The 72,089-nt window shown below is 42.9% G+C and overlaps 1 protein-coding gene and 1 pseudogene across 1 annotated transcript; both read left to right on the top strand.

The window, feature by feature from the left end:
* Positions 1 to 17,361: 17,361 nt before the first annotated feature.
* Positions 17,362 to 29,203, top strand: LOC132896277 (uncharacterized). The gene is made up of 7 exons (XM_060937012.1): positions 17,362 to 17,481; positions 17,801 to 17,896; positions 18,342 to 18,671; positions 18,845 to 18,925; positions 19,203 to 19,310; positions 22,737 to 22,774; positions 28,355 to 29,203. Exons 1-7 carry the CDS (start codon positions 17,442 to 17,444, stop codon positions 28,619 to 28,621), a joined length of 960 nt encoding a protein of 319 aa, XP_060792995.1. The 5' UTR covers positions 17,362 to 17,441; the 3' UTR covers positions 28,622 to 29,203.
* Positions 27,728 to 27,835, top strand: LOC132897235 (U5 spliceosomal RNA; annotated as a pseudogene).
* Positions 29,204 to 72,089: the final 42,886 nt, after the last annotated feature.

A 72,089-nucleotide genomic window follows, 5' to 3' on the forward strand; every position in this document is an offset into this window, starting at 1 on the left:
AGAAAGTAAGCAAGTTAACACAGAACCCACTTTTGCTGACGCCTCTGCTATTGAATTCACTCCTATTGTGACAGTACCCAAGACACCACTTCAGAAAACAGTCAGGCATATTCACAGTAGCTTTCAGATGGCCACATCTTCCTCTAGCCCTCATGTTGAACCCAGTCATGACAACACTGAAGATATCAGTATAATGCTTCAAAAGCAAAAGGAGCTCACTGATCTCATGTTTAGGTAGCAGAATATTTCTTTGTTGCCAAAGAGGGAAGCACCAGTGTTCGATGGTGACCCATTGTCTTTCCAGTCTTTTATTCATGCCTTTAAATACTTAATAGAAGACAAGACAAGCAGCTGTCAGGATAGGCTGTATTTTCTGGAGCAGTTCATGGCAGGGCAGGCCAAAAACCTTGTGCATAGTTGATCCCTCTCCCATTAAAGGCACAGTGCTGAAATCTAGAATCTCTGGCTTGAAGATGCTTAAAAAAAGGGAACTTTGTTACCACTGTGACACCGACTGTCTTTTTTTTTTTTTTACAAAAAATAACCAGACAAACATCTACAGTGCTCCAGCAAACTAACACCACTGTTGTCTTGCCTGTATGTACTTTCTGTCAAGGGAAACATCTAATCACAGACTGTGCAAAATTCACATCAGAGCCATATGACAAAAGGGTTGAACATCTGAAAAAGAATGGTCACTGCTTCGGCTGTCGTAAAAAGGGCCATATGAGCAAGGATTGTAATAAGAAAATGGACTGTCAAATCTGCAAAAGGAAACATCCTACACTGCTACACATTGACGGTGTTAACTCAAATCAGCAGACTCCACTGAATCCCACAAACCCAAAAGAAACTCCTGTCGAGAGTGCACTGGTTTTAGCTGATCATGCAAAAGGGGCCAGTAAGGCCCCTGTCACACTTATTCGGAATTAGCAGGAATCAAGCAGAGCCAGCTGGAATGAAACATTTTTCAAACTTTGTGCCACATTTGGGCAGGAATTTCAAACTGACCAACATTCTTACAGCATTATAAGAATGCCATTCAAATACTTAGAATGCGCTTCGAACCCGCCTTGAATGATTCTTGCACATTCCAGGTGTATTGGGGCAGTCACACTAGAGGCGGAATGAGGCAGAATGCTGTTGGAATGAAAATTCTTTCCATATTCCGGGATATTCGAAGTACATTCTAAAAATTCTGACTGCATTCTGAGTGCATTCCAAACATTTGGGTCCATTCTTGTGGCCGGCCTGAATGTTTTGCTCATGCAAAATATTCTAAGTACATTCTAAGTATTCTAGCTGCATTCTCTTTGAATTCTTAGACGTTCGAAACATATTCAGCAGCTATTCCGGGAGTGTTCTGACTGCATTTGAGGTGAATTCGTACAGCGTTCGAGGCACCTTCCAACCAGACTTCGGGTGGTATTCAGGCAGCAATCGAACCGCACTCGTACAGCATTCAAAGTGCATTCTTAATATTCTTACTGCATTCTAACAGCATTCTAGGTATTCCTACTGTGTTCCAACTACATTTGAACTGCATTCGAAAGCTAATACACCCGGAATGTGCAAGAATCATTCGAGGCAGATTCGAAGCACATTCTAAGTATTTGAACGGCATTCTTACAAAGCTGTAAGAATGTTGGTCAGTTTGAAATTCCTGCCCGAATGTGGCATGAATTTTTTTTTTAATTGTTCATTCCGGCTGGTTCTGCTTGATTCCTGCTAATTCTTGCACATTCCGGGTGTATTGGGGCAGTCACACTAGAGGCGGAATGAGCCGGAATGCCGTTGGAATGAAAATTCTTCGTATATTCCGGGATATTCGAAGTACATTCTAAAAATAAGTGTGACGGGGCCTTTAGCTTTCAAATGCAGTTCAAATGTAATTGGAATACAGTAGGAATACCGAGAATGCTGTTAGAATGCAGTAAGAATGTTAAGAATGCACTTCGAATGCCGTACGAGCGCGGTTCGATTGCTGCCCGAATACCACCCAAAGTCTGGTTGAAAGGTGCCTCGAATGCTGTACAAATTCCCATCAAATGCAGTCAGAATGCTCTTGGAATAGCTGCTGAATATGTTTCGAACATTTAAGAATTCAAAGAGAATGCAGCTTGAATACTTAGAATGTACTTCGAATGTGCTTAGAATGTAACACAAATGTCCCGAGTGTACCAAGAATGACACTGGAATGGCCCCTGATAGGGTATAAAACGCTGCCAAATCTAGCATTTTCATCAGTCTCAGCCCAGACACCATAAAGTATGGACCCCCTGAACCATGTTGCTTTGCTCCAGATTGCTGTCCTCCAGCAAGACTTGCCTGAAAAGGATGTGGAGGAGGCTAGGAGAAGAAACATTAGGAGGACAAAACCCAGAAGGTATCAGACCTGACCATGGCCGTGGCCAGTGGTGGAGTTCTTGACCTTGGCTCCCTTCTTCCTTGGCGGCATGATGTGAGAAATTTGGGAAACTTTTAAAACTTTTTAAAACAATGGACAAAAGTTTGATGGTGAGCAGGCGACTCCTCAATGCAGACTGAAGTTCCAGCGGCAGCTAGCCACATTTTTATGTGATTCAGTGGTGTTCTGAATTACATCTGGACTCATTCGAGGGCCAATCAGGACATTCTGACTGCATTCAAGATGTATCTGAGCGGCAATCGAAATATTCAGATGGCATTCGAAGTGCATTCCAGCTGAACTATTTTACTATCGAAATAGATTCCGGCAGCAATCAAAATGCACTCGAGGTGCATTCCGGTTCATTCGAGGTACATTTGGGACATTCTGGCAGGATTTGAAGTGGCTTGCCATTTCGATTTTTCCCTCAAATGCGATCAGAATGTTTTGAATGCTGTTGGAATGCCATAAGAATATTTAGAATGCAGTCAGAATGCAGTTAGAATCCACTTCGAATGCTGTTCGATGTTTCTCCTCTTCGAATGCACCTCGAATGTTTTGAACATGAACAAAACATTCAGGCCGGCCAGAAGAATGGGCCCGGATGTTTGGAATGCACTCAGAACGCAGTCAGAATTTTTAGAATGCACTTCAAATATCCCGGAATATACGAAGAATTTTCATTCCGACGGCATTCCAGCTCATTCTGCCTTGAGTGTGACTACTCTATAAGGAATGTGCTCTGGCTATCCCGGTTCAAGTTAAAGTTGCCAAAGGCAGCAAGACCATCAAAGCATATGCTTTTCTTGATCCAGGCAGCTCGGCCATGTTCTGCACTGAGAACTTAACGAATCAGCAGAATGCCAAAGGACGCAGAACTGAAATCATCCTGTGAACTATGGGACAAGAAAGACCTGTTAAGAGTTTTGAGCTCACAGGATTAGAAGTAGGCAACAAAGACGGTAGTGTGTGTGTATATATAATATAATCCATCCATCCATTATTGGTAGCCACTTATCCTCTTCTACAGGGTCGCAGACAAGCTAGAGCCTATCCCAGCTGACTATGGGCAAGAGGCGGGGTACACCCTGGACAAGTCGCCAGGTTATTTATTTATTTTATTTTAATTTTTTTTCACAACTTTATTCATCACACAATTGTGAAATTTCTTCTCTGCATTTAACTCATCTGAAGCAGTGAACACACACATGCACACACACATGAGCAATGAGCACACACACACACACACACACACACACATATATATATATATATATATATATATATATATATATATATATATATATACCAGCAGCGCATTGAGGGCCACTTTGATAACAACAACCCCTGCAGCATATGGCGAGGTATTAAAGCCATAACGGACTACAAAAGTAGCACCCTGCTGACCAGCCATGACACTATGCTTTCTGACATCCTGAACCAGTTCTTTGCGTGCTTTGATAACCACACCAGTAGAGCAAGAGTGGAAATAACAATATAATCCAGAGAGGAGCCTGTACTTGTCTTGCAGCACCATCAGGTAAGATCCACTCTGAGGAAGCTTGACATCACCAAAGCAGCAGGACCAGAGAGGGTGCCAGGCCGCACACTGAAGTCATGTGCTGACCAACTAGCAGGGGTGTTCACTGACATCTTTAACTTGTCCCTGCAGCAGACTGTTGTCCTCACATGCCTTAAATCCACCACTATTGTCCCCATGCCCAAAAAGCAAGCAGTCAAGGTGTCTCAATGACTATCGCCCAGTTGCTCTGACACCAGTTATTATGAAGTGCTTTGAGAGGCTTGTACTATCTTACCTCAAGACCAGCATCCCCATTGATCTGGACAGCCACCAGTTTGCCTACTGTGGAAACAGATCGATGGAAGATGCAATCTCAGTTGCACTTCATACAACCTTGTCTCATCTGGAACATCCAAACACATGCATCAAGATGCTATTTATCGATTTTAGCACAGCTTTTAATACTGTACAATAGTCCCCCATGAACTGGTAAACAAGCTCAGCAACCTGGGATTAACCACCACACTCTGCTGATGGATTCTGGACTTCCTCACCAACAGACTGCAAAACGTCAAGGTGGGCAACCGCACATTGTCCACTCTCACCCTGAGCACAGGAGTACCACAGGGCCAGCCCTTTTCACTCTATTCACATACAATTGCACACCCATCCACTCCTCTAGCACTATAGTAAAGTTTGCTGATGACACCACTATAGTCGGACTGATATCAGAAAATGACAAGAAGCCCTAAAGAGAAAGAGGTTCAACACCTGGTCCAGTGGTGTTTGGACAGTAACCTGGTACTGAACACAACCAAAACAAAGGAGGTCGTTGTGGACTTCAGGAGAACCAGGAAAACAACACCTCCCCCCTCTACATAAATGGTGAAGAGGTGGAGAGGGTCAACGACATCACAGTCTTGGGACTCCACATCACAAAGGATCTGAGGTGGACTCTGAACACCTCACAGCTGGTGAAGAAAGCTTAAAAAAGCCAAACTTCCCTCTCAGCTCTTAGTAAACTTCTATAGGAGCAAAATAGAGAGTTTGCTCTGTTACTGTGTCACAGTTTGGGACACCAGCTGTACTGCAGAGACCCAGAGAGATTTGGAACGTATAGTTAAGACTGCACAGAGGATTGTGGGGACTAAGCTACCAAATCTGGACATAGTTTATGCTAACTGTTCATATAAGAGGGCTAACAACATTATCAAGGACTCAAAACACCCACGTCTTTAACTGTTTGTCCCCCTCCCATTGGGCAAAAGCTACAGGACCATCAAAACATGCACAAGTAGACTGAAGAACAGCTTCTTCTCCAGAGCAGTAGCCTCCATTATCCCCCCCCCCCACACACACACACCCAAGTTGCTGCTAATGCACTGATCACTTTACATTCAGGACTGTACATACAGTTATTACAATCTGTACGATATTTGCTTAACTGCACTTTATTTTACTGACTTGATCACTTTACACATAGGAACATAAATTCACTGAGTACAATTGTGCAATATTTGCCAACAGTGCAATTCTCCATCTTAAGCCTCACTCACAACCCGCCGTAAGTGTTTTGGACACGCACGGGTCGCACGGTTTGGTAGCTCGCAGCCATGCCACAAGGTCGCAGTGAACCCGAGGGAAAGTTTGAGGGAGGAGTACGGGCAAAGTACTTGTCAAGTACAGGTTGCACACCTGACTTCCTCGAGGCGTGGGAAAAATTGTGCCGTTCGCCCATGGAAAGTGTATATCTGACGCACATGATCAGTGTGTGTTCAGTGAGTGTGGAGTGTGTTTGACTTGCATTTTACCAGTTTCCTGCGCTATGAGTTCGGGCCGCACTTGTGAAGCGTGTGTGATGAATGTGATTAGCACGTTACAATCACTCATACATTGGTGCTTGAAAGTTTGTGAATCCTTTAGAATTTTCTATATTTTTGCATCAATATGACCTCAAAGATCATCAGATTTTCACACAAGTCCTAAAAGTAGATAAAGAGAACCCAGTTAAACAAATGAGACAAAAATATTATACTTGGTCATTTATTTATTGAGAAAAATGATCCAATATTCATACATGTCAGCCTATACGGAATGTCCATATTTTATACGGATTTGATTCAATAAACGTAGTATACGGGCGTATAAATAAAGTTATACAGATTCTTTAAAAAAACTTCAATATTTATTTAGAGCTATAATCAATTCCCACGATGATAAAAGAACGCATAACATTTACAAACGTACTGTACACCACAGACAGCCAGTAAAGAGTCTTATGAAATCGCACGTTATCTTGTGGTAGCGACACTTCGTTCCACTTTTGATCATGCGCACACCACATTGCGAGAATCCCGCCAACCGTGAAGTCATAGACATATAAACATAGACGCCGCCTTCTGCGTAGAATCATATGTCATCCTCGCTGCCATATTGGATGTGGCAAAGTGGAGATTCTTCAGCCGTCTCTGGTATAGCTTCTAGACAGTAGCCGAGAATAAAGATGCCTCATTCATGTGTTCCGTTTAACTGTACCAACAGGTTTGCCATCCAAACGAGATCACATGGGATTACCTTCCACAGGTGAGACTGGAAAAATACTTTTCATTGTATTTGGTCATTATAACGTAATTTTACGAACAGATTTTCCTGACTTTGTGGCTAATATGAAGTCTCGTGCATAATAGCTGCTCGGTGAAACCTGTCTCCAAACAACGAAGTATTGCCTTCGTAACTACGCTGATAACATTGTGTTTTTGTCAAACATTGGAGCTTTGTATTCATTCTGAAGGTTTATTGTTATTAATATTGAATAGAAAGTAAATGGGATACATCATTGTTAATTATCATTCAAATTTTAGGTAAATTATTTTAATTTGCATCTTAAATGGATTTTATAAGGGAAATACGGATTTTGGAGGTTGGTTATACAGGTTTGATTGACCAAAGGTTGACATGTATGAATATTACATATCTGTGAGTGGCAAAAGTATGTGAACCTTTGCTTTCAGTATCTGGTGTGACCCCCTTGTGCAGCAATAACTGCAACTAAATGTTTCCGGTAACCGTTGATCAGTCCTGCACACCGGCTTGGAGGAATTTTAGCCCATTCCTCCGTACAGGACAGCTTCAGCTCTGGGATGTTAGTGGGTTTCCTCACATGAACTGCTCGCTTCAGGTCCTTCCACAACATTTCGATTGGATTAAGGTCAGGACTTTGACTTGGCCATTCCAAAACATTCACTTTATTCTTCTTTAACCATTCTTTGGTAGAACGACTTGTGTGCTTAGGGTCGTTGTCTTGCTGCATGACCCACCTTCTCTTGAGATTCAGTTCATGGACAGATGTCCTGACATTTTCCTTTAGAATTCACTGGTATAATTCAGAATTCATTGTTCCATCAATGATGGCAAGCCATCCTGGCCCAGATGCAGCAAAACAGGCCCAAACCATGATACTACCACCACCATGTTTCACAGATGGGATAAGGTTCTTATGCTGGAATGCAGTGTTTTACTTTCTCCAAACATAACGCTTCTCATTTAAACCAAAAAGTTCTATTTTGGTCTCATCCATCCACAAAACATTTTTCCAATAGCCTTCTTGTTAGGGATTTGCTGGGATTTGAACCTGGTTTGTTGGTGTGATAATCCAGCAAACCCCCACTAGGCCACCAGGGGGATGACTCAAATGCAGAGGCATGAGGCGGAAGTAGAAAAAGTATCAAACAACAGTTTATTTACACTATGTACAATATTTACAATCCGATGAAAAAACAAAAAAAGGAAATCCAAAAGCTCAGAAGATAACAAAAATAAAAATATCCAAAGGTGCAAAGTCCAAAAACAAAAGGAAAGGTAAAATGCTGAACGCTCAGAAGATCCAAAAACACAGTAAATACTTAGGTCCAAAAGAAAAGCAAAGTGCAAAACAAAGAACACGGTACAGAGGAAACTGGAGATAAACATAACAGCACAAAGACTCCATGACGAAGACTGAACTCAGGGGGTATAAATACACAAACTAAATTGAACACAGGTGAAAATAATCAGGACTAAACAGGCAATTAACACAAACACAAAACACAGGAACAGTGGCGGCCTCTAGAGGCCAAAACAAACATGACATAAAAGGAAATAACAGCGGCCTCTAGAGGCCAAAACCGTCCCAGTCCTAACAGGACCCCCCCTCTAGGAGCGTCTCCTTACGTTCCCAGGGCGATCCGGATGGGCTGAATGGAAGTCCCGACACAGTTCTTTATCTAGGACATCCCGAGCAGGAACCCAGCAGCGCTCCTCAGGACCATAGCCCTCCCAGTCCACCAGATATTGCAGCCCGCCGCGGACCCGGTGGGAGTCAAGCAGGCGATGCACAGTGAACACAGTCTGACCCTGGAAGATGCAGGGGGGTGGGGGGTTCCTAGGGGCAGGGGCATACGTAGACGTCAGTACGGGCCGCAACAGGGAAACATGGAAAGTGGTGTTGATCCTCAGAGTCCGGGGCAACTGGAGCCGGTAGGAGACAGGGTTCACCCTGCGCACCACCTTGAAGGGGCCAATGTAGCGAGGAGCAAGCTTGCGGTTCTCCACCCGCAGCGGAAGGTCCTTAGTGGACAGCCAAACCCGCTGCCCAGGGCAGAAAGCGTGTGCAGGTCTTCTATGGCGGTTGGCCTGAGTCTGGTTGGTTCTGGAGGTCTGTATGAGGGTCTTCCTGACCTTGCTCCAGGTCTTGCAACACCGTCTCACATATTGGTTGACCGAGGGCACCCCCGCGTCCTCCTCCTGGTCCGGGAACAGAGGTGGCTGGAACCCGAATTGGCACTGGAATGGCGACAGCTTGGTGGCCGATGACTGCAGGGTGTTGTGGGTGTACACTGCCCATGGCAGCCAGGTGCTCCACGATGTCGGGTTATCCATAGCCAGGCCTTGCAGGGTGGTTTCCAGGTCCTGGTTGAGCCTCTCCGTCTGACCATTGGACTGTGGGTGAAACCCAGAGGAGAGGCTGGCAGTGGCTCTGATGACCTTGCAGAACCCGTGCCACACTTGGGAGGAGAACTGGGGCCCTCGGTCTGAGACGATGTCCTGTGGAAGACCAAAGACTCGGAAGACATGATTAAACATAAGTTTCGCTGTTTCAAGAGCAGAGGGGAGTTTGCACAGTGGTATGAAGTGGCAGGCCTTGGAGAATCTGTCAACTATGACCAAAATGACCGTATTACCTTGTGACTCAGGGAGACCCGTGATGAAGTCGACTGCCACGTGGGACCAGGGATGCCAGGGAATGGTCAGAGGATGCAGGAGACCCTTGGGACACTGTCGTGGGTTCTTGGTTCTGGTGCAAACCTCACAGGACAGGACAAATGACCTTACTTCCTTCTCCATGTTAGGCCACCAGAAGCATCTTTTCAGGAAGTCCAGGGTCCTTCGAGCTCCCAGGTGGGCGGTGAGAGGGGAAGAGTGACCCCACTGGAGAACCTTGGCCCGGGCTTGATGTGGGATGTACAAGAGGCCCGGTGGTCCCGTCCCAGGACCGGGGTCCTGGCGTTGGGCTCATCGGACAGCCTCCTCAATACCCCAGCGGACAGGGGCCACAATCCGGGACACAGAGATAATAGACCCGACTTCATTCTCCCTGTTAGTGGCAGAGAACAGCCTGGACAGTGCGTCAGGTTTGCTGTTCTTGGAGCCGGGGCGGTACGAGAGGGTGAAGTCAAACCGACTGAAAAACAGGGCCCACCTAGCCTGTCGAGGGTTCAGTCTCTTGGCTTGCTGGAGGTACTCCAGGTTCTTGTGGTCAGTCCAAACCAGGAATGGATGTTGCGCTCCCTCCAGCCAGTGCGTCCACTCCTCAAGGGCCAGTTTGACCGCTAGCAGTTCTCGATCCCCCACATCGTACCGGGACTCCGCAGGACTCAGGCGGTGGGAGAAGTAAGCGCAGGGGTGCAGCTTTCCTTCCGAACATTGAGAGAGCACCGCGCCGACACCACTGTCCGAGGCGTCCACCTCCACGATGAATGGTTGGGAGGTGTCCGGGAGGACCAGAATGGGTGCCGTGCAGAAGCGGTCCTTGAGGTCTTTGAATGCCTTTTCCGCCTGAGGAGACCAGCCATAAGATCCACCTGTCCCTTTGGTGAGGTCTGACATGGGTGCTGCTACAGAACTGAAGTTCCTGATGAACTTGCGGTAGAAGTTAGCGAATCCTAAGAACCGCTGAACCTCCTTAACAGACTTGGGAGTAGGCCAGTCCCGGACGGCCAGGGTCTTGGCAGGGTCCATTTGGAGTTGGCCTGTCCGTACAATAAATCCCAGAAAGGAGACCTCGGGAACATGAAATTCGCATTTCTGGGCCTTGGCGAACAGATTGTTCTGTAGCAGCCTCTGGAGAACCTGGCGGACATGGTGGCGGTGCTCCTGCACGGTCTTGGAAAAGATAAGGATGTCGTCGAGGTAGACAAAAACGTACAGGTTAATCATGTCCCTTAAGACGTCGTTGATTAGGGCCTGAAAAACAGCTGGTGCATTGGTGAGTCCGAAGGGCATCACCTGGTATTTGTAGTGCCCAGACGGGGTGTTAAAGGCAGTCTTCCACTCATCTCCCTGTCGGATACGGATGAGGTGGTATGCGTTCCGTAGGTCCAACTTGGTGAAGACGGTGGCGCCTTGGAGCAGGTCGAAAGCAGTGGACATCAGCGGAAGGGGATATCGGTTGCGCACAGTGATCTTGTTCAGGCCCCTGTAGTCAATACATGGTCGGAGCCCCCCATCCTTCTTGCCGACAAAGAAGAAGCCGGCACCAGCAGGTGAGGTGGAGGGTCGAATGAACCCAGAGACCAGGGCGTCTTTGAGGTATTCCTCCATGGCCTTGCATTCTGGCTGAGAGGGAAAACAGTCTGCCATGAGGAGGGGTAGTCCCAGGGAGCAAGTCGATGGCACAGTCGTAGGCCCAGTGTGGAGGAAGAACGGCGGCCCTGCTCTTGCTGAATACCTCCTTGAGATCCCAGTACTCTGTGGGAACTTGAGATAACTCGGTGAGATCAGGGGGCTCGGCAGGAGACACAGGAGAGCTAGAGAGCAGACAAGAGGCATGGCATGCAGGGTCCCATTCCACAACCTGGCTTGTTACCCAGTCTATGCGAGGGTTGTGGCGAGTAAGCCAAGGAAGGCCTAGAATAACTGGGAACTCAAGTGGAGGAATCAGGTGCAGGGATATTGCTTCCTTGTGACCTTGAGACTGGAGGAAGACTGGAGAAGTAACTTGGGTGACTCTTCCATCACCTAACGCTTGGCCATCGAGGGCAGACACAGACAGTGGGACTTCAAGAGGTGCAGTCGGAATATTGATGCTTTGGGCGAAGTGAATATCCATAAAGTTCCCAGCTGCCCCTGAGTCTAACAAAGCTTGACAAGAGTGGACAGACTCACCCCAGGAGATGGAGACCGGGATGTAGATTCCTTGGCCAGGGAGTCTGGGAGAGAGGGTAGGCCCCGTCATAACCCTCCCTCGGCTGGACGGGGCGGTCCTTTTCCCAAGAGTTCGGGACATGATGCTCGGAAGTGACCAGGCTTGCTACAGTAGATGCAGCACTTGTCCCTCCTTCTGCGCTCCCTCTCAGATGCGGAGAGGCGAGTACGACCCACTTGCATGGGTTCTGGACAGTCACTGAAGGAAGTAGACGGTCTCCAGGTAGAGGTAGGGAGGCTGGGGGGGCTCAAGGCTTGGTGGCGTTCTCTCATCCTGTTGTCCAGACGAATAGCATGTGAGATGAGGGTTTCGAGGTCACTTGGGCATCCAATAGAGGCCAGACCGTCCTTGATGGGGTCAGACAGACCATGGTGGAAGGCTGACACCAGGGCAGTCTCGTTCCATCCACTTACTGCTGCGAGCATCCGGAACGAGATGGCGTAATCTGCGACGCTTCCTCCTTGCCAGATGGACATGAGCTTTCGGGCTGCGTCGGTACTGATGTCCGCCTGATCGAAGACCCGAAGCAGCTCTTCAGAAAACAGCTGGAAATCAAGGCACTCAGGTCCCTGTCTTTGCCAGATAGCAGTAGCCCAGGCTCGCGCCTTACCAGCTAATAAGGTGATCACAAAGGCAATCTTGCGGCGATCCGTAGTGTAGGTGGTAGGCTGAAGCTCAAAGGTGAGTTGACACTGGGTAAGGAACTCTCGGCACTCACTGTGCTTGCTGTCGTACCTCTGTGGTGCAGGAAGGCTGGGTTCGCGAGGTGAAGAAGGAAGCATGGCAGGAGGCACAGGAGCAGGAGCTGGATCAGGAGATGCTGGCAGAGATGTCAGCTGTGCCAGGGTTTTCCCAATTTGCTGAAGCAGTCCCTCGTGGTGAGCAAGGGCCTCACGTTGGCTGGTGATTGTACGTCCATGGTCGCTCCGAAGCGTGTCAAAGCTGCCATAATTCCCTGAAGGTTGGCCGGGTAGACAGTTGAAGCAACCTCTGCTGAGTGGGTCATGACGGAGTCTTTCTGTTAGGGATTTGCTGGGATTCGAACCTGGTTTGTTGGTGTGATAATCCAGCAAACCCCCACTAGGCCACCAGGGGGATGACTCAAATGCAGAGGCGTGAGGCGGAAGTAGAAAAAGTATCAAACAACAGTTTATTTACACTCTGTACAATATTTACAATCCGATGAAAAAACAAAAAAAGAAAATCCAAAAGCTCAGAAGATAACAAAAATAAAAATATCCAAAGGTGCAAAGTCCAAAAACAAAAGGAAAGGTAAAATGCTGAACGCTCAGAAGATCCAAAAACACAGTAAATACTTAGGTCCAAAAGAAAAGCAAAGTGCAAAACAAAGAACACGGTACAGAGGAAACTGGAGATAAACATAACAGCACAAAGACTCCGTGACAAGAGGACTGAACTCAGGGGGTATAAATACACAAACTAAATTGAACACAGGTGAAAATAATCAGGACTAAACAGGCAATTAACACAAACACAAAACACAGGAACAGTGGCGGCCTCTAGAGGCCAAAACAAACATGACATGAAAAGGAAATAACAGCGGCCTCTAGAGGCCAAAACAGTCCCAGTCCTAACACTTCTGGCTTGTCCACGTGATCTTTAGCAAACTGCAGATGAGCAGCAATGTTCTTTTTGGAGAACAATGGCTTTCTCCTTGCAACCCTGCCATGCACACCATTGTTGTTCAGTGTTCTCCTGATGGTGGACTCATGAACATTAACATTAGCCAATGTGAGAGACAGTGGTGGCTGGTAGTCTTTCAAACAGGGGAGGCTGGTTGGTTACGATATTTCCAGATTTTAAAAGAAAAAAGAAAAAACACATCAGTTTTGCCCATACTCTTGCCTCTGATCTGGCTGATTGTTGGCAGGGTCACAAACTGTGAAATAACAGGTTCTTTTGTCCCATTAGCCTACTGTCCAATATACATGATGGTGGTGTTGGGGGGGTATATTTTAACATTTTATATTTTAAAATTGTGGCATGTTGTTTAAAAATTGATCATTATTGAAAGCAGCTCTTTGTCAGGAACCTCACCAGTAACAGCAGAGTGTTCTGGAATAGGCACAAGCACTGACCTTGGGGAGCCAAACATAGAGCTGGGTGCCACACATTTCATTCAAACACACTTTCCCTATATTTTACTTATTTTGACTGAGAAATGTTTTATTGACAATTTTGATAACCCTTCACTTTTAATCCAGGTCTGTAGTGTGAAATGTTCTCGGCTGTGTTTTTGTTTAAAAATGTTTTCCAAATTGTAGCTGTGTTTAATTCATATCCAGAGAAATATATATTCCAATATAATATACTCAGCATAAACATTTTAAATAGATTCTATATTTTTGGTCCATCCATGACATATTACTAAAGTAGTACTGTTGTTGATGTGGGTCACTTGCTGTTAGCCAATTCACTTTCTCGTACCAGGAGAGCTGAAAGGAACGAGTATTATTCCCTACCTTTTTCACCAAGTCAATTTGAGGCATTGGTCTACCCTGCTCTTTAATATTAATTTTTTCCTCGAAAGGAAGACTGGCAAATGGCTACGCCAAAATTAAATCAGCAATGCTTGGCCTCCGTGCGCAGCTTTCTTGCTAGCTGACTAGCCCCCTCAAGTTCAAGTTCAGTCACTCAAATAAATGAAATTTCTCAAACTAAGATAGCAAACTTGACAACACTATATTTACACTTTATTTACAATGAAAATATATACAAACTAAAAAAGCTGGGAGAAACCATATGTAATGAATGAAATCGAAATGTAAGCTGATCTCTTACAATACACCACAGCACTTGCGAATCCGCATGGGACTGAACTGAAATTCACCGCTGCCTGTCTATATTTGAAACAAGCTGTCAATCAAAGAAAATATCCAGCCGCTTTCACCAATCACCAGTCTCCTCGCGGAAACTGCCATGTCCCTCCCACTGTGAGGCTGGGAGTCCGGAGGGCGGGCGTTTTCGCAGTATTTGTTCAATAACCGTCTTGCATTTTGATATTGAAAAGCGCATAGCTCCCAAATGCCATTGAAGTCCACTGAGGCTGGGAGTCCATGAGACTCTGTGGGCGGGCGTTTTCGCAGTATTTGTCCAATAATCGTCTTGCATTTTGAGACTGAAAAGCGCATAGCTCCCAAATGCCATTGAAGTCCACTGAGGCCGGGCTGCATCGCGCTGTCACGAGGGGGAAAAACTCACGCACACATTAGGCGAACTGGGGAAAGTTATAACGGAATGATTTCGCACTGTATTTGGGTTGAGCACATATATTTCTATGATTCTGGATCTGAAATAGCAATGTTATAAGGTCGGCTATAACATAAGCCTAGCGCAATTCATCCTACACGATGTTCGTCATTTTTAGAGGAGGCTGAGCCTCCCTCGTTGTCTTAGAGCAATTGCCCGTGGTGAGAGAGGCCTTCAGGTGCTTAGAAGTTACCCTGGGGTCCTTTGTGACCTCACTGGCTATTATACGCCTTGCTCTTGGAGTGATCTTTGTTGGTCGACCACTCCTGGGGAGGGTAACAGTGGTCTTGAATTTCCTCCATTTGTACACAATCTGTCTGACTGTGGATTGGTGGAGTCCAAACTCTCTAGAGATGGTTTTGTAACCTTTTCCAGCCTGATGAGCATCAACAACACTTTTTCTGAGGTCCTCAGAAATCTCCTTTGTTCGTGCCATGATACACTTCCACAAACGTGTTGTGAAGATCAGACTTTGATAGATCCCTGTTCTTTAAATAAAACAGTGTGCCCACTCACACCTGATTGTCATCCCACTGATTGAAAACATCTGACTCTAATTTCACCTTCAAATTAACTGCTAATCCTAGAGGTTCACATACTTTTGCCACTCACAGATATGTAATATTGGATCATTTTCCTCAATAAATAAATGACCAAGTATAATATTTTTGTCTCATTTGTTTAACTGGGTTCTCTTTATCTACTTTTAGGACTTGTGTGAAAATCTGATGATGTTGTAGGTCATATTTATGCAGAAATATAGAAAATTCTAAAGGGTTCACAAACTTTCAAGCACCACTGTAACTTGCGTGTGATGCAAGCCAGGAGTGGGTATAAAACCAGCGTGTCTGCAGCATTCTGCATCTGTCTTTCGACTGAAGAACATTGGATATTTTGTGGGAAAAATTAAAAAAATTTCAGTTTAAAGTTTAGAAAATGGGACCCAAGAAGAAGCGAGCAAAAGTGAAGTAACCCAGCCTGAAACAGCAGAGGGGGAGGAGGAGGAAGAATTTGATGATGATGGTAGCAGCACCGGCGAGCCCTGCACGGACAGGGAGAAGTTTGCCTTCATGCCGGCAGAAGGCAGTGCACCCTGCCAGAGGGATTTTCACAGGTAAATACACATGCTTGAAACATTCATTTCAGTATCTATATGCTTATGTAATTAATATTATATATGCTGATTTTCATGTATGTTTCAGCTAATGATGCCCAGAAGTGAGGACATTGCAATCCCATCATTGCTGTCAGGCCATTGTGCCATGCTCAGTGATGAGGACAAGGACATCCCGACACCCCGTCCCACCACTCAGCAGGAGCAGGACAGCAGCTCAGAGTCAAAGTGTGTTTCAGTGCCCAAACTGTTGGGCTATTTAGTTGGGATTTTTTACAGTGTAATAAAATGCGTTATTCCCTTATACTCGTTTTATTATTTGATGTTTGCATGGTAAATTAAACATTTACTCAAATAAAAACAGCAAATGAGGTGGTCTTCTTCCTTTCTACAATGCTACATGCTACATGATCGGTTCCTTGGTTCCTCCCCAATATATATACCCAGAGTCTTACTCCTCATGTCACGTGCGCTGTGTGCAGGTCGCGTGTGCTGCATGCACACCACACATAGGGGTAGAAAGTGAGATGCACTTCTGTCTTGCGCACTGCACAAATAGCAAGGGTGGAATACTTGTGTAGTATTTCTGAGGCACGTCACTCATACAACGACTGTGCGTCACTCATGAGTCTTACTGTCATCGCAAAAAGCTCCTACTAGCCGCACTGCTGACTTGGTTCAGGTGTACAAAAGGAATACGGGTCCCGTACGTAGTGTATGCATTCTTGATTTGTCACCAGACCTGTAGAATTTGCATGTGCAGGACCAAAAGTCTCCACAGCCAGTCTGTGACCTTCTACAGCACTGAACACACGCAAGTGTTGCGCAAGTCTCAAGCACGGTTTTGCCAATTTTTGTTACCGTAGACCGCCCATTTATCTTAGGAAAAAAAATTGCTAGGATTCTTCATGAAGATGCAGTTACAGATGACGCATTAAACTCTTATTCACATTTAAAAACATAAGGAATATTTAAAATAATTTTCAGGAGCATGACACCTTACAAACACTGCATAATTTAGAGTTGTGCCTCCGCATATTAATTGTGTTTCAGGGGATTTTACACTAAATCCTTTTTACAAGTGAGAGAAACAATGAACACCAGATTTTACGACCACAAACAGTCAGAATATAACAGACAGCATTCCAGAGTATCAAAGGAAAGCAAAGATACAACACTGAGCTTCAGTTTGTGCTTTCCTCTCAATTTCTGTATTATTCTTTATTAAGCTAAAAAAAAACACAAAAACAAACGGATAAATGCAGTTCTACATGTTTAAGAGTTTTAACGTAATGTGCAGCCACTGTGCTCTGAACATTAACTGGAGATTAACTTCCATGAATACCAAATGTTAAATACAAAGGCCTGAATTGCCTTCCTGTTTTCACCAATAAACAAACAAACAAACAAACAAACAAACAAACAAATAAATAAATAAATAATGAAGCAAACAGTATGTCAGAAAGAACTTTGGGTGAGTTTCATGTAGCTCAGCATCACTGATGAATATCGCATGTGAGAAAAGAGGAAATGACAGAACTATAAAAGGAGAGAAAACATCAGCACAAAACAGACGCGAGGATCAGTAGAACTTTCCTCAGTGAAATCGACAGAGCACATTTCAACAGAAATAAAGAAGTGAAGTGAAGCTGAATTTCATTCCAGGATGAAGATCCTCCTCATCGTCACTCTCTACCTGATCTCAGGTCAGATATTCTCCATTAGTAACTCCATGTTAAATTATTTATCCTGGATTGTGAGAATATTAAAAGCTCAGTGAGGTTACAGTCGTGAGTGAGATTGTCTTTTGATTGACAGGTCCAGTAGACTGTTCTGATGTGATTGGTTACTCAGGAGGAAGTGTCACTATAATTTCTAACATAAACTGGTATGCACACAATAGTAAATATATTTGTAAGATGGAAGGAAACGACTGCACTGATAAAATACGTGCTGATACCAAACGCAGCAAAGTTCAAGATGGAAGATTCATGTTGTATAAAAATGCAAATGATTATTTCTTAGTATTGATCAGAAAGTTGAAGCCACAGGATGCTGGAACATACAGATTTGGATTGGGGAATCAGAGTAACTCCACTGTGAACCTAAAAGTTCTGAATAGTAAGTAAATATTTCAACCTTTTTTTGACAAGTACAATCTATTCAATATTTTTATCACCCACACAAAATCAAAGCAGTAACAAGGTATTATAGAGCGAGTAGTTTTATAAACTCTGCACAGGGTATGACACATCTGTAAAGCTTATGAACTGTAATGTATTTATCCAAAGTTTGTTTGTATGTAGGAATCATAAGAAATCAATAAAAATGTGTCTTCCATATAAAATTATTAAGTTTTATTCTGCGCTTTTGGACCGACAGTCCATCATCAGGCACAGTGTGGAATGTGTATTTAAAAACCTTTTGTAAATACACATTCCATTCTGTCCCTGATGATGGACCATCGGTCCAAAAGCTCAGAATAAAACTTCATAAATTTATGTGGAAGACATGTTTTTATTGATTGAGTAATGTATTTCTTTTTGTTTGTTTGTATAATTGACAGATGCAGCTTGTGGGGTGCCAAAAATAATGAATGCTTATCTTGGCCAGAATATCACCATCACCTGTAACTACCCAGGGGAGTATGAGAGAAACTACAAATATATCAGCACAGTGGATGATGACAATTTTGTTCAAAGCATTCTGGACACTAACACAAACCTGAAGAACGGCAGATTCTCCATTTCTGATGACAGAAATGCAAAAGTTCTCAGTGTGAACATCAGCGACGTGAGAGAAACTGATGAAGTATTTTATTTACTTGGCGTGTGGATTGGAGACGGGTCAGTCGGATATTACTCCTACTTTATCGAGATGTGGCTACATGTTACAGGTCAAACTTTTATTTTTGTTATTTTGAAAATAAATGTTTACACAAATCATTTCCACGAGAACTAAACCTGTGTGTACAGCCAGCATTAGAGTTTTGTCTCAGTCATGGTCCTTTAAAAGTTATCAACAGCTAACATGTCCATGATTTTTGTGATTTTATATATTAAATAACAGGAGTGAGCGCAACCGTTCAACCAGTAACAGGCACCTACACGATGACATCAGCAGCACCGACAGAAACTCCAGTGTGTTTCAGTAAGAACTCACTCTTTATACATCACTCATTCTTTCATTCTGTATTCATGTTGAATGTGTTACAGTCAGCGGAGTTTGGTTGGAGGATGTTGCAGGTTCGAATGTCCTTTTCTACAACATGGCATCATTAGACCAGCACAGAGACGTCCAAAAAAATCAGGAAGTGGCCAGCAGCCCTACTGTACACACACTACAAAATATGTCTTAATATGGTCATGTATGAAGATGGCATGTTCGGTCTGTGCCTGTTCTGTATTGTCTCTGTTTCTGTCTTCAGGTTCCACTGCCATCATCATCAGTGTGTGTGTCAGTGTGTGCGTGTGTCTGCTGCTGATTGGAGGATTTGCACTGGTGATCTACAAACTGAGACAAAAGAGAACACAAGGTATATTACACACACACACACACACACAGTGGTGCTTGAAAGTTAGTGAACCCTTTAGAATTTTCTATATTTCTGCATAAATATGACCTAAAACATCATCAGATTTTCACACAAGTCCTAAAAGTAGACAAAGAGAACCCAGTTAAACAAATGAGACAAAAATATTATACTTGGTCATTTATTTATTGAGGAAAATAATCCAGTATTACATATCTGTGAGTGGCAAAAGTATGTGAACCTCTAGGATTAGCAGTTCATCTGAAGGTGAAATTAGAGTCAGGTGTTTTCAATCAATGGGATGACAATCAGGTGTGAGTGGGCACCCTGTTTTATTTAAAGAACAGGGATCTATCAAAGTCTGATCTTCACAACACATGTTTGTGGAAGCAGGGGTGCAGATAGGATTTTTGAACTGGGGGGGACTGAGCTATCAGCAAATGATTCCATTTTGTGTATATATGTATGCATATATATATATATATATATATATATATATATATATATATATATATATATACTACCGTTCAAAAGGTTGGGATCACTTTGAAATGTCCTTATTTTTGAAAGAAAAGCACTGTTCTTTTCAATGAAGATCACTTTAAACTAATCAGAAATCCACTCTATACATTGCTAATGTGGTAAATGACTATTCTAGCTGCAAATGTCTGGTTTTTGGTGCAATATCTCCATAGGTGTATAGAGGCCCATTTCCAGCAACTCTCACTCCAGTGTTCTAATGGTACAATGTGTTTGCTCATTGCCTCAGAAGGCTAATGGATGATTAGAAAACCCTTGTACAATCATGTTAGCACAGCTGAAAACAGTTGAGCTCTTTAGAGAAGCTATAAAACTGACCTTCCTTTGAGCAGATTGAGTTTCTGGAGCATCACATTTGTGGGGTCGATTAAATGCTCAAAATGGCCAGAAAAATGTCTTGACTATATTTTCTATTCATTTTACAACTTATGGTGGTAAATAAAAGTGTGACTTTTCATGGAAAACACAAAATTGTCTGGGTGACCCCAAACTTTTGAACGGTAGTGTGTATACATGTTATTTCACCTCCCTCACTGCCATCACCAGGAACTACCTGCAGGCCAGGACAATGATAACATTTTAACATAGCCTATGGAAATCGAAAGTTTACACATTATCATCACGCACAGAAATTGCAAAAGTGCAAAACTTGTTTTAAAACCGTGAAGTTCCAACTGTTAAACATAGCGAGAGGCTGGGCTACGTGTGTGTGTGTAAAGTGTAAACCAGTGCATCCTGACTTTCTAACTAATGCCTGTGTGTTGCGTGAGCGGCAGTCAGTCAAAAACTCTTCGCAAAGTTTCCTTATGGAACAATATGCTCCCTGAAATTATGGCAGGGAATGCCAGATTAAACATTAAAACTGCCTTCTGAGCACTGTATCTACAGGCTACCACCGAAAGAAGGAGGCTACCAGAAAGGCTTCTCTACTCCGTACGATTTTACTTCCACTACGACATTACTTTGAACAGACTATCACAAAATTGCAAGGTGATATGATAAAGTAAGGCACAGTTTACTTACAGTCGTTTTTTTTTGAAAAAACGATGCAATCATTTTCTGCCTTTTGGCACCCTTCATCATGCCGTGTTGGGGTCCTGAACTAGGAGGAGCTGTCCCCGATATGCCTGTCAAACTCGTTGTGGGTAACCATAGCAACCAAGCTCGAGCTCACAACCTGTGCAGTCTGCGCAGTTGCAACTATACTGCTGTGTACCTCAATAAACCGAATGGTAATTAGTCTTTTGATTTTTCCGTGAGGTTTGCCTTATGCAAAGAAAGACAGCATAGACGTTTTTTCCTCCTTATAAGTGGGGGGGGACCGAACGAGGTGAATTTAAATCTGGGTGGGACGAATCCCCCCCCGTCCCCCCCTCTATCTGCGCCCGTGTGTGGAAGTGTATCATGGCACGAACAAAGGAGATTTCTGAGGACCTCAGAAAAAGTGTTGTTGATGCTCATCAGGCTGGAAAAGGTTACAAAATCATCTCTAAAGAGTTTGGACTCCACCAATCCACAGTCAGACAGATTGTGAACAAATGGAGGAAATTCAAGACCATTGTTACCCTCCCCAGGAGTGGTCGACCAACAAAGATCACTCCAAGAGCAAGGCATGTAATAGTCACCGAGGTCACAAAGGACCCCAGGGTAACGTCTAAGCAACTGAAGACCTCTCTCATATTGGCTAATGTTAATGTTCATGAGTCCACCATCAGGAGAACACTGAACAACAATGGTGTGCATGGCAGAGTTGCAAGGAAAAAGACACTGCTCTCCAGAAAAACATTGCTGCTCATCTGCAGTTTGCTAAAGATTACGTGGACAAGCCAGAAGGCCATTGGAAAAATGTTTTGTGGACAGCTGAGACCAAATTAGAACATTTTGGTTTAAATGAGAGGCGTTATGTTTGGAGAAAGGAAAACACTGCATTCCAGCATAAGAACCTTATCCCATCTGTGAAACATGGTGGTGGTAGTATCATGGTTTGGGCCTGTTTTGCTGCATCTGGGCCAGGACGGCTTGCCATCATTGATGGAACAATGAATTCTGAATTATACCAGCGAATTCTAATGGAAAATGTCAGGACATCTGTCCATGAACTGAATTTCAAGAGAAGGTGGGTCATGCAGCAAGACAACGACCCTAAGCACACAAGTCATTCTACCAAAGAATGGTTAAAGAAGAATAAAGTGAATGTTTTGGAATGGCCAAGTCAAAGTCCTGACCTTAATCTAATCGAAATGTAATGGAAGGACCTGAAGCGAGCAGTTCATGTGAGGAAACCCACCAACATTCCAGAGTTGAAGCTGTTCTGTATGGAGGAATGGGCTAAAATTCCTCCAAGCCGGTGTGCAGGACTGATCAACAGTTACTGCAAACGTTTAGTTGCAGTTATTGCTGCACAAGGGGGTCACACCAGATACTGAAAGCAAAGGTTCACATACTTTTGCCACTCACAGATATGTAATATTGGATCATTTTCCTCAATAAATAAATAGCCAAGTATAATATTTTTGTCTCATTTGTTTAACTGGGTTCTCTTTATCTACTTTTAGGACTTGTGTGAAAATCTGATGATGTTTTAGATCAAATTTATGCAGAAATATAGAACATTCAAAAGGGTTCACAAACTTTCAAGCACCACTGGATGTAGGACTATTGAGCAGACCTTGGTCTGCCCCCCCCCATTGGTCTGCCATTTTTGTTAAAAAAAAGTTAAAAAAAAGTAAAGAAAAAAATACAGTTTTCCACACACAAAATTGTTACATATTTCGATCCTTGTGGGAAAATTTTATCCCCCACCCCACCAAAACACACACACACACACACACACACACACACACACACACACACACTGTTGAGAGTTATGTCTTTTGTGTACAATTACAGATTATGTGCCTTCATCCAAGAGGAATGAAAATAAACAAGTGAGTAATTTTGTTTGTGTGGTGTCAAATAACTGTGTAGCATTATTTTCATATGTGCATTGCACATTTTTGGAGTAAGATTGTGACAACTCCCTGTCTTTGGGAAACAGAGGAACGGGAAGCAGGCTTTAGAACAGGCGAGTTCGTTTTATTGTGCACACTTTTCAGTGACTACTCACGAAAAATAAACACACTAAACACACACACATGCGGCAGGGTGTCACAGCTCTCTCTCTCGTTCCTGATTGTCTGAAAGACAAACAGAGACACATTTTAATCGACAGCCAGTAATTTGACACAGGTGCACCTCATCACATGTTACCTGCTGGTTCAACCTGCCTCCTCGCCACTCACAGCCAATGCTCGATCACGCCCCCACTGCCACAAAGATCTCATTCTACAATGTGATTATAATGGAGTAGTTTCTAATTCTAATAATTATATTTAAGTTATATTATCATAATTATAATATAATTTCTTCTCATTCATATAAAAACACAATGTTAAGCTGAACACCGAATGCAGAGGCTCCAACTGTCCCGCCATGGGCGGGAGATCTCCCACTTTAGGGAATGTTTAGAAAATCCTCCCGACCTCCCGCTGACAACATAAAAATTTCCCGCCTGCCCTTACTACACATGATTAGTTAAAAAAAATATATAACTTGATCATGGCCGTAGCCAGCTATGAGGCCCCCGGAGTCCGGACCTCGGTCATTTTTAAGAGCTGAAAATACATTTGTATGCTAAATATTCAACTGGATAAAAAAATAAAGAATAACATTAAAACTTCTCCGTAAAAAGTGCATTGTTAATTATGTTAAACGTTGATTCTGTCTTCTGCGTGTGTTTGGTGCGTGCAGCTCTGAGACCAAGAACACAAAACCGAATGAGCGCGCGACTCGGGGGAGGAACGCAGTGCAGGAGACATGGGGTTTTCATGGTCACCATCAGCGCACTTTCATCAAGCTGTTAAATTTACATTTTTGAAGCAGTGCAGTTTTGTCCTCATTGCTTGGGCCAGATCAAACCATTAAACAAGCTTAAATTATTCTTACTCTTGCCACAGGAATAAATCTCTTGTGTGGCATCTAATTCACCTCTCGCATTTAAATATGTCGAAAATATGTCGGCGTGTGCTTTGCGCATCATGGACCATGGATCATGATTTTAAAATGCTGCTACGGTCCTGAACTTGATCCGTTTATGTTGACGAAAATTAATAGTTGACTTTCCGCTTTTCGTGTGTCTGACATTGTATGGGTGGACTCAAGTGTGTACCCCGCGATATATGCCGATTCCCCAGTCGGTACACCGATCGGCGTAACGGGGAGATTGGAGTGAATGCCAGAGGCATACGCGTGCAGATCAAGCGCGCATATGAATGAAGCGGAATTCGGTCCGCTGGGGGGTCACACTGAGCCACCCAATGTCTTAGCAGTTACCGATAAAGCATACAGATGGCGCTATTAATGATACACGCGAGAGAACGAGAAAACCCGCGACAGTCAACCATTTTGTTTGTTTTTTCGCATCTGCATTTTGTCTGCATTTATCGCCTGCTCATCTTTAACTTTATGTTCTCTTGAATGAGATAATGAAATTCCATTGGTGGAAATGGCGAAAGCCAAACTACGAAGAAAAAATATCAGAAAATCACCAAGATAAAGTTCGGATCGCCTATCGCGATGGTCGCCAGGGACGAATGGCGGACTATTTTGGACGGCAGCAAGACGACCCTATATCTGACAGGGTTAGATCACCAGACCAGACGTTAGATTCTAACCAACTTGTCTGACTTTTACTAACTTAGAAATAGAATATTATTAGAAGAACATTATCATCAGAGGGTCTACCATTGGCAATTTATAATAGTCATTATTGACATTAACTTTAGGCATATTAAAGTTTGGTCTGTAGTCAGTGGATTTATCTAGATCCGTTACTATTAATAAGATTTAATTGACACGAAATGTGGTCAATCATTCATATATATATATATATATATATATATATATATATATATATATACACACACACACACACATTATTTTTTATTTATACTCGTAGAGAGGGAGAATCTCCCTCTTTGCAATTTCCCCAAGTTGGAGCCTCTGACTGAATGTGTTATGATCCAAGTATAAGAGTGAGAATTATCTTTGTGTTTCTGTTTTTCAAGTTGCTTCTGATCATAATGCTGATACAGTTGATTTGTATGAAAACATCACAATGAATTTTTTTTTAATTTTTTGTGCATTTGTGATATTGATTGTGAGAGGTTTTATGAAACTTATTATGATGAACATTATTTCTGTATAATTATTTTTTATAGTAGTACACTGTAAAAACAGTAACTAGTTATTGCTGGTTTCATACAGTAAGTTTTTCAAATTGATCTGACTCAGAATTAAAGCTTGGTTATTTGCAACTAACAAAGACTCATCTCTCCAGCAAACTTCTCGCTATTGTTGTCTGAACAAGTATTTTCAAAATACTATAACAAGGATTTTTGAGTTGCAGTCGGCTTTGTTCGCCCCTTGAGGGAAACCCCGTGCATCTCCTAAATTGAGATGTGTGAGCAGGAGATTGTGCTGCATTTTATTTTAAACTGGTCTAGTTCACATGCTTAGTGCTCATTTAAAACTTTCGTGTCTGGGTACCAGCGAGTGGCCTCGTGGTTAGTGTGTCTGCCTCTCAATCATGAGTTCTACTCACGGTCAGGTCATACCAAAGACCATCATAAAAATCATGCCTTCTGCCAAGGCATGCTGCAATACAGATGCGAGTGGGGAGTCAAACTCTTGTAGTTACCTGAGGACTAGCCCCCCCACTGTAACCCTAGCTATGTAAGGTGAGAGACCGAGGGCTATGAAATGGAGATCAGTGCTGCCAAATGTGCCATGAATGGTGCAGGAAGGACTTTGATTTTGTCTGGGTACACATGGTCAGCCAATTACTTTCAGTACACATGTCCTGTTCGCCTTTGAAAAAGAAATTTGTGACATTGTCAGTATCTACTGCCCAGGATGCTCTGGATTTTATTTGATTTAATGTTGTGAAGTGGTTGAGGCCCTTTATCACTATATTCAGTCAATGCATTTTTGTATGTTGTACTTGAGGCAAGATTTACCTCAGTCTTTACCTGTTATTCCACATGTTCGTAAACATGGTTTCACCTAACTTTCAGCTGTGTGCTCTTAATTTATTTGTTGAACATTTCTTAAATACAATTGCAACAACATACAACCCCGATTCCAAAAAAGTTGACAAAGTACAAATTGTAAATAAAAACGGAATGCAATAATTTACAAATCTCAAAAACTGATATTGTATTCACAATGGAACATAGACAACATATCAAATGTTGAAAGTGAGACATTTGAAATTTCATGCCAAATATTGGCTCATTTGAAATTTCATGACAGCAACACATCTCAAAAAAGTTGGGACAGGGGCAATAAGAGGCTGGAAAAGTTAAAGGTACAAAAAAGGAACAGCTGGAGGACCAAATTGCAACTCATTAGGTCAATTGGCAATAGGTCATTAACATGACTGGGTATAAAAAGAGCATCTTGGAATGGCAGCGGCTCTCGGAAGTAAAGATGGGAAGAGGATCACCAATCCCCCTAATTCTGTGCCAACAAATAGTGGAGCAATATCAGAAAGGAGTTCGACAGTGTAAAATTGCAAAGAGTTTGAACATATCATCTACAGTGCATAATATCATCAAAAGATTCAGAGAAGCTGGAAGAATCTCTGTGCGTAAGGGTCAAGGCCGGAAAACCATACTGGGTGCCCGTGATCTTCGGGCCCTTAGACGGCACTGCATCACATACAGGCATGCTTCTGTATTGGAAATCACAAAATGGGCTCAGGAATATTTCCAGAGAACATTATCTGTGAACACAATTCACCGTACCATCCGCCGTTGCCAGCTAAAACTCTATAGTTCAAAGAAGAAGCCGTATCTAAACACGATCCAGAAGTGCAGACGTCTTCTCTGGGCCAAGGCTCGTTTAAAATGGACTGTGGCAAAGTGGAAAACTGTTCTGTGGTCAGATGAATCAAAATTTGAAGTTCTTTATGGAAATCAGGGACGCCGTGTCATTCGGACTAAAGAGGAGAAGGACGACCCAAGTTGTTATCAGCGCTCAGTTCAGAAGCCTGCATCTCTGATGGTATGGGGTTGCATGAGTGCGTGTGGCATGGGCAGCTTACACATCTGGAAAGACACCATCAATGCTGAAAGGTATATCCAGGTTCTAGAGCAACATATGCTCCCATCCAGACGACGTCTCTTTCAGGGAAGACCTTGCATTTTCCAACATGACAATGCCAAACCACATACTGCATCAATTACAGCATCACGGCTGTGTAGAAGAAGGGTCCAGGTACTGAACTGGCCAGCCTGCAGTCCAGATCTTTCACCCATAGAAAACATTTGGCGCATCATAAAACGGAAGATACGACAAAAAAGACCTAAGACAGTTGACCAACTAGAATCCTACATTAGACAAGAATGGGTTAACATTCCTATCCCTAAACTTGAGCAACTTGTCTCCTCAGTCCCCAGATGTTTACAGACTGTTGTAAAGAGAAAAGGGGATGTCTCACAGTGGGAAACATGGCCTTGTCCCAACTTTTTTGAGATGTGTTGTTATGAAATTTAAAATCACCTAATTTTTCTCTTTAAATGATACATTTTCTCAGTTTAAACATTTGATATGTCATCTATGTTCTATTCTGAATAAAATATGGAATTTTGAAACTTCCACATCATTGCATTCCGTTTTTATTTACAATTTGTACTTTGTCCCAACTTTTTTGGAATCGGGGTTGTACATTTTCATTGTTAAATTTCATTGTTAGCCTCACAAGCACAACATAATTAGGTGAACGAGAAGATTCAGTTGGGAGAACTCTTGTCTAAACTTGAAAACCTAAGTAAAAATTCAGTCATTTTTCTCTTCAGATCGTATAAATCTTTCGCCTTTTACTAAAGATTTCCTTGGGGAGGAACATTATGAGTATAAACTATTTTAGGGCGGCACGGTGGTGTAGTGGTTAGCACGGTTGCCTCACAGCAAGAAGGTTCTGGGTTCAAACCCAGCGGCCGGCAAGGGCCTTTCTGTGTCGAGTTTGCATGTTCTCCCCGTGTCTGCATGGGTTTCCTCCGGGTGTTCCAGTTTCCCCCACAGTTCAAAGACATGCAGTTAGGTTAACATGGGGTGGCCTTGGGCTGAAGTGCCTTTGAGCAAGGTACCTAACCCTTTGACTGCTCCCCGCATGCTCTAGTGTGGCTGCCCACTGCTCTGGGTGTGCGTGTGTTCACTGTTTCAGATGGGTTAAATGCAGAGGATGAATTTCACTGTGCTTGAAGTGTGCATGTGACAAATAAAGGTTTCTTCTTCTTAAAGTCAATAACAGGAATCAAATGTTGAGAAAACTCAAAAATCTATTGCAGCATGTTACTTTTTACAGTGTAGTAGTCACAGTAGTAGTACAATGATGCTACCCTGCTTTATGTTTTATTTGTTGTACTACACTAAAAAGTAACAGTAATTTATTTCTCTTATTGTAGGTTCCTTCTGTTTCTGAGAATGTCATGGCTAGTGTACCCCCATGTGAAAACTTGAACATCATCATGAGATTCAATCATCAGAAACCAGAATCATTTACAGGCCAATCAGATTCAACATACCAAACACTGGACCCCCTCACCATCCAGTCTGATTCAGACTACACGTCCCTGATTAACACCACTGAACAACTACCAATGTCTTCTCACTACCAATGCCTGAATCCTAGAACTCGGACTAACTCGGTTTACCACACCCTTCATTCTTAATGCTTACTTTTTCATTTATTAATTTTGTTGTGATGTGAGATGAATGATTAAAAAAAAGTTAACTGTTGGAAAATTGCTATGATATAAGTTTGGACATGTTGTTATTGGAAAATGATCACCTCAGGGTGGGAATACATAGTTTTCACTGACGTCATGGCATTCCGGGGAACGCCCTCCAGCTGCCATCTTGTGGGGCAAACAAAATGGACCATCCCCATTACCGGCTACGTTATCTCGGACGAATTTATGAAGTTATATAGTCAGTTTTCTAAAATAAAGATCAAATGGCAAAATCAAGCAAACAGAAGTATATAGATACATTAGATGACATCTCACGACAACGATATGCAGCCAAACTGGCCTTGATTGGGGGAATTGACCCCTACGAAGTGGACAAAGATGCATTTTCAAGTGACTATGCAGGGCTGCCAAAGCCTGAAACTGCCAAAGCCTGCTCCAAAGCCTGAAACTGACTTCATCAAACTTTAAAGGCTGTCTGATATATACAACTTTATGCAAACAGCGTGTCTTTTGGCGGATGCCGCCTTTTTCACGGCTGAATTGCGCAGATCCAATTTTTTTTTTTTTAGGGGGGGCGTTGGAGTGTCTGATTATAATTTCAAAGTAAATTCTGTATTAAAATTACTAAATAAGCAAATCCGTTACAGTCTATGAAACAGGAAGTGTAAGGATGAGAAAAAAACCAGTTTAAATCGGAAAAGCTGTGCACATTTGCGCAGGAAAAGCTGCACACGTGAGAAGCTGCGCAAATGAGCACAGCTTTTCCGATTTAAACTGTTTTTTTCTCATCCTTATACTTCCTGTTTCATGGACTGTAACGGATTTGCTTATTTAGTAATTTTAATACAGAATTTACTTTGAAATTATAATCAGACACTCCAACGCCTCCCCTAAAAAAAAATAAAAAATTGGATCTGCGTGTTTCAGCCGTGAAAAAGGTGGCATCCGCCAAAAGGCGCGCTGTTTGCATCCCAAACACAAATCAAATCATACAGAATAGACCTAAAATATTTTTCAAAAATGACCCTTGCATGAGTGAAGTGACAAGTGTCAAATAGAAACGTGACAAACGAGCGATATTAAGTGTACATTACAATGTAAACGTACACTCAGCGATTCCAGTTAGGCATTCTCCAGAGATTGTTTACATGATGTGTTGGTTTCCAAAAACAAACTTAAATACAATTGATTGTTTAGTTAAACAACTTACCACTTATAAAATGATCGGAGCAGACTTTGCTGTGTTTGGAAGGCTGATAATCCTTGCGGTTGATTCTCGCAAGCCATAGATTTCTCCTTTGTATGCTGAGTTTCTTTGTTTGCTCGCCTTCATGCTCCCGTACAGTGGGAATTCCATAAAAGCTCCGCTTGACGTCATCATCTGACCTATTACGACAGCCATGAATACAACAGGTGTGCACCATTGCTAGCTTTAAATAGTAATAATGTAACTATAAATTTAAATAATATATAAATAAATGTAGGGCGGCACGGTGGTGTAGTGGTTAGCGCTGTCGCCTCACAGCAAGAAGGTCCTGGGTTCGAGCCCCGGGGCCGGCGAGGGCCTTTCTGTGTGGAGTTTGCATGTTCTCCCCGTGTCCGCGTGGGTTTCCTCCGGGTGCTCCGGTTTCCCCCACAGTCCAAAGACATGCAGGTTAGGTTAACTGGTGACTCTAAATTGACCGTAGGTGTGAATGTGAGTGTGAATGGTTGTCTGTGTCTATGTGTCAGCCCTGTGATGACCTGGCGACTTGTCCAGGGTGTACCCCGCCTTTCGCCCGTAGTCAGCTGGGATAGGCTCCAGCTTGCCTGCGACCCTGTAGAAGGATAAAGCGGCTAGAGATAATGAGATGAGAATGAGATAAATAAATGTAACTCGCGCGTTACAATGTGTGCTCAGTGACCCGTACGGTAAGCTTGCCCCACAAGATGGCCGCCACTAGGGAATCCTCGACTCTGTGACGTCATGTGAAAACTATCTATAGTCACTCCCCATAGTTGATTATTTTCCTTTAACAGCACACTTTGTTGTGTTTTGTTTGATACTTAAGACATTGCATCTTCCATTTCCTGGTTTATTAATGTTAAAAATGTCAAAATGTAATAAATATCTTTATGTGAATTAAATGTTTTTGACATGGTGAAATGATATATTGCTGAGTGAAACACCTGAGTATCAGTATTGAGTTTGTGTATTAAGTGAAAATTTGGTTGTGAATTCATATTAAGAAAAAAAAACAATAAATTGTTTACTAATGAAGGTGCATGTGAGCCGTTCTTGATCAAAAGATAAATTGCAACTGTGAATGTTTTGGCTATGGATATTGTACTAATCTATCAGGAATTTGTCGCAGAGGGAGTCATGTGACCGCGGCGAGGGATGTGGTAGCTTTTCGCGAGGGCTCCGCAGTTACCCCTTTAATTTAATAATTTTACCACATATTTGATCTTTATTTTGGTCAGAATTTTTTAACTAGTGATAACTTTTGATAGTGATGGCGACATCATCGAAAAAACAATCTTCTAAACAAGCTCAAAACCATATCCGTGCTGTCGACAGTGAAGAACTTTCTAAGCTAGTTAAGCTAGCAGTGGCAGATGCTATTAAGGAAGCTATTCCCAAATTCGTGGATGATGTGGTTGCGCAACTTTCAGAGAAAACCCAAGCCATCGTGGCTGAATAAATGTCAGAAGTTCGAAACGAGATTTCATCCATTCGTGCTGACACCTCGACGTGCATGGAGCAAATTGAAACGAGTAACAACCATCTGGCTGAGGTGGACAGCCGACTCTCTACCTCAGTGGACAAACTGACAGCTCTCTGCACTAAGCTGGAGAACAAAATTGCTGACCTAGAGGACTGATTGCGGCGAGACAACATAAGGATAAAAGGGATTCCTGAAAACCATGAAACAAGTAATCCTCTTTCCTATTTGTCTAATGCCATACCGAAGTGGTTCCCAGAGCTAGGCTCCGTTGAAATTATGCGAGCCCATCGAGTTGGCCCTGAACGGGAAGACTCCAACCAGAAGCCCATCTCACGCACTATTCTGCTGAAGCTGCTAAGATTCACCGACAGAGATAAGATCCTGGCCGCAGCACGGAAAACAGCTGTAGAAGTGGATGGGACGGCGATTCGATTTTCTCCAGACTACAGCAAACAAACCTTCGCTCGCAGACTGACCTTCTCCGACGTGATCGACGAGTTACAGAAGATGGGTTTCCGTACATTCCTGCAATATCCTGCTAAACTGAAAGTGATGCGTGGTGGAGCCAGCCACTTCTTTGAAACTCCGCAGGAGGCAAAATACTTTGCAGGGACTCTGGATAGCTAAGTATTGGAGTTATTAGAAATACTTTTTGTTGGTTTTGTCACTGTTAATGGCCGAATTTGTTTGCTATTCTTGTTTCTTTTCATTTGAATAATCGCTTAGTCTACTCGACGCTTTAATGGCTTCTTTTTGGGCATTCTGTGCTCACCAAATAGCCTAATTTACATTAATCTACAATGTGGTATCTAGTTAAATGAATAAGGGGGGTTGTGGGGGTTTTTTGTTTGAGGGTTACTACTGTACTCTAGGATCATGGGTCCAATGTTTTGGGGTGCACCAAGCTCTGTAGGAGCTGACTGGGGATGTGGTGTTATACTGCCCTCTAACGTTCTGAGGAGGGCTATGGGGTCATGGCGACAGGGTTGTTTTTGGGGTGGGCATGGATATCTTACTTTTAAATTGATGTACTGCTCAATACCTCGTTTCATTTTATTTTATTTCTCAAACTATAACACATTTTTAACATTATGGCAAAGCTTCATGTAATTAGCTGGAATGTTAACGGGCTGAATGGCCCTATTAAGCGTGCTGCTTGCTTAGACTTCTTACATAGGCAATTAGTCGATGTGGCATTCATACAAGAATCACATTTAAGAACTCAGGATACTCAACGCTTTGCAAACAAACACTACTATGTTGCGTCCTCTGCATCTTTAAATTCAAAAACAAGAGGTTCATTAATAGTATTGAAACGCAGCCTCTCATTGAACATAATGGGAAAGTATGGGAGTGAAGATGGTAGAATTTCTTACATCAAAACTAACATTTCAGGCCGCAAATTTGTTTTCATTTCTGTTTATGCCCCTTCTCTGTATGAATCGGATTTTTTTCCCTAAACTAATCTCAGTTCTAGCACAATTACATGACTTTTCTCTTATTTTAGGTGCAGATATGAATGCTTGTATTAATCTAGCTTTGGACAAATCAGCTCAAAAACCAAACCCCATCTCAATTAAGTGCATCAAAAGATATTCAAGATGTCTTGTCATCTCTCAGTTTGGTAGACCTATATCGTTTAACTAATCCCACTTCAAAACAATACACTTTCTATTCAGCCAGACACCAGACTTTCTCTAGAATAGACTATATTTTAACATCTCCTGGGTCTTTTTCTGAAGTTCATAATGTAGCAATTATACCCTCCTCATTATCAGATCATAGTGTGGTTTCAGCTCATATTACGTTGATGGGTACTCTACCCAGAGCCCCATGGTGGCGCTTTAATACATCCCTCCTCCAAAATGAGGAATTCTGTACTTTTCTTAGTAACTCTTTGAACACTTTTATAGAAATAAATAAAGGTTCAGTAGAGGATCCCAGATATTTGTGGGATGCTATTAAGGGATCGATTAGGGACTCGACTATTTCTTTTTCATCTTATCTTAAGAAAAATAGGCTTCATAAAATAAGTGAATTAGAGGGCACTCTTGTTCAACTTGAGTCAGAAAGACAAAACACACAGTCTGACACCCTGACTGGGAAAATATCTGCAACAAGAACTGAGCTGAACTCTTTATTGAGACAAAGAGCTGAGTTTTTAATACATAGAACAAGAAGAAATTATTACTTTAATGGTTCTAGGCCTAGCCATCTGCTAGCCTTACGACTGAAACAGACTGAGAAATTTTCTAGTGTCATGACTATCAAAACATCTACTGGTACTTTAACTGACCCACGTGAAATTAATGAGGCATTCAAAAAATTCTATTCTAACCTTTATTCTTCTGAGGTATTGCTAAATATGGAATCCTGCGAAGACTTTTTCAATGGCCTTGAACTCCCCACTCTCACCAGCCAAAATTCAGACAATCTTGCGGCTCCAATCACAGTGGAGGAGTTGAGAAAGACTCTTGTCAGTATGAAGAGGGGTAAATCCCCAGGCTGGGATGGTATCCCTCCAGAAGTATACTGGGGGAAGGGAGAAATTGTGTGTGTTTAAAATTTGTTTCTATTTTTAATTCATGTTTCCTTTAACTTCTTGTAATGTACATTTCTATGGTATGAAAATAAAAAACATTTGATCAAAAAGGAATTTGTCGCAGAGGCCGATGTAAGTGCAGATTGGAGTTTATTATAGTGAAACAAATGCAAACAAAGATCATGAACATGAAAAAATATACAAAGACTAAATATGCATAGCAAGAACATGGACATCCATCGCTTCAACAACAACTAAAGCTAGAAAATGAGATACAGAATCGAGAAGCACTCCCAGGTCACCGACCCCCCACAGGGGACTTTTAGGACTGTTAGTAAACACACGTCTAAAGCTCTGTGAGTTTTTGTGCTAGAAACATTCAAGTAACACCACTAGAAACCTTGAATCTTCTAGTATTCAGACAGATAGATAGATATTGAAAACAAACTTTAGCTTTAGCACTTTGTAAAGAAATAAAAACAAATCTTATGAGTTTCAGTACTTCACCCAGCAGCAGCCTCTTAACGACACACCCATCAGCTATTCACATGTTAAGCGCATGGAACATCAGTGTCGTCATTCGCTCATTATGTAGCAAGGGGAGGTGAGAACACGGCCCATTTCACCGGTATAAACAAGTGCACATTTTCACTTGTTTCCATACCAACTAAGGCCCTGTCCACACGGCAACGGATTCAGGTGACTCTGATACAGTTGCTTATCGTTTAGGCCTGGCGTCCACACGGCACCGGCGTTTTGGGTGCCCAAAACGCAATCTTTTTGAGAACGGGTTCCAGAGTGGAAAGATCTGGCAACGTTGCCGTTGTGAAGTCGTCTGGATGAGTAGAACAGATTTGTTTACGATGACGTCACAACCACATGACTGTGAGTGCTTCACGCCGGGTAGAAGTGTAACGAACTCGATGCGAGTTGTCAACAAATCCTATAACTTGGTTCATGAAACGCGCTTACAAAATATTTTCACTGTGAATATTTATTGTGTAATGGTGCAAAGTGAGAGAGAGAAAATAGCCCTTAGGGCAGAGTCAATCCCACCAGCAAAAATAAGGAAAAAAAAAGGAGCGATCTCACCTCTTCAGATGTGGGTTTAAGTCCTACAATACATTCCTCAAAAAGGGCATAGAAGAAATTAATCCATCAACGTATATCATTCAATTTATTCCGGACCATTAAAGACGCCGCCTTCCGCGTAGAATCATACATCATCCTTGTCGCCATATTGGATAGGTCAAAGCGGAGAATAAAGATTCATGTGCTGCGTTTAACTGTACCAACAGGTTTACCGTCCAAATGAGATCATATGGGATTACCTTTCACAGGTGAGAAACAACAAATTAATCCATCAACGTGTAGCATTCAATTTATTCCGGACCATTAAAGACGCCGCCTTCCGCGTAGAATCACGTCATCCTCGCCGCCATTTTGGAGAGGTCAAAGCGGAGAATAAAGATTAGCTGCATTTAACTGTACCAACAGGTTTGCTGTCCAAACGAGATCACATGGGATTACCTTCAACAGGTGAGACTGGAAAAATACTTTTCATTGTATTTGGTCATTATAATGTAATTTTACGAACAGATTTTCCTGACTTTGTGGCTAATATGAAGTCTCGCGCATAATAGTTTATGCGCATGCGTCCTTACTTCTTCTATTGTTCTGGTGTCTCCGAAGGGACCGTCTTGCAGCGCCCCTAGAGGTGTGGCATGTGTATTGCATCGTTTTCAGCAAGCGTTGCGTTGCCATATGGACCTGATATTTTACTGATCGTTGCCCATTTGGACGCGATATTTTTTTAAATAACATCTCGTTGCCGTTGTCGTGTGGATGAAAACATTATTATTAGGCCTGCCTCAATTTGCCTCGTTTCATCAATCATGTTCAAAGTACAGCAGAAACTTGTAAAGTGACTGACTTGCATATTTTTTTTGTATTTTTAAAAACAACTGCAGGTCAAATTAACAAAATTCTATTGTTATGAGTATTACAGTATTTCTCTGTTTTTGTTACCAATATTTGAAGTTTTAACAAATAAGTTTGATTATAATCACATATTGTTGTAAATATAACAAAAACATTCTGTTTAATAGTTTACAAAAGTTTGCTGTGATTTAAACAAAAAATATATGTTTTTGGGTTTACCATACTTTTCTGTGGGGATTTTACATAGTTTTTATGTAAATTTCCCGGTCATTTTTACAGTGTATTTGTTTGTTTGAAAAAAGGAGGATTTCTCAATGGAATTTGACCGAAGCAAAACACATTTTTGCAGCGTGTAGTTTAACCACCTGCCGCTTGCCAAATACGGGCGGCACAGCGGTGTAGTGGTTAGCACGGTCGCCTCACAGCAAGAAGGTTCTGGGTTCGAACCCAGCGGCTGGCAAGGGCCTTTCTGTGTGGAGTTTGCATGTTCTCCCCGTGTCTGCGTGGGTTTCCTCCGGGTGCTCCGGTTTCCCCCACAGTTCAAAGACATGCGGTTTGGTTAATATGGGACGGCCTTGGGCTGAGGTGCCCTTGAGAGAGGCACCTAACTCCCAGCTGTTAGCATGGCTGCCCACTGCTCTGGGTATGTGTGTGTGCTCATTGCTCATGTGTGTGTGCATGTGTGTGTGTTCACTGCTTCAGATGGGTTAAATGCAGAGAGGATATTCATCACAAACTTGTGAAATTAAGTTGTGCTGCTGCTGTGCTGCTGCTTGTGAAATCTAATGGAGTAAAGATTGCTCCAGACTCGGCTTTCTCGGTGAGTGTGTTCAAAATGATGGGTTCCTACCTAGAATTCATGTAAAATCCAATAAATATTCAACAAAAACTCCTTCCTCGCACAGGACTCTTGGGTGCACTCTGGATTGTGTGAGCACCTTATGAAGACTGGCTACATAATTACAAAAATGTTTTCTGCTTTGGTCAAATTCTCTAGAGAATTCTTCTTTAGGATTGGTTTAAAATTATACAGCAATTTGTCACACATATTGTCACCTCACTATCGTTGGGCATATTTCCATTTATTACAGGGAGATGCAGTCATAAACCTGCTTAATGCACTCCCTTAAATGAATAAAATACTATTTACATAAAATATATATTGAAACATTTTACTGATTAAGGTTGTGTTGGTCTTATTAAGACTGGCTATATGATGAATTAAATGGCTTCACTGGAGTCAAAGCTTGGAGAGCAGCTTGTAATGGGAAGGGTCTACTTGTTTATGCCTCTTGTATATTGAAGTGCTTGCACTACAGCACTCATTTGCTTTACAAAAATTGTTTATTTCCATTTATTACGGGGAGACGCCATCATAAACCTGCTTAATGCACTCCCTTAATTGAATTATGGTTTGTTGATATCTCGATCTTGTCGCACATATTGTCACCACATATAAAATAATTTGATAGTGTGTATGAAAAAGGCTTTGGCAGAAATGTCTCAACTACTGGACGAAATGTCTCAACTATTGGACGAAATGGCATTGGACAAAATGGTAATTGGACAAAGTGTCCTGATCCCAAGGAGGGGCCAGGTGACCAGTCGTAGTGGAGCATAGGGATCTGGCTGGCATGTAAGGGTGGAACAAACTGGAGGTATGCTGGCCCTAAAACCTTGAGAGCCTGGTAAGATAGCGCCAATGATTTAAATTTGATGCAAGCTGCAATAGGTAGCCAGTGCAATTTGGCAAGCAGAGGGGTGACATCAGAAGAACGAGGGAGGTTGTAGACCAGGTGAGCTGCAGCATTTTGGATGAGCTGTAGGGGTCTAATGACACAAGCTGGAAGCCCAGCAAGGAGAGAGTTGCAGTAGTCCAAGGGGGAGAGGATCAATGCTTGGACCAGTAGCTGAGGAGAGTAAGTGGTTAAAAAAAGGGCAGATCCTTCAGATGTTGTAGAAGAGGAATCTACATGACCGGGTCACTGCAGCGATGTTCACCGAGGTTGAGAGTTTGTCGTCGAACACAACCCCTAGGTTCTTCGTGCTGGGTGAAAGTGACCTAGTGATGTCCCGTACAGAAAGGACAATGTCCAGGGGTGGACAGGATGGAGCAGGAATGTAGATTACATCTGTCTTGCCTGGGTTGAGCTTCATGTGATAGTTGTCCATCCAGCTCTGTATGTCACACAGGCAAGCAGAGATGCGAATGGAGATCTGTGTGTCAGAAGGAGGAAAAGAGAGAAACATTTGGATGTCATCAGCATAGTAGTGGTAGGATAGACCATGAGCAGAGTTAAATGGGCCAAGAGACCTGGGGGCTCATTTATCAACCGTTCTTACGCACAGTTCTGTGCGTAAAAGGTTCGTACGAACATTTTTGCGCAAAGTGTGGAATTCATGAATGTGTACTTGAACGTAGAATTGTGCCTAAATATACGCACACCTCGGACCATGCTTACGTACAATACCTAGTGGTAGAATAACGAAACAACAAGTAGTGTTGATTCTAGAGTCGAACTGTGCCCGATGCGCAGGTTACAATACAACTATTTTTGTGTGTTTGTTTGTTTGTTTGAGTGTATTCTAAGTATTTTGGTTTCGAACGTGCTGAATCAAATTCAAACACACCAACAACGTGATCTTGTGGGCCGATTTCAGATTACTCACGGTGTAACTAATAATTGACTATTGACTAATTTACTCATGTGTAAATAATTATTTGAATTGATATACGTATAAAAAGCACACACATGATATGCCTATCAGAACGCAACATGGCCCATCTTGCATTGCTAGAAGAGTTGGCAAACCGTGCGTTCCGCAGGGAGCGCGTATTCAGAGAGAGAGCCGATTTATTTGCGGAAAGTTCAGAGTGGCTTTTGAGCAGGTATCGTTTTCCAAAGCATATATTACTTGATTTATGTCATGAATTGGGTCCTATGCTAGAGCGCGAAACAAAGCGCACGAAAGCCATACCTGTCCATATCCAAGTTCTGTCTACCCTAGGATTTTTGGCTACAGGCACGTTTCAACGTGAACTTGGGGATAGAGTGGGTATTTCTCAGCCGTCACTGAGCAGAATTTTGCCAACAGTTTTGGATGTAATAGTTTCTTTGGTGCCAAATTATATTCGGTTCCCTTATTTACTTCCGCATAAAGCTGAAGTTAAGCGAGACATCATGCAATCGCGGGGTTCCCCAATGTTATTGGGGCAATAGATTGCACACACATAGCGCTAAAAGCACCATCACAGCACGAATATAATTTCGTGAATAGGAAGGGGTTTCACTCCATCAATGTGCAGCTCATATGTGATGCCGATTTGATGCTTTTAAACGTTGTTGCTCGATGGCCTGGGGGAACGCACGACTCGTTTATTGTGCAGAACAGCTCAGTGGGCATTCGTTTACAAGAAAGAGCTGTTGAAGACGGATGGCTTATTGGTGAGTGTCGTGCAACTTGTCATAGTATAACATGGGTATGTCCATTGAGCAGTGTTCCGCAATGGTAAACCGCAATATGGCAATGTCATGTATGCAACTTGTTTGCATAGGTGATCAAGGATATCCACTCAAACCGTGGCTCATGACCCCACTAACCAACCCCCAGACACAGCAGGAACAAGCCTACAACCGGGCCCACGCGCGCACCAGAGTTACAATAGAGCGCGCAATTGGTTTGCTGAAGGGCCGATGGCTGTGTTTGTCAAGGGCGGGGGGAACGCTGCAGTACCGACCTGAAAAGGTGTGCAGCATGGTTATGGCTTGCTGTGTGCTCCACAATTTGGCCATCAGAAGAGGAGTCCCCCTGCAGGATCCCCCTAGACCTGATGACCCCATGCATGACGAAGAGCGTTGCGAAGAGGGCCTTGCACCTGCTAATGCTTTTGCGATGCGGATCAGAGCGGGGATCATACAGAGATTTTAGGCAAGTTTACCCATATTATGCATATTATTTACTCACTGTGTGTGTGTTGCATAATGACAGAACACAGACTTTTCACGATTCAATTATTTGCGATTTGAGTTGCACAAGCAGCAAGTGTTTTCAGTGACTCACTGATTTCAGTGAGCACATTAGTGAGGTTGCTTAGCTGCCCCTTGATGTCACTAACTGCCTGGGCAATGTGCTCTTGGTTCTGCAGGACCTCATCAGTTAATACCCTTGGTGCCCGAGCCTCACGCACAGAGGACCACCTTGCCTCCTCCTGCACCATCGCGGCAGGAGCGGACGTGTCTGTATAATTGAAAGAGCAGATGCATTAATAAGCTACTTCTGTTTAAACCAAAAATTTCTGTTTGAAACAATTTTTTTTTTTTTTATCGATTCAGTAAAAAATGTTTAGATTTAAATTCTGCATTAAATGTGTGACCCTTCATCTTGGACGTTTGGTTCTGTTTCTGGGGGTTCTGGGGGTTCCACCATGAGGTCACTGTCAGTCACACCACTCACCACTCCGGAACACGCAGCGTCCCCAATAATGCCAGCAACCCGTTCATCCAAGACAGACAATTTTTCAAGGTTTTGCTCTCCCCCTGTCACCATTGTAGTGCGCCTGTAAGCGGCCACGCGCTTTTTTGCATTTAATTTAATATCAAACCACTTTTTTTTTTTTTTAATTTCTGCCACAGTCCGTGGCTCAGATCCGGTGGCATTTACAGAGTGTGCCACCTTCTCCCACACAGTATTCTTTTTTTACTAGTAACGCCGGCTTCTAAACCACAAAACAATATCTTCCCAGATAGCAGAGGGTCGTTGATTTGACGTGGAATCATCGGCATGTTCTTCAACCTATACGCCGTCGAATCACCGTCGATCACCGACGTTGATTCAACACCGCTTTGCTCATACGAGTTTCTGTTGAAACGACGTTGAAAAGTGGCTGGTGGTCGACAGAGAATAGACCCCCTTTCACCCTTTATTCAACTACGGATTTCGGTCGATTTATAGTTTAATTTTCGGCGATGATTCATCCAACTTTACTTCCTGTTTTATGTACAACAGGAAGGCTACAAATTAAGCAAAACAGGCTAAATTAAACTAGCTAACAATAAAGCATCGGGGCTCTTGCCTAGGACGAACACACACATGCATACTTCAACCATGAAAGTGAAACTTAATTTATATCAATGTGCGTAGGCTATGTCCTGTTTTATGTACAACAGGATATAAAAATGCATGCAACAATGCACCTCTCCTAATGTTTGTCAAGCTATCTAATGAGGCATAACTTTTAACATTTATAAGGAACAGAACACACTTGAACAAGTTCTTAGAAACATTTTATGATTTATTTATAATTGTGGCCTATTCCTCCTCCGGCGCAGACCTGTACATGGAAACAGAAAAACATAACCAAAATTAATTTGATGCAGCATTGATAAAGAAAGTCAGCAGTAGGCTATGGGTTTCTAAATGCCACCCTACCTCATTATTTGGACATGGGGAAAAACTATATTTAAAATCCAAAGAGAGATGGAGGGAGGAAAATTAAAACAAAAGAAAGAAATGAAATATAGAGTAGAGAATATTTGATAAAATTAAGGATGTTTTTATTCAGTAAACATAAAAAAAATGTTCTACAACACTCTAGCCTAGTGACTTACCAGTAACAAAATAGATTTGAAGTATTCAGATCCGCTCTGCATAAAGCAGCTAAATCCTCTCTCTGTCTCCTGGCAGAAAGCTCCTTGGTTTGCTCCCCTTGTGTCTCAATCACAGCTGGTATTCTGTAGAAAGACTTCTTTTCACCTTTCCCATCAGCTTTGTTAGAACCCTAACACAGCACAAAAGTTTACCATTGTAGGTTTTTGATGAACCAAGTGCCTCATGGGCTCACATACCGCACGCTGCCGTTATTTCCCCCAAATCACGAGTTTGTTAGTCTTCCAATGTGGCGCAGGGTTTGTTTACTTCCGGTTTCGGGTGACGTCAGTGAAAGGGGTCTAATGGGGGCATTACCGCCACCCACTGGATTGGGGTGTAAAGCAGTCTGAACAAAACGTGTAAACATAAACATAGGAGAAATTAACCCGTTTTTCTAACTCGTCCTCACTTAGTCTACTTTTCTTTTTTGATTAGTCTGGATTTGATATTGTAAATTTAAATGTGAATCAATGTATATTCATCGGACATGAACAAATGAATAAATCTTGAGTAATCTTGAGGGGCGTGTGTGTCCGGGGCGCGGTGTCGCGGGGGGGATCGAACGAACCCTCCGATCCCCCCTGGCTACGGGCCAATTAGTTGATCATCCTACCAATGTTGAAAACTGGCCGGCAAAAGTGACGATGGTTCAACGTCGTATATTCAACCTTCTCTGACGGTCGACAGATCAACCTTTACCCACGTTGATTCAACAGTGATAAATCGACCCTCTCAGACGGCGGAGAAATCGACGTTTCACGGCGCCGTTTCAACGTTGATTTTCTGACGTACGACGGAAACCGACCATTCTGACCAAAACTCTACGTCGTTTCAACGACCCTCTGCTATCGGGGGGGCCAGTTGCTCATCCTACCAATGTTGAAAACTGGCCGGCAAAAGTGATGATGGTTCAACGTCGTATATTCAACCTTCTCTGACGGTCGACAGATCAACCTTTACCCACGTTGATTCAACGGTGATAAATCGACCCTCTCAGACGGCGGAGAAATCGACGTTTCACGGCGCCGTTTCAACGTTGATTTTCTGACGTACGATGGAAACCGACCATTCTGACCAAAACTCTACGTCGTTTCAACGACCCTCTGCTATCGGGGTTCTGATTGGCCTCAACCTCCGCGACTAAAACGTCGATCTCCGTCTCAGAGAAATTCCTCTTTTTTGCGTGCTTCTCCATTATTCCACCAAGGACTCAATTACTCATTTGCATGGCTTTTAAAGGGGATGTTAATGCCATATATGGTTAATTGGGGGCGTTTCACAATGCAAATTAGAGTCATCGTGCCCGCGCAAGGTGATTTGGCAGGTGTGGGATTTATCATTGCAGATTACTTACGGGTGTGCGTAAAACCAGCCTAGGAACGTTTGATAAATGCCGATATTTTTGTACTTACGAACATTCTAAATTCCACTCGTACGACAGAATTTAGGATGTTTTCTACGCACTGTTGATAAATGAGCCCCCTGGTGTAGATGCAGAAGAGAAGTGCACAAAAGACTGAACCTTGAGGGACACTGGTGGTAAGTAGGTGTAAGTAGGTTTCTTCTCTCTAACACACACCCAAATTATATCATGTACTGTATCACTGATAAGATTTTATATCGGTCAGTGTCAGTTGGAAGAAACTGAGTCATTTCCTTTGTGTATAATTCCAGGTTCAACACATTCATCGAAAGACAATGAAAAAGTCAACGTTTATATCTGAGTGTGTGTGTGAGACAATGGGCCTTATTTATCAAGCTGAATATGAAGAGGTTTATTCAGAAACACTCTCAGGAGCATTGATATAAAAATGTGTGTGGTATTAATGCAATTACAGTTAGTTCAGAAAAAATGTCATGTTTAATAAATCATGAACTCATGCAAATATACATAGAAGGAAACTCACTAATAGGAATGTGGAATGATTGGTTTCACATTGTATGAATTAGCATGAGAATTTTTTTATACAGATGTTTTGCACAACACTTTAACCATTTCATATTCATGACAAAAGAACAACAAAAACAAACAAACCATAAATTAAGATGAATAAGACAAGGCATTCAATGAGGACAAAAGTCATGGCACCTGATAAAGGGAGGTAGATTTAATGTTTGCTTATGATCGCTGATGTCAGTAATAGCGCCAAAAGTCTAAGTTCAGAGCAGCTGCCAAACACGGCCATGATGGACTACAATTCCCAAGCGCCATAGTGCCCCCCTCTCCAGAATATTAAGAACACACCTGTTTCCCATTTCCCAGTACTCAGCGTCCCTATTTAAGCACTGCTCAGACAAACAAACCTCGCAAGGTATCGCTCAGTGTTTCCCACCTGACCATACCATTTCCACTACTAGTATTTCTGTGACTTTGACCTCGTTTCTGTTTATTTCCAACCTCTAGTCTCTGAAACTCTGTTAGTATATTGACTGACTGTTGGCTGACCCTGACATTGTTCTTCGTCTCACGATTCAGATTTGGCTGCCATTTTGTGACGCAACCGCTCTTCCCTGCGCCTGGATCCATAAGCGCCTGCACTCTGACAGGATACTTCACCACCATGGATGCAGCAGAGGACTGGTCACAATTCCTCCCATGGGCAGAGTACACATAAAACTCAATTAAGCACTCGGCCTTCCAGCTCACGCTGTTCCAGTGCATCCTTGGATATCAGCTGCCACTGTTTCCGTGGGACGACTCAAGCACTCAGATCCTGGCCACTGACTCCTGGTTCTAGGAATTAATAAGTGTGGGAAGGGGTTCATCAATGACTTGAACACATAGCCAGCAGGTGCAAACACTATGCTGACAAATGCAGAGGGGACACGTCCATATAATCACCCGGTGATAGGGTTTGGGTGTCCACCAAAGACTTGCAAAACCCCAGTACATGCCATAAGCTCCAAGCATGATACATTGGTCCTTTCAAGATACTCTGCAGAATCAATTAAGTGTCCTCATCTCATCTCATTATCTCTAGCCACTTTATCCTGTTCTACAGGGTCGCAGGCAAGCTGGAGCCTATCCCAGCTGACTACGGGCAAAAGGCAGGGTACACCCTGGACAAGTCGCCAGGTCATCACAGGGCTGACACATAGACACAGACAACCATTCACACTCACATTCACACCTACGGTCAATTTAGAGTCACCAGTTAACCTAACCTGCATGTCTTTGGACTGTGGGGGAAACCGGAGCACCCGGAGGAAACCCACGCGGACACGGGGAGAACATGCAAACTCCGCACAGAAAGGCCCTCGCCGGCCACGGGGCTCGAACCCGGACCTTCTTGCTGTGAGGCGACAGCGCTAACCACTACACCACCGTGCCACCCAATTAAGTGTCCTGTAAATTAGTATTCCCACCATGTTCACGTATGGCATATACCTGTTATGTATCATGCCTAAAGCCCACCATCCAACATCCCTTAGCCACCAACACACCCACCTGTGAACCTCCACTACCCCTAGAACAGGAAGGGGAATCACTATACCAAATTCACAAAATCCTCAACTCCCATTGCAGACAAGGCTGTTTGGCGTATCTGGCCAACTAGGAGGCGTACAGCCTGGAGGAATAAAACTGGGTTCCCGCTAAGGAAATCCCAGACCTCACACAAGACTTCCACAGTCAAAATCCCAATAAACCAGCACCCAGGAAAAGAGGTCACTCCCAAATTAAGCATGTTGGGGGGGGGGGGGGAGTTCTGTCAGTAATAGCACCAAAAGTCTAAGTTAAGAGCAGCCACCAAACATAGCCATGATGGACTACAATTCCCAAGTGCCACAGTGCCTCTCCTCTCCAGAATATTAAGAACACACTTGTTTCCCATTTCCCAGTAATCAGCTTCCCGATTTAGGCACTGCTCAGACAAACAAACCTCGCAAAGTATTGCTCAGTGTTTCCTACCTGACCATACCAGGCTGTTATTTCCAGTTCTAGTATTTCCGTGACTTTGACCTCGTTTCTGTTTATTTCCAACCTCAACCTCCGTCTAGTAGTTCCTGCATCTCTAAGTGCATGCACCCTGCCAGCTGACCCACTACAATGGCTTAGCTGCATTACTGGAGCATTTAGCACACACCAAGCTTAAAGCTCTCTTTCACCAGGTAGTTGTGATTTTTTTTAATTTGTTGTTTTCAACTCGGTGAACATTTTCTTGCCTTTTTATGGCATTTTCTTGGCATCAATAAATGCAAATCAGCTGTGTTGAACGCCACTGACAAATCAATTCAAGTTTATTTGTATAGCGCTTTTAACAATAAACATTGTCACAAAGCAGCTTTCTGACAATGTCTATTGTCGCAAAGCTGCTTCCAATCATTTCCAATAACTTCCAATCACATCTTCCAATCAACATGTGATTGGAAGTTGTTTTTTTTTAATCTGGTAAGATTTTCTGTTTTCAAATTTTCTCATTTTTTCTTCCAGTGTGAGATGAAGCTACTTCACCAAAAGGTGTGCCCCCCCATACACTTTTTACTAATCTTTACAAGAGGTGCAAATATTTGTGGAGGGCACTGTGTATATACCGGTACACATATAATTTTGGGGTTGTGTGTGTGTGTGTGTGGGGGGGGGGGGGGGCACGGTGGTGTAGTGGTTAGCGCTGTCGCCTCACAGCAAGAAGGTCCGGGTTTGAGCCCCGTGGCCGGCGAGGGCCTTTCTGTGCGGAGTTTGCATGTTCTCCCCGTGTCCGCGTGGGTTTCTTCCGGGTGCTCTGGTTTTCCCCACAGTCCAAAGACATGCAGGTTAGGTTAACTGGTGGCTCTAAATTGACCGTAGTTGTGAATGTGAGTGTGAATGGTTGTCTGTGTCTGTGTGTCAGCCCTGTGATGACCTGGCGACTTGTCCAGGGTGTACCCCGCCTTTCGCCCGTAGTCAGCTGGGATAGGCTCCAGCTTGCCTGCGACCCTGTAGAACAGGATAAAGCGGCTAGAGATAATGAGATGATATATATAATTTTTTTTCTTTTGCTTTACCCCTTTTCCTTCTTTTCAACTCTCAGGTTCGCTCTGCTGCTTGTGTCGATGAGGAAATTAATCACACCAACCATGTTTCTGCCACAAACACTGAACTTTATATAAATGCTTCATCACCTTTACCACCCACTAACACCCCCGATAGAGCGATCTCTTCCACAGTACAACCACCTCAAGACCAAAATCTCACTTACACCCCTGTGACTTTCCAGAAGAATTCAGATGGTGCTGCAGTCACCTTCAGTAAGAAGGAACCTACGACCGAATATGCCACTGTCCAACACCAACTAAGACTGGAATAATTTGATTGTTTTCTGCAAAATATACTTTCAACAAAATATTAATTATATAATTTATTGTATTTAATCAAATAAAAGGTAGTATTAAATATACAAAAAAATCTTATTTTTGTACCCAATATCTTTTTGTTGGCAATTCTGGACATACTACTGTTGTAAAATCTCATCTCATGTCATCTCATTATCTCTAGCCGCTTTATCCTTCTACAGGGTCGCAGGCAAACTGGAGCCTATCCCAGCTGACTATGGGCGAAAGGCGGGGTACACCCTGGACAAGTCGCCAGGTCATCACAGGGCTGACACATAGACACAGACAACCATTCACACTCACATTCACACCTATGGTCAATTTAGAGTCACCAGTTAACCTAACCTGCATGTCTTTGGACTGTGGGGGAAACCGGAGCACCCGGAGGAAACCCACGTGGACACGGGGAGAACATGCAAACTCCACACAGAAAGGCCCTCGCCGGCCACGGACCTTCTTGCTCGAACCCGGACCTTCTTGCTAGGCCTAAACTTGACTAGGACCACATGCAGCTAGAAGTAAGTTTTCTGATTACACAGTAACTCTGGATGGCCTTTCTGTTTCTTCACGTGCAGCAGTAAAAGACCTCGGAGTGATTATTGACCCCAGTCTTTCATTCGAAACTCACATTGATAACATCACCCGGATAACTTTCTTGTATCTCAGAAATATTGCTAAGATAAGAAATTTAATGTCACTACATGGCGCGGAAAAACTAGTTCATGTTTTTGTTACCTCCAGGTTGGATTATTGTAACGCCTTACTGTCTGGATGTTCCAATAAGTGCATAAACAAGCTCCAGTTAGTTCAAAATGCAGCAGCAAGAGTCCTTATTAGAACTAGAAAATATTACCACATCACCCCTGTCTTATCCACACTGCATTGGCTCCCAATCAAATTTTGTATTGATTATAAAATACTGCTATTGACCTTTAAAACACTGAATGGTCTTGCACCACAGTACCTGAGTGAACTTCTGGCCCTCTATGACCCGCCATGCCTACTGAGATCAAAAGATGCAGGCTATCTGCTGGTACCTTGTATAGTGAAGGCTACATCAGGGGACAGAGCCTTATCTTACAAAGCCCCGCAGTTATGGACTAGCCTTCCAAGTAGTGTTCAGGAATCAGACAGTCTCAGCGTTTAATTCTCGGCTGAAAACATATCTGTTTAGTCAAGCCTTGTGTTAATGGTGTTTATGAGGTAAAGGTGTAGATCTGGAGGGTCCTCAGACATAGCATTTTGGTAAAGTGGGATGTATGGATGCTGTCAGTCCCCCACTCACTTGCTCACTTGAGTTTGTTGACTGTGTAGTGGCTGCTGCTTTATGTCCCGGGGCTCCCTCATGCCTGTGTTACCTTCTGGCTCTCCCCTTTTAGTTATGCTGTCCTAGTTAGTTGCCGGAGTCCCTGCTTGTATTCAGTGCAATATGTATACTGTTCCTACTTATTCAGGTGACATTGGGCATACAGTGGGGCAAAAAAGTATTTAGTCAGCCACCAATTGTGCAAGTTCTCCCACTTAAAAAGATGAGAGGCCTGTAATTTTCATCATAGGTACACGTCAACTATGAGAGACAGAATGGGGGGAAAGAATCCAGGAAATCACATTGTATGATTTTTAATGAATTAATTGGTAAATTCGGGCGGCACGGTGGTGTAGTGGTTAGCGCTGTTGCCTCACAGCAAGAAGGTCCTGGGTTCGAGCCCCGTGGCCGGCGAGGGCCTTTCTGTGCGGAGTTTGCATGTTCTCCCCGTGTCCGCGTGGGTTTCCTCCGGGTGCTCCGGTTTCCCCCACAGTCCAAAGACATGCAGGTTAGGTTAACTGGTGGCTCTAAATTGACCGTAGGTGTGAATGTGAGTGTGAATGGTTGTCTGTGTCTATGTGTCAGCCCTGTGATGACCTGGCGACTTGTCCAGGGTGTACCCCGCCTTTCGCCCGTAGTCAGCTGGGATAGGCTCCAGCTTGCCTGCGACCCTGTAGAAGGATATAGCAGCTAGAGATAATGAGATGAGATGAGATAATTGGTAAATTCCTCAGTAAAATAAGTATTTGGTCACCTACAAACAAGCAAGATTTCTGGCTCTCACAGACCTGTAACTTCTTCTTTAAGAGGCTCCTCTGTCCTCCACTCGTTACCTGTATTAATGGCACCTGTTTGAACTCGTTATCAGTATAAAAGACACCTGTCCACAACCTCAAACAGTCACACTCCAAACTCCACTATGGCCAAGACCAAAGAGCTGTCAAAGGACACCAGAAACAAAATTGTAGACCTGCACCAGGCTGGGAAGACTGAATCTGCAATAGGTAAGCAGCTTGGTGTGAAGAAATCAACTGTGGGAGCAATTATTAGAAAATGGAAGACATACAAGACCACTGATAATCTCCCTCGATCTGGGGCTCCACGCAAGATCTCACCCCGTGGGGTCAAAATGATCCCAAGAACGGTGAGCAAAAATCCCAGAACCACACGGGGGGACCTAGTGAATGACCTGCAGAGAGCTGGGACCAAAGTAACAAAGGCTACCATCAGTAACACACTACGCTGCCAGGGACTCAAATCCTGCAGTGCCAGACGTGTCCCCCTGCTTAAGCCAGTACATGTCCAGGCCCGTCTGAAGTTTGCTAGAGAGCATTTGGATGATCCAGAAGAGGATTGGGAGAATGTCATATGGTCAGATGAAACCAAAATAGAACTTTTTGGTAAAAACTCAACTTGTCGTGTTTGGAGGAGAAAGAATGCTGAGTTGCATCCAAAGAACACCATACCTACTGTGAAGCATGGGGGTGGAAACATCATGCTTTGGGGCTGTTTTTCTGCAAAGGGACCAGGACGACTGATCCGTGTAAAGGAAAGAATGAATGGGGCCATGTATCGTGAGATTTTGAGTGAAAACCTCCTTCCATCAGCAAGGGCATTGAAGATGAAACATGGCTGGATATTTCAGCATGCCAATGATCCCAAACACACCGCCCGGGCAACGAAGGAGTGGCTTCGTAAGAAGCATTTCAAGGTCCTGGAGTGGCCTAGCCAGTCTCCAGATCTCAACCCCATAGAAAATCTTTGGAGGGAGTTGAAAGTCCGTGTTGCCCAGCGACAGCCCCAAAACATCACTGCTCTAGAGGAGATCTGCATGGAGGAATGGGCCAAAATACCAGCAACAGTGTGTGAAAACCTTGTGAAGACTTACAGAAAACGTTTGACCTCTGTCATTGCCAACAAAGGGTATATAACAAAGTATTGAGATGAACTTTTGTTATTGACCAAATACTTATTTTCCACCATAATTTGCAAATAAATTCTTTAAAAATCAGACAATGTGATTTTCTGGATTTTTTTTTCTCATTCTGTCTCTCATAGTTGAAGTGTGTCTGTTTTGCTCACTGTGTGGCTGTAAGTGGAAGGGTCCACTGGGTCATGTTTGTCAAAGATGGTAAGCGCAAGTGAATGAGAGGGTGGTTCACTTACCTGGTTGATTCATGGTGTAGCCAGTAAGATCTTCCATGCAAAACCGAAACGGGTAGTTGTTATCCAATGAGGTGCACTTAGAGATTTTAAATGGGAATGCATTTAGCTGTCCAACATGGCGTCTCGTTGAGAGAGCAAAGCACCACCAGTGAGTAACTCCTCTCCTTCACTCTGCCGCGGTTTTTGCTGTGTTTTGAATTGTCACTATTTTGTGAATGGCTGATAATCTGTGTTTTGGTTGCGCTGTAGATATCGCTGTGTTTAAATGATCGGTGTTGTCGGCGTTGTAATGTCTATGGTTAATTTCGTAAATGTTCTGAATTGTAGTGTTTGTCGTGGTCACGTGATCAGACCTTCGGGTTGCGGTGGCTGTTGGGTAATGTAGTTGGCTTCTGGTTTTGCGTCTTGTCTGTGAAGCGGATGAGTCATGTAGATGGTTAATTAAATTGATTTATGGGTTGTTGCAGTTGCTACTTATACTTCAGGTAATGTTGCTCCTCTGGAATGATATAAAAACTGCTCTGTTGATATGGGTAACTATTTATTGTGACATTTCATGAGAAGTAATGCTATTGCTAATATATTGGTTTATTTTAAAATAACTGATTTTTTGCTGTGAAGTATTTGTTGTGGATACCAAACAATGAGGTGGCTATTATGCGATAATATTTGTATGTGCATTGATGCCAGCTTTGCTTTCTGTCCTGTAGTTATAGTGTTTTTTCGCTCAATGCTTTTGAAGTCACTGTGCTATGTGGTGATGCAATGCAATGTTTGGGTTTCTACTGATGTAAAATACACATGAATATTTATATTGGTATTTGTAAATGAATTTTAACAATTTTTCTCTGGATTTATCTATCAAAATGGCAGTTTATATTGCAATCTTTTATGTGTTTTATAGGTTTATAACCTATATGTGGATACCTGTTGTGGAAACAAATAAATCAAAGGAAATAAAACCCACATGAGTTGTAACTTAAGCTCCTTGCTCTCTTGACGCCCCTTTCGGTGGGGAGAAAAGCAAATGTAACCGAACAGTTATAAACTGCGATGAAAACCACCAAGCCATCGTGGTAATAAAGAAGAGGAAAAGGAAAATCACCTTTTGAAATCCTCCTCTTTTACTTCCAAAAATGGAATCAGCTGACATCACTGCCCTGAATGGAAAGCGGACCACGGCACAGGCCACATTCACCAGGAGAGCCAACAAACTATCCCTTACTGTGGACATCCTGGAAAAAGGAGCACTCATGGAGGAAATGCGTGTACTTAGCGCTGACTTCAACAGGGCATATGATGCTGCCTCAACACTGTTGGAGGCCTTAGTAGAGGTCGAGGGTGGCGCAAGTGAGGCAGCTAAGACCAATGAAAAAATTGGGCAGATTGTTACTGTGTACCGTGACTCACTCCAGTTGGCCAGGGATACCCTGTGGATCAAGTTTGCCAGCCCTGAAATTCAGCTGCATCTTGAAGGCACAGAGGAGAAATGTAAGGAGGTGGAAGTCACCGGTGTCGATGACATGCCGGAGCTCGAGTTTGAATCCCATCGTGAAAGCCTCTTAGAAGCTATCCATGAATTCGAGCAGAAGGTGTTAGCCTGGGAACGGATTGTCTCTGACAAGGTTACCCCCCATAAGCAACTCCTCTACAAATTCAGGAGCAGAGTACGAGACTGGGAGCTGAGCTGGAAGAAAGCGAGCCGCACACTTAAACCTAAACCAGAACCCAACTCCAGACCCCAGTCATCCAACATGTTTGCCATCTCAAAGCCACAAATCAGTCTCGAAAGGACACGGCTGCCCGTATTTTCGGGCAATATGACTGATTATTATCGTTGGAAGGCTGAGTGGACAGAATTAGAGACTCTTGGTAACCCTCTGAGGACTGCCGGGGTCACTCGTTTTCATCTACTAGCCAGCCTTACTGAAAAGGTGAAGAGAGACCTGGTCCTTTCCAGTTGTGCGACTATGGAGGAAATGTTCAAGCGACTGGATAATCGCTTTGGCAATAAAGCTAAGATTGTTTTAAAAATTGCAGAGGAGGTTGAGGATCTACCCGCTGTAAAGGGAAATAACCCCCGGAAGGCGATTGAACTCATCCAGGCAGTGGAGCGAGCCCTGAGCAATCTGGCCATCCTGGGAGAAGAGGACATTGTAAAGAACCGCCTCGTTGCCCAAACACTGGAAAGAAAGTTGCCCAGCTCACTAAAAGAAAAGTGGATTGAGTACAAAGCAGAGCCACTAAATGAATTCAGCCCACAAAATCATTTTGACTGCCTCCTATTGTTTCTCCAGAAACAAGAGGCAATGTTGGAGGAATTGGACCAGCTGGAGGAAGGCCTTGGTGGAGGGAACCCCTCGGCAAAGACACCGGTGGACAAAGCAGCCAAAAAGGCATTTTCCAAGGCCACCTCTGGCCAAAGGGGGTCTTCATCAAAGCCACTGGCAGATGTGTGCACGGCCTGCTCTGAGACAAAACACGCTGGTAGACTTTTTGCAAGCTCCATTTTTAGAGGGATGGATCTCCAGGCAAAGAAGACCCATCTCAACGCATACAGACTATGCTTTCAATGCCTTGGTTCTCATGCGCAGAGTGCTTGTAACAACAAGAAGTTTGTTTGCACTAAAGCAGACTGCCGATCTGATGAGCTCCATCATTACTTACTCTGTCCCAAAGCTATGCTGATGGAAAACACCAAGAAGGGGGCCAATAGTAAAGGTTTAGGTCTCACCAGTCATCAGGAAGAGCTCCTGGCTAAAGTTGCCCCAGAATTGAGGGAGGAGTTCCGGAAAGCGTTCTCAAATAAAACCTCTGCCATAACCTGCTCTGCCGGAAAATTGCCACAAGAGTATCCGGTAGTGCTGATGCTCCTCGAAGTTACAACCAACTCTGGCCAGCTCATCGGCACTCTAATAGACCTCGCCTCTGATACAAACTATATCACTCACTGTGCTGCTCAGCAGCTCGGACTGAATGGTGAGAGCATTCAGCTAATAGTGCATGGCGTCGGAGGAATGACCAAGACGGTCGGAACCAAGAGGTATAGCCTCCGTCTAAGAGTGAGGACGGCAAAGGGTACAGTGGCAGAGCATAAGTTGATCTGCTACGGACTGGATAGCATTGCTGAGGTTTGCCACCCAGTCATACCAAAGCAATTGCAGAAGATATTCCCTGATGTTTCTTTAGCAGAGTTGGCCCGTCCTAATACGATTGACCTTCTCATAAGCCACCGAGAAGGTCGCCTGGTTCCCCAACCATCAAAGAGGGAGGGCGATCTCGTCCTCTGGGATGGACCACTAGGCAAAACAGTTGGTGGTACCCACCCTGACCTCTTTGAGTCAGTCGACTTAACGCTGCACCAGTCTGAAACTCATTTTGCTCGTACCATGAGAACCTCTACAAAGCTCTACAGAGAGGTCATTGTTAGCACAGAAGGCCTGGATGAAGATGTGGCACAGGCAGTAACACTCAGTAACATCACAGCCACCAAAGAGGTTCTTGAATGGTTCAAATGGGACAGTATTGGGGCAGCGTGTGAGCCGAAATGCGGGGGCTGCAAGTGCGGCAAGTGTTCCCTGGGCGGCCAGGAGATGACCCTCGGAGAAGAGAGAGACTTAGAAAAAATAAAAGGCTGTCTCTTATATGTCCTGGCAGACAAGCACAGTGATAGTCCACACTGGGACGCCGCATACCCTTGGAAGGCCAACCCAGCAATTTTGCCAAATAATCGCCAAGCAGTGGAAGCAACCTTCCGGAATACAGAAGCGCGACTGGCAAAAGAACCTTTGTGGAAAGCAGCATACGGAGAGCAGATTCATGACATGGTGTCAAGAGGAGTAGCTGTCAAGTTCACCAGGCAGCAGATAAAAGACTGGAATGGGCCAGTATGGTATATTAGTCACCTGGTTGCCCCCAATCCTCGCTCCAGCTCCACGCCAGTGAGAATAGTCTGGAATAGTAGCCAGGAATTTAGAGGTATGAGCTTGAACAACTTGCTCTACAAAGGCCCCGATGTTCTCAACTCTATCCGGGGGGTCCTCCTGAGATTCAGAAGTGGGTTGTATGCCGCCCTTGGTGATGTAAAGAAAATGTACAACTCTGTATGGCTTAAGGATGAGGAAGTTCATCTCCACCGATTCCTCTGGAGGGATGACCCCAAAGAAGAGATTGGCGAGTATGCTGTTGTGAGGGTTAATATTGGTGACAAGCCTGCTGGTTGCATTGCTCAGGTGGCCATGAGGGAAACTGCTAATCTGCCCCAGTTCGCAGCCATGCTCGCAGAGCGTCGCATTTTAACAGAGGACTGCTATGTCGACGACATATTGACGTCCCATGATGACCTCCAAACTTTGATTAGGACGACTAAAGGAGTCGAAAAAATCTTACAAGCAGGAGGTTTCTTACTCAAACCTTAGGTCCTGACTGGTCAAAGTGGGAGGAGTGAGGATCCTAACAGCCCTTGTGATTGCAGGTCAACAGAACCCAAAACCCTGGTCCTCCCGAATCAGATGCGGGATGAGGAAAATAAGGCTCTTGGACTAGGGTATGAGCCAGAAACTGACAAACTCCGATTGCTTACATCAGTGAACTTCTCAAAACGGCGAGGGAAGATGAGAACTGGGCAGGATCTACAAGAAAAAGAAGTTAGAGCAAGCACCCCAGACCCTCTCACCCGACGAATGCTGCTGAGTCAGATCGCAGGGTTTTATGATCCCATTGGCCTGGCCTCACCCATTAAGCAAAGAGGAGTGATGCTTGTAAGGGAGTCTTTTCAGGAGGCAGGAAAAGATCGTCCAGCTAAAGGTACCTGGGATGAGCCTCTCTCTCAGCATCTCCGGGAAGCTGCAATAACACTATTTGAGCAGTGTGTAAGACTTGGCCAGGTGAGATTCGATAGATGCCTTACACCCCATGGAGCCCTGGGCCGGCCTATGGGAATCACATTCTCCGATGGCAGTGAAGCTTCCTATGGAGCTGTTCTCTATCTTCGATGGGAGACGGCGCAAGACAAAGTTGTTGTAAAGTTTGTTGAATCAAAAGCTAAACTTGCCCCATTAGACCAAAAAGGTGACGTTATTAAAGCGGAACTATGCGGTGCTGTATTTGCAACGCGCTTGAAAACCTATTTTGAAAAGCACTGTCACATCAAGGTCGATAGGTGGATCCATTTTGTCGATAGCCAGACAATTTTAGGGGCCATCCAGAAGGATAGTTATGGCTATCAGACGTTCTTTGCAAATCGGATAGGAGAAATCCAAAAGGCGGGGCCTGTCGACACCTGGAGATGGATCGAAGGAAAAGAAAACATTGCTGACCTTATCACAAGGGGGTCGACCCCCGAGGACCTTGCGGAAGGATCAGTCCGGCAGGAAGGCCCTGGATTCCTCAAACTACCTGTTGAAAATTGGCCTGTGAAAACTGCCAGGGAGATCATCTCCTCTGTCTCTGAAGAGATCGGGGGCCTCCAAAGAAAGGCGTTTTCAGCTGCAGTCATGGTAAGTGGAGCTCCGTTCTGGAAATGTTCAACCATTGTAGCGCTCGTCAAGTTGGTCGAGCCCAAAAGACTCAGCTCCCTGACTCGTTTGTGTGGTGCTGTTGGCTGGCTGAAGAGGGCAGTGGACACCTGGCTGGGCAGATACACCCAAACCCCTGACTGCTCAAAGTGGGAGGAAAGAGCTTACCTGTCAGTAGGAGAAAGGGTAACAGCATTTAAATTCTTGGCTCTGGAGGCTCAAGATGGCATCAAGTTTCGTGATACGACTCTTGATCGCCTGGTCGTTCAGAGAGATGACTTGACTAGTCTTTTTGTTTGTGGAGGGAGGGTTCAATGCTGGGATGAGGACAAAGTTGTTGTGCCATTAATCCCGTGCCAATCGTGGCTCGCAACCCTGTTGGTTAAAGAGGCCCATGAAGAAAATCATGAAGGCGTCGCTGCCACCCTCCTACGAACACGAAAGAAAGCTTGGATTACGCAAGGACGAAAGTTAGTAAAGAAAATACTTAACAATTGCGTCACCTGTACCAAGCAAAGGGCTCAACTCTGCCAACAAGTAATGAGCGATCTGCCTCCAGAACACACCCAAAGAGCCAGCTCCTTCGAGTTCACAACCCTTGACCTCTTTGGTCCCTTTGAAGTGAAGGACACTGTGAAACGAAGGATAACAAAGAAAGTATGGGGTATCGTCTACTGTTGTATGGCCTCTAGAGCAGTCCATGCGGACCTCATGGATGACCAGTCCGCAGAAAGCTTCCTTCAGGCATACACTCGCTTTGTTGCCCTTAGGGGGCATCCAAGAAAGCTTTGGTCTGATCGAGGGACCAACTTCATTGGCACTAAATCAGCCCTTCAACAACTTTACAAGCATCTTGATTGTCTTCAAACTTTGTCCATTGAAACTGTGGCTGCCAAAAATGGTACTGAGTGGAAGTGGGAGTTTCACCCTGCAGATGCACCTCATAGAAATGGAGCTGCAGAGGCCGCTGTTAAGCTCCTGAAGAGGGCGCTCATGAGCCTTGGTGGAACCACAAGATCTCTCACATGGGGAGAACTCCAAACCCTTCTGTATCAGGCAGCCAACTTGACGAACGAACGTCCGATAGATGCGAGGGCTCAAGAGCAAGAGAATTCCATTGAGTATTTGACTCCAAATTCTCTCATCCTGGGTCGAGCGTCTCCTGGAGGTGACACCTCTGGTCTCGATCTTGAGACTCATTCCTGGCGCCGGTTGCGAGCTATCCAAATTGGGGTGGATCGCTTCTGGGCTAAGTGGAGAGAACTTGCCAGCCCAAACCTCTTCATTCGACAGAAGTGGCACAGGTCGGAGAGAAACGTGCAAGTTGGCGACCTGGTCTGGGTTGCTGATCCCAATGCCTTGAGGAGCCAGTTTCGCCTAGGCCGAATCCTGACGGTCTACCCTGACAATAAAGGGATTGTCCGGGATGTAGACATTGCCACTTGTGCTGGTACTCCAGCTTCCCAGGCGGGTGGCCACAAGAAAAGCGGCTCTCCGTTGCCCACGGTGGTTATCAGGAGAGATGTAAGAAGGCTGGTGGTCCTTTTTCCTGTGGAAGACCAAAATTCTCCCTTGTTAACTTAACCCATTTTGGGTCAAGCTGTTGTTTATGGCAACATGCGGTGTATGCCGAACGCTGCCGCTGTTTGCACAGTGCGCGTACACACACACACACACATACATCATGATATTTGCATCACACGAAGAGTTTATTTAACCATGTACCCAAACAGGACATTACACATCTGCTATGAAATGTACTTTTAAGTCACTTTGGACATTGAACTCTTCGTGGACATTTGCTGAAAAAAAAAAAAAAACTTTTGTATGTATTGTGGTGTAGAGATATTTCTTGTAGTAAGATGTGATTGTGACCTCCTTAAATTCAGGATTAGTTCGGTCAAGTGGGAGGTGTTTTGCTCACTGTGTGGCTGTAAGTGGGAGGGTCCACTGGGTCATGTTTGTCAAAGATGGTAAGCGCAAGTGAATGAGAGGGTGGTTCACTTACCTGGTTGATTCATGGTGTAGCCAGTAAGATCTTCCATGCAAAACCGAAACGGGTAGTTGTTATCCAATGAGGTGCGCTTAGAGATTTTAAATGGGAACGCGTTTAGCTGTCCACCATGGCGTCTCGTTGAGAGAGCAAAGCACCACCAGTGAGTAACTCCTTTCCTTCACTCTGCCGCGGTTTTTGCTGTGTTTTGAATTGTCACTATTTTGTGAATGGCTGATAATCTGTGTTTTGGTTGCGCTGTAGATATCGCTGTGTTTAAATGATCGGTGTTGTCGGCGTTGTAATGTCTATGGTTAATTTCGTAAATGTTCTGAATTGTAGTGTTTGTCGTGGTCACATGATCAGACCTTCGGGTTGCGGTGGCTGTTGGGTAATGTAGTTGGCTTCTGGTTTTGCGTCTTGTCTGTGAAGCGGATGAGTAATGTAGATGGTTAATTAAATTGATTTATGGGTTGTTGCAGTTGCTACTTATACTTCAGGTAATGTTGCTCCTCTGGAATGATATAAAAACTGCTCTGTTGATATGGGTAACTATTTATTGTGACATTTCATGAGAAGTAATGCTATTGCTAATATATTGGTTTATTTTAAAATAACTGATTTTTTGCTGTGAAGTATTTGTTGTGGATACCAAACAATGAGGTGGCTATTATGCGATAATATTTGTATGTGCATTGATGCCAGCTTTGCTTTCTGTCCTGTAGTTATAGTGTTTTTTCGCTCAATGCTTTTGAAGTCACTGTGCTATGTGGTGATGCAATGCAATGTTTGGGTTTCTATTGATGTAAAATACACATGAATATTTATATTGGTATTTGTAAATGAATTTTAACAATTTTTCTCTGGATTTATCTATCAAAATGGCAGTTTATATTGCAATCTTTTATGTGTTTTATAGGTTTATAACCTATATGTGGATACCTGTTGTGGAAACAAATAAATCAAAGGAAATAAAACCCACATGAGTTGTAACTTAAGCTCCTTGCTCTCTTGACGCCCCTTTCGGTGGGGAGAAAAGCAAATGTAACCGAACAGTGTCTATGATGAAAATTACAGGCCTCTCTCATCTTTTTAAGTGGGAGAAGTTGCACAGTTGGTGACTGACTAAATACTTTTTTGCCCCACTGTACCTAACAACCTGTGTTCCCCCCCAAAATCTGTCCCTCTGAGTTACATGTCAGTCCTGGGATCGAGATGCTGACCTCTTCTGCTGCTCGGACCTGCTTGATCCACCCTGGTGCCTTGTGTCTGGTTGGAGTCTCATCGCATCACTCCTGTGGAGGACGGCCCCATGTGAACAGTTGAAAGTCACACCTGGAGGACACTCTGGACTCTTCCAGTAATGCTTTTATGGCTGAGGACTACAGTTGACTTGCTAACTTTAGGACTGCAGTTGTCATGAACAGTTTTGTTGGGGTAATAGTGATACTATTATCAAATCCTAGGACCATATTTGATCATTATCACCTCATGGTCATATATGTGATTACATCGAGAATTAATCCTGAGTTAATCTTTGCCCTTCTTGACGTATATTGGTGCTCAGAGGGCGGGCATGCCCAATCAGCCCTCGTCCCACCTCACCGGAGCTTAGAGAAACTCAAAACCTCTTAATTCCCAGATACACGCTACTTCCTTCAAAGTAATTTGTTCTAAAACAGTGAGGGGAAAAATGAAATTAGAAGGCATATCGACCTATAGTGAGAACAGAGTCCTGTAAGAATACAGAGTTTCAGAGCATAGAGATGTGTAATAATAGTAGAAAACGGCATCAGATGAAAGACATAACACATTCGTGTGGTGTGCGCTTGTGCAGTTCAGTTAGCGAAGTTAGTCCAGAAGATGTTGTCTCGAAGTCCAGCTCGAGCGGGTAACCCTGCTCCGAGCAATGAAGTCCAGCTCGAGCGGGTAACCCTGCCCCGAGCAATGAAGTGGTCCAGAAGGCTCGGGCGGGTAACCCTGCCCCGAGCAATGAAGTGGTCCAGAAGGCTCGGGCGGGTAACCCTGCCCCGAGCAACAATGAAGTCACGAAACCCGTGATGAGGACTGTCATGGTTGTAGTGAGGATGATTGGTTCCAAATGGGGTGCAAGATCTCTTCCCCTCTTTGTTCACAACGTCTTGAGGATTCTCAGTCGAATCTGTGTAGAGCTCAGAAATAGAGAGAGAGAGAGAGAGAAAACTGGCCAGAGGGAGACTAGATAGGGACACAAAAAGCGTTAATAGCAGCAAACTTGTTATTGTAACACAACTTTGTTATGGAGCCTTCTTCAATCGAGTGGCATGGATCCACTGTGGAAAAAGATCAGTTAAAACAGCAGTAGAAGTAATGGCGACTATGTCTGCAGGCCCATTATATTGTTTTCCCAATTGTCCAAATCATTACTTTAAAAAAAATCACACCAGCACCTGTCTCCCACGTGAAAGGGGTGTGTGGTGGAGATAATATTGTACTATTGACCTTGGTACAAATTTTATGCAACTTATCTATAAGGGCTGCAGAATACTCATCCATATGCATTTTCAAATCAGAGGTACCCGGAGCCTTCTTCCAGGGGAGAATAATTTCTTGGTGTCACACGAATTTCAGCCAGAATGAATTATGGATTACAGAACCAAACCTGTGTCCTGCATGACCTTAATTAATTTGTCTTTCAATGTTCGATTAGTACGTTCTACGATACCAGAGGATTTAGGAGTGTGAAAACACCAGTTTAGTTTAGAGATACTTACAAAGGTTTTGTGTGACTTTTGAGGTGAAAGGGGTACCCTTGTCTGAGTCTATGGCATTTGAAACCCCATAACAATAATTATTATTATTGATTTCTTATTATTTTATTGTTATTTTATTGTTCTGCTTTTATTGTTTGTTTTCTTTTTTATTGTCCAGTGTCCTTAGGTACTTTGAAAGGCACTTATAAATAAAATGTATCATTATTATTATTATTATTATAACTAGGTATCAAAACGAGTAACTACCTTCGTGTTCTCTCGAGAACAGGGAAAAACTTTTACCCATTTAGAGAATTTGTCCACAATCAAGATGACAAAAATCAAATGAGAAAGAGCGAGCGTATGTCTCATGCAGAATATCAGGCTGATATTGATTGAACACACAGAATAACCACAGAGGTGTGATGATATTATAAATTATAAAACAAGAACCGTCTGAGGGTTTAGAACAAAAACCACCAATAAAGATCCCTAGAGGGCTGGAGGGAAGAGATCAGACCTGATACTAGTAGTATGTACGATTTTTAGACAGACAATATCATCCCAAGTGTCATCCCGAGAATTAAGGAGGTGTGCGAGAGCGCGACCTACATTATCAAAAGAGGATGTGACACGAATTTCGAGATTGTTAGTAAAACAGAGAATAAATAGTCATATGTTAATCTAATTATCTATTAAATTACTGATTAAATGAATGTAATGGGTCTGTAAATTTTGCAACACCTGTTTAACTTGATGTGACAAGTGCAAGATCAATGGGTGAGACAAAACCAATTTTTCCGCATCTAAAACCATCAAAGCACATGCGGAGACAGCCCTCAGACACGCAGGTAAGCCTTGAGCAACAATGTCTAATGTTTTAATGTGTTGGATAAAAACGCACAATGATGCATTCCCCCCCCCCCCCATGTTCCCCAGAGGCCGTGCCCCGGTGTCCACAGGCATAGAGGTGGAAGGGCTTGAAGTGAGCAGGTGACCCAGGGGCGGAACAAAGGGTGCTTCTGAGGGAGTGATAAGCGACCACCATAGCGTCAGTCCAGGTCAAAGGATGTTGCAGTGGAGGAGGTTTTGTGTCTAGAATGACAGCCTTGAGAAAGTTCAAAACTTCAAAAGTTCAAATACTTAAGTGTCCATATAATATTGCAGCTTGGTTCTGGAAACCTTAAAGCCCTTATGCGCCAGATGTTGGAGCAGGCGCAAGTGTCAGTGTCTTGGCAGATTTCTGGTGACTCAGCAGACACCAGAACACACAGACCACAGAGTCCTGAGGGAGGGAGAAGGTCACAGAGCGCGTTATGAATTACAGCTAAAAAAAAAAAACAGCAGGAGAGTCAAATGAAACCTTGAGTCCAAACGCTATCTCCTCATGTGCATGAAAAAAAAGGCAGAACAGAGATCATTAATGGCAGGAACCTGTGATATTACAGAAGAAACAATCAATTCATTAATCTTACGTAAATCTTGTGTAAAGTGTCTCACCACGCCTTGCTCGAGAAGAGACTGTAGGATGACATGGATCCAGAGAGAGAGGTACTGCTTATTATAAACAGGATGCACATGAATAGCTTCATGTCAATTTAAGTTCCAGGTTGCAGTGCAACAAAATGCGGAAAGGTTCAAGGACAATGAGTACTTATACAAGCCAATGTATCATAATCATGATCATTTATGAAGTTTTTTCTTAATGGTTAAATAAAGATAAACCCAAGTCTCCGATTTATAAACAAAAGTTATTCAAGTAAACATTTGTTAACTAAATACATTAAAAGCCTATCCATTCCATATCCTCTGTGGTTTTTAAAGGCAAAAGTATGGAGCAAACGGTTAATCAGAGCATTTCATATCAATAGTTCGAAATTAGGAGGAACATAGTTAAGCTTAGCCTCATAAGTAGCAATAAGTTTAAAGAAAGATAAGGAGATAAAAAACAGGGCAAATTGAAATGACAAACAATTTCACTGAATGTAATTTGAATAAAATTGAATAGCTGATGAGCACTCTTTGTTGGATTCGATATGTGACAGAGACTGAAAATACATTTTTAATTCAATTAACAGTATTAATGAGAATGACAATTGGTTGTCTTGGACATTTTGACTTTATGTATATTTTTATATTTATAATATAAAGAGATTACTTATTAAATTTATTATTGTGAGAAAGTGCCAAAAATAATGATTTTCTCTGCTCATCGCAGATTTCTGTGGCTGTCCTTGCCTGCTGTTCTTGCATGAGTTATTTGTTTATATTATAGCTATCTGTAACAGTCTGGGAGTCTTATCTCAATGCTGACTGAGAAAGAGACAGAGCATATTGCTACGGAACAATTATTCAAAATATTATATATTATAATAGGACGACAATTATTCAAAAAATGTCAAAATGAAGTAAAAAGCGGGTTAGCTCGCTGTTGAACTAATTTCATGCTTCCCAGACAAGACAAGTCCACATTTCGCTAAAATGCGTCAGAAACAGGAGTCTATAGGATATTTAAAGGTTAGAATTACATATGATTAATAAAAATACCACTACACCAGCGGCGGTGAGAGCGCCAAATCCTAACCACTAGACCACCACACGATCAGTTTAAAATGTTTTAGATCAACATTAAACATTAGGTTAAACATTAAACTTTTCGGCATTTCCATTCACACGTAGGGTAAATATATTTGATGCCTTTTATTATGCCTTTAAACAGGAAGTGGTATAATACTCAATATTTTAAAAGTGACTCCTGATAAATTTCTTCAAATCTGAAAGTGATATTTGATTTGGCTAAATTAATCAAACTCTAAGCCTTAAATATATTTCTTCTGTTTTTACCATGTCTGTTTAATTTAAGTGAATGGTTTTTTTTGAATGGTTTTTGTGTTGTATTTGCTTGTACAGTCATTTCCTTATTTCAGGTCTGAACGCATAGAATTACTGCCCAAATCTGATGAGACGAGAGTTTTGCCCTAAAGAGCTGCTTTTTCTTTCATCCAGTGCACATGCCCAGTTCACAAGCATCATGGGAACTGGAGTTCTCATGTTATTTTGCCGTCACATACTTCGTATTCATCATTTATAAGATCTAGACATGAAACTGTATTAATAGCTGCACTATTAATTATTAAAACACATTAATAGTCTTGTAGAGTGCTCGCGGACCTGTTCAGAGATCACCTCGCAGACCACTCGTGACTTTCCTGATAACCTTCCAGTTACAAGTTTCGGACGATCAACACATAATGAATATAAAATAAAATGCAGATGATCTACTCACCAAACGCTGAAACTAATTGATTAAGAAGCAGATTTTTCCTCTGATGATGTTAAGGGAAGAGGATCTCTTCTCTTGGATTTCTAACAGTGATGAGATTCACAAACGATTCGGATCTTCTTCGGGACGAAACATAAATGACTCGATCGAGCGAATCGATACAGACGCTGCATTTGTTGAGTTCATGCACACGTAATGGGTTAAGGAAAGTTCATACTTTAATTTCATGCAGCATGAAAGTGTGATTATTGTTTACAATTTGAAAACAGGAATACAAATAAGGTTTCCGTAGTTTCTGAGTCAAGAATCAAGAGTGAATCAAGTAAATTGATTCACACGCATGCGAGTGTGTTCTAAAGAATCGATTCAGTGAAGCTTTCGTTGAGATCATAATGCACAATATACAGAATGTCCGTATTTTATACGGATTTGATTCAATAAACATAGTATACGGGCGTACAAATAAAGTTATACGGATTCTTTTTAACAAAAAAAACCCTTCAATATTTATTTAGAGCTATAATCAATTCCCACAATGATAAAAGAGCACATAACATTTACACTTTGTGGTTTTTTTTGTCAAACATTGAAGCTTTGTATTCATTCTTAAAGTTTATTGAATAAAAAGTACCTGGGATATATTATTGTTAATTATCATTCAAATTTTAGGTAAATCATTTTAATTTACATCTTATAAGAACTTTATAAGGGAAATAAGGACTTTGGAAGTTGGTTATACAGGTTTGATTGACCAAAGGTTTGACATTTATGCACACCAGGAACACAGTTCTGACTGTTCATGTCCAGAGTACTGATTTGTTGTTTCATTATTTTGTGCATATCCAGTAATGCCTTATATAAATGCTAAAACAATTAAAGATACATTACACAGCTCCCAGAGATTGCAAATACCTGGATGAGGATAAATCAAAACTGAGCCAGCCAAATTGTCTAGAATCTGTGTAGAATGCTAAACCACATCCAATCCCGTGGGTTTTTTCTCGGGGTCCGGGTACCTTAATACAATAATACAATTAATATAATACAATTTTTCCCCCCATGGTGGCTGCACGAAGGAATCAAAGATTAAAAGCGTGCTCTTCTCGTGACAGCTCTCCCATGGAGTGTCTTCACGAGGCTCACCGTCCCGTAAACAAATTACGAGGTTTACCAGTCCAATCCCGTGGCTCTACCAGCCCCGTCTCGTCCCGTAAACAAGAGTCTAAAAAGTCTACGAGGTTCCCCAAAACGTCCCGTGCCTCCACACGAGGATTACCTGAATTTGTCTCTTTTCTTTTTGAAATTACTACCAACCAGGCGGAAGTCTAACCAATCAAATTATATATAAAAATTAAAATAATTTACTCACCTGGTTGGCAGTATCCCACTTCTGACACCAAATTGTTGGGGTTCACCCAGAAAGAGACCCCGATTCCTTCATGAGCCCCCTCGGATCCGAGGACGATAAACAGACAAAGAATCAGAGATTCACATGCCAGTTTATTCGCACAGTCACTTCATCAAAGATGAAAGATTACAAACACCTTTTATAACAAATCATAATCTCTCCAAACGGCTATTGTGTCTGTCAAATGTGTGTGTGTTTGTATGTGACCTCAGAGAGGGGTGTGTGTGTGTGTGTGTGTGTCTATGGGAGGGTGTGAGTGAGTGACATCATTTTGATATCTGTGTCTATGTGCTAGGTCAGCAAATCACATCTTAATTCCATATGTATGTGTGTGTGAATGAAACCTTCAATCATAAGCAAAATAATATTTCAGCAATTCAGCAATTTCATTTACGCATGTCAAAGCGCGTGAGATGTTTTTACGACAATGTTTTAAACAAAGACTATGTTTGGTCTAACAAAGAAGTGTTCTTCTCCACTGGACGAAGGTCAGGCTACACAGGAGCAGTTTAAAATCACTGCCATAGTATATGCAATAGTCCAAAATAATAAAGGATCTTAAAAAGCTCTAAAATATACTATAAGTAATATATACTATAACTATACTATAAAAATATAATATAAGAGCACTGGCACCATCTGCGGGGGGCACGGACCTTTTTGACCCCCCAAAGATAAAGTTGGGGGGGCAAAAACACCCCAATAATTAAAAACGTAGTAAACAGTACAGATGAACTCATGTTAACTGATGATTGAAACCACCTAAACAAATAATAGCCTAGCTTAGAATGCAAAATAAGTAATCTATAGAAACGTCACCTAAAATGTTATGATCGGACATGACCCGCCCCCTTTTCCGCTTGCAATATTCCAATGGTTGGCAGTGAGTGATTGACAGGTTGCACTACGCAAAATTTACACGTCCTTTAGTGCTTTGCGCAGACTTAAGACCTACCTGTGGAGCACCATGACTGCTCCGAGACTGAATTACTTGGCTGTTCTTTACACACACAAGGAACATACAGACCACATTGATTTGAAAAAAATTACCAATGAGTTCAGCGCTTGTGACAGAAGGAGTGATGTTTTTGCGAAGTTTTAGGGCTGATGGGCTATTAGGGTGAATATGATTTTCTCATGTTCATGAATATGATTTTCTCACTGCCTACTTGTTAATTTCCGTGGCCATGAAAGAGATGTGTTGTTAAAGTTTGTAAGTAAGATTAAAATTAACTTTGTCATATCCATTAACTCTTAACAGAAACTACATTCATGTACAGTTGTCTGCCGAATTCATCTCAAAGAAAATTGCATGAAACTAAATTTGTTTATTGAATAAATTGTGTTTCATACAATGTTTAAAGGGCGGCACGGTGGTGTAGTGGTTAGCGCTGTCGCCTCACAGCAAGAAGGTCCTGGGTTCGAGCCCCAGGGCCGGCGAGGGCCTTTCTGTGTGGAGTTTGCATGTTCTCCCCGTGTCCGCGTGGGTTTCCTCCGGGTGCTCCGGTTTCCCCCACAGTCCAAAGACATGCAGGTTAGGTTAACTGGTGACTCTAAATTGACCGTAGGTGTGAATGTGAGTGTGAATGGTTGTCTGTGTCTATGTGTCAGCCCTGTGATGACCTGGCGACTTGTCCAGGGTGTACCCCGCCTTTCGCCCGTAGTCAGCTGGGATAGGCTCCAGCTTGCCTGCGACCCTGTAGAAGGATAAAGCGGCTAGAGATAATGAGATGAGATGAGACAATGTTTAAAGTCGTGAGATTTTTTTAATGCATCATAATAAGTTATCGTTAAAATGGGCGCTTCCCACTTGCAATGGTGAATAGTAATGAATGAAAATGACTTACAACTGAGTCTTTGATATTCAACTACATACACTGCCGATGTCATGACGTCACGGTGCAAGAACATAATTCTGACCCCCCAATGTTGACATGAAGTTGGCGCCTATGTTAAGAGTCTTAACTCTTTGTTCAGCAATAAGGCTACCATTACATCCAACATTAAAGTGTGTGTGGGTCGATCTGACACTAAAACAGACCTTGGTGGGTCCTTCAGACACTTCTCTGTTCAAAATACACATTTCATAAACAAAATGTTCCCAAACAATGTCCAGCCGAGACAGAAGGTCATTTTTAACCTTAAGTTAATCCTTAATTTTGTCACCATTTTAATAATAATACTTATAAGAATAATAAGAATAATACTTATATAAACCTAACAATCAATGAAGAGTTTATAACATCAACAAAACTGACTTTATGTTAAAACTGTTGATGTGATAGTCATGTTGTCTGTTGTTGCCCAAATGAGGATGGGTTCCCTTTTGAGTCTGGTTCCTCTCGAGGTTTCTTCCTCATGTCGTCTGAGGGAGTTTTTCCTTGCCACCGTTGCCACAGGCTTGCTCATTGGGGATAGATTAGGGATAGAATTAGCTCATGTTTTGAGTCATTCCAATTCTGTAAAGTTGCTTTGTGACAATGTTTATTGTTAAAAGCGCTATACAAATAAACTTGACTTGACTTGGCAATTCCCCTCGACCACTAGAGGGCATCTCACATCTATTTTTGAATGTTGTATGGATCAAGTCCTGTTTGTGCACACCTGTTTTGTGTTCCCCCGATTAGTTCCCATATATAAGCTCTGCCATTAGGTTACCTTGTTGTTAAGCATTGTGCTTATTGTTATGTTGGTATTGTAATTTTTGTACTGTGTCCAGTTTGCCTTTTTGTTGAGTTCTCCGAGCCTTCTTTTTCTTATATTGTCTGGCTCTGGGCTAATATTTTGTGAGAATTTTTTTAGTTTTTGTTCTTTTTCTGCTGAGTAAACACTGTCTGCAGTTTCATCTGTATCCCACCTGGGATTTGTCACAGGTTGGTAATAAGATAGGTACTGAGTTCCACCTCTTCGTTCATTAAGGATGGGAAGCAAAGAAAGTAACCAAATCTGAAACTATAGTCCCTATTCACTATGTAGTGCATTATTTTCTGTTCCATCATAATGTACTATGTCATGGAACCCCTGATTCATCAATAAACATTCCCAGCCTTTTTACAATACTCTAGTATTATCTCATCTCATCTCATTATCTCTAGCCGCTTTATCCTTCTACAGGGTCGCAGGCAAGCTGGAGCCTATCCCAGCTGACTACGGGCGAAAGGCGGGGTACACCCTGGACAAGTCGCCAGGTCATCACAGGGCTGACACATAGACACAGACAACCATTCACACTCACATTCACACCTACGGTCAATTTAGAGTCACCAGTTAACCTAACCTGCATGTCTTTGGACTGTGGGGGAAACCGGAGCACCCGGAGGAAACCCACGCGGACACGGGGAGAACATGCAAACTCCACACAGAAAGGCCCTCGCCGGACCCGGGGTTCGAACCCAGGACCTTCTTGCTGTGAGGCGACAGCGCTAACCACTACACCACCGTGCCGCCCCTCTAGTATTATGTCAGAAAGAAATGTTTCTGATTTTTACTTATTGATTTGATTGACTGAAACAGATGTTCAAGAGAAATGGTTGCTGTCAAGGTACATGACCCATCTGCATGGTGTCTGTCTGCAGCCTGCACAATCTCCTGGGTGTAAAATCTACATAAAAAGCCCACTTTAAAAATGTCCCCTACTCCAAGGCATGATCAATATTATGCACAGTTAAAATTAAGAAACATTACACACAAGGATTTAATTTTGACACTCAATCAACTGGGGAAATAATTTGGAGTTTCTTTCTTTCTTTTTCTTTCTTTCGCCAAATGCTAAGCCCTCACTCACCTTTGTTGTATTTAACAATTTCCTGTTGCATAAAAAAAAGACTCATTGAACCAAGGGGAAGCATTAGTTTCAGAACTGACTGCATGGCTTGTGTACAGAAATCAATGACTCATTTCAATAATTGTAGTTGTTGCTTCAAAGAATGATTTTCATTATATATTTTAAAATTCTTACATTTGATTTTTTTCTCTGTTAAAATTTACATCAAAGCAAATTATATTTTCAAACCAAAATTCTGAGTTCTGTATTTTACAGGCTTCACTGTGAGTTTACCACAAGGTGACACTAAATGATTTCATATCAAAGGGTATTTAAATTTTAAGAAAGCAACTCAACAAAACCCAGATACATCAGTGAATTTATTATGAACCTATCAGATGCATAGCCAAGTATAAAATAAAAACATATCAAATATATACAAAGACAATTATGCTAATTTAGTAGGATGTACTTGAAATAGGGAGGTGTGAATCCAGGAGTAGGACTTCCGTCCTTGTCCGGATACCAGGTTTGGATCGCTCTTAGTTTTCCTCCTATCCTTCCACCGATCCAGTATGATTGAATCTTGGCTGGCTTCGCCTTCAAAGTCTTTAGGGTACATAAGTGGCTACACAACAGCTACGTGGTGATCCAGTGCAGTAGATCAGAGATCAATATCCCACTCAAATAATTGTGGGAGCACCAAACATCTTATGACTGAAGTCAAGAAAACCTTTCTATAGTTCCCAAAATGACAACTTTAACATCAAAGAGGCCTGGAAAGAAGAATGGAGGGAACACCCCCCCTACAGGTGGTGACCTAGTCACTGACCCCACTGAACCATCTTACCAGAAAGCAGTGGACATAACCCAGCAGGCTACAGTCATGGCATGGCAGAACAGCAGCCACCCTGCACTGTTGGGGCTCCCATGACTCCCCCAAATGCCCAGCATGTGCTATTTCCCCACAAGACACAGACCACCTAGTGTTGCACTGCCCAGGAACAGCAGTACCTGGGGAGTACAGGATGATCCACCAAGCTGGCCAAACTTTCGTTGATTGGATTGCAAACATAAATTTGGAGGTGTGAGGGGAAAAACCCCCAAAACATATGCAACTACTAGTATGATGTACTGTGTATGTTTTGCTTGATGAAAAACGTGCTATGATTCTTCCTAAAGATGCAGTTACAGATGACAGGTGAAACTCTTATTCACACTGTTTAAAAATAAAATTAAATGATTGTTTAAAATAATTTTCAGTCGCATGAAACTTTACAAAGACTGTGTGTAATTTAGGGTTGTGCCTCTCAATATTAATTGTTTCATGGAATTTTACACTAAATCCTTTTTTTTTTTTACAAGTGAGAGAAAAAACGAATAGCAGATTTTATTGCCACCAACAGTAAGAATATAACAGACAGCATTCCAGAGTATCAAAAGAAATCAGGGATACAACACTGAGCTTGAGTTTTGTGCAGTAATTGTTTAAGAGTTGCACTGTAATGTGCAGCCACTGTGCTCTGAACATTAACTGGACATTAACTTACATCAATACCAAAATGTTAACTACAAAGGCCTGAGTTGCCTTCATGTTTTCACCACTTGTGGTGAAACACAACAAGTTAACAAAGTGAACAAACAAACAAATAAATAATTGTCACGCTCTGCCTTGGACATCCACTCCGGAGATTACGGATCTCTCACACCAGCGCCGATCCTGATCCAGGACGGGAATTCCATCTTACCTGTATTCGCTTCCTGGTTTTCACCGCTGCTTATAAATACGCCTTTCTCAGACTCTGACTTCGCTAGAACGTCTTGTTTGCTGCTCTAGCCATTTCTGCGCCTTTTTGCGGCTCATGGTTTTTTTGCCCTAGCATTTGTTCTTGGTTTTTTTTTTTGCACTAGCATTTTTGCCCTTGCCTGTCTCATGTTTTTGTCAAGTTTTTTGTCTCTTTTTTTTTTCCTGAACTATTTTTGCCATTTGTTTCTTGTCCTGTTTGTTTACCTTTTTTGCCATGCCCTTTTTCCCTGGATTAAATCACCTTATTTCCTCTCCTTGGACTGTCACCTTATCGTGGTGGAGGGGTTTGTGTGTCTCGATGACCCTGATAGCTATGCTGGCTGGAGATTTATGCTCCTGGTAGGGCCACCCATGCCAGACAGGTTGAGGGGTAGAGGCCTGATGAAGCATAGGCCCTGGTCCTCCAGGTTGGGGGTTTGGCGCCGGGTTAACTACCCAGTCCTAGAAAACTTTACTGGTTATGGAAACAGCAACGAAGTCAATATCCACTAGCCGGTGTAATGGGCCTTTAGAGTCACCCGAGGGGACTTGTATGAATGTCAGTGGAGAAAGTCATTCTTTGGAAGCTACTGACAGGAAGATAGAGGTCTTGACCACCAGAACCAAGACAAGAATAGGATTTTGGAATGTCCATACAATGCATCAAATGGGCAAATGTGCACAAGTAATATCAGAGATGCGCAGATACAGTCTACAAATTTTAGGCATCAGTGAGAGCAGATGGACGGGATTAGGCAGAATGACAACATCATCAGAGGAGACCGTTTTGTACTCAGGTAGGGAGGATAACCAGCACGAGGAAGGAGTTGCTATCATTTTGAGGAAAGGTACAGAGAAGAGCCTAATTGAATGGAAACCAGTGAACAGCAGACTGATGAAAATCAGAATGAAGGGAAAGCAGCTGAACATGACAATTATCCAGTGCTATAGTCCAACCAACGTCAGTGATGAGGAAGCAAAGGACCTCTTCTATGAACAACTAGTGGCAGAAGTAAAGTCAGCACCGCGGCACGACCTATTGATCATCATGGGTGATATGAATGCAAAGGTTGGGAACGACAACACTAACTATGAACGATCAATGGGAAGTCATGGATGCGGGACCATGAACGAAAACGGAGAAAGACTTGTCCGATTTTTGCAGTACCCACAACCTTGTAGTGGGAAGCACTTTGTTCCCACACCGTGACATTCACAAGCTGACCTGGTATTCACCCAATATCAGAGACAAGAACCAAATCGACCACCTGCTTATTAATGGAATGTGGAGGAGATCACTGCTAGATGTGAGAGTGAAGCGAGGAGCTGATGTCGGAAGTGATC

The sequence above is a fragment of the Neoarius graeffei genome, chromosome 13, assembly GCF_027579695.1.
Source record: "Neoarius graeffei isolate fNeoGra1 chromosome 13, fNeoGra1.pri, whole genome shotgun sequence".
NCBI lineage: Eukaryota > Metazoa > Chordata > Actinopteri > Siluriformes > Ariidae > Neoarius > Neoarius graeffei.

Bases quoted from the DNA above. Each gene is read 5' to 3' on its own strand.
- LOC132896277 (XM_060937012.1), top strand. From the start codon at position 17,442: ATGAAGATCCTCCTCATCGTCACTCTCTACCTGATCTCAG. The intron at 17,897-18,341 runs GTAAGTAAATAT...TATAATTGACAG, and splicing joins GAACCTAAAAGTTCTGAATA to ATGCAGCTTGTGGGGTGCCA. The intron at 22,775-28,354 runs GTGAGTAATTTT...CTCTTATTGTAG, and splicing joins AGAGGAATGAAAATAAACAA to GTTCCTTCTGTTTCTGAGAA.